Source organism: Ascaphus truei, chromosome 1 (genome assembly GCF_040206685.1).
Source record: "Ascaphus truei isolate aAscTru1 chromosome 1, aAscTru1.hap1, whole genome shotgun sequence".
NCBI classification, from domain to species: Eukaryota; Metazoa; Chordata; class Amphibia; order Anura; family Ascaphidae; genus Ascaphus; species Ascaphus truei.
In genome coordinates this window covers 145,417,512-145,489,600 of record NC_134483.1, presented here as the reverse complement: position 1 = coordinate 145,489,600, position 72,089 = coordinate 145,417,512, and positions in this window count along the sequence as shown.

Below are 72,089 nucleotides of genomic sequence, written 5' to 3'. Positions count from 1 at the left end.
CTTCGTTCGGTATTGATGAGGAAATGGTGCAGAAGGCATTAGTACTGTACAAAATAGAAATTACCCATAAAATGACAACTGAAACCATAAATCTGCAAATATTACAAGAAAATCTGAATATAAAAATGTGTAGTGAGTTTACTGCTCTGAGTGCAACGAATCCAGAAATCATTAACAATTATTATTTGTTTTAATCAAATCGTGTTTGCCACAGAAATGAAGCAAGTTAAATGGTATCATCCGTTCATTATTTCCAGTGCTAACTGTACCACAAAGATGGGAGAGCGAACATAGTCCATTTGATAAATCAAATCTTCAGTTATCTTTGTGCTACAATTGTGTGACATTGAAAATACAAATGAAGTTATGTTAAACAATATTTGTGTTGATTTTTAGATGGTTTTTTGTATTGTTGGTTTGTTGGAAACAATTTGAAAAAAAAAAACCACGGGGACAAGGTTAGAACCACATACTGATAAAAGCTAATGCCGCTGATATTGTATTTCAACTCATCAGGCTGTTTACTATTGGTAGTCTGTAAGTAAAGTATAATGTTGTTATGATTTATTGATGTTCTAGACCAGCTGTGCGCAAAGTCATTTGACGTCGCCAAACAAGGTGAAGGGGAGCAGGCGGGGGGGGGGGGCGGGGCGCAGCTCAAAAAGTGTGCACTCCCTTGTTCTAGACATTGTTCATTTACAGGGCACCAGTATATTTCATATTGCAGGAAGGAAGACGGACGTGCAGTACGAGTACTTTGCAGTTTAGTGAATTGACCTTTTTCAAACATAACCATGAGGACATTTACTTAAAATGGATTCCAGGGTGGGCAAAAATGGGAAATGATTTAGATCATTTAAGAGGAGAGTTTTGGTCACTGAACATTGAGGTACTGTGAATGTCAAGATAATGTATTTTGGAAGCTTGCCATGTACTAATGCATCCTGCTTTTAAACTATTTCTGAAATCTCTGGATCCTACCTAAGACATTGATACTCTGTTTTTATAGATCTTACTTTATATCATACTAGCTGAAAGTTCCTGTGTTGCTCTGGAATTCTAAGAAACCAACCTCATACCTCCCCTCCTCCTCTTCCCCCCCCCCTTACCCACTTCTCTCTCTTTCTCTCCCACCTCCTCATCTCTTTCCCACCTCCTCATCTCTCTCCCTCCCATCACTTTCCTTTATTACCTTTATGATATGCCCAATTCTCTCCGCCTCCTTCGTCAGCTATAAAGTTTACACAGAATGCAATCTGACTCTCCTTATCTGCCACCAGGCTACGCGCATTATGATGTCAAGTGCTAGATATATAGCCTCACAGGTACAACACCCCAGTGGCTGACTTGCTTAAGAAATTTTATCAGTGTTGATCAAAAGAATTGACCAGAAAGGAAACCCTTTGTAAGTAGCACTCAAATGTCACACATTATAATGGTGGACACAGTGGTCCCGCAGTGGTATACTGCAAGTCAGTCAGGTGTATCCGGAATCACCGAGGATATCAAAAATAATAAAACTTTATTACTTCTACATAGAAAGTTAAAAACACAGATGCATTATTAAAAATCCCCATACTCATGTGGCTGATACGTGCAGGTCAAAATAAGGTAAGTATAATTGACTATTTAATATACACACATATCATGACTTCCAAATATAACAGCTGGTATAAATTTAGCTAATATCCAATGGACTATGTATACACATTCATATGATAACAGGCTATGGCTACTACACTTAGGATAACTGTGATTAATGCTTGATTGTGTAACCAGGAGCTGAGTTATATAGTGAAGTGATTGCATACAATAATGCATCTGTGTTTTTAACTTTCTATGTAGAAGTAATAAAGTTTTATTATTTTTGATATCCTCTGTGATTCCGGATACACCTGACTGACTTGCAGTATACCACTGCGGGACCACTGTGTCCATCATTATAATGTGTGACATTTGAGTGCTACTTATAAAGGGTTTCCTTTCTGGTCAATTCTTTTGATCAACACTGATAAAACTACATTTATACCCTTTGCAGCACCTGTCATTTACCATTTAAGATTTAATTACACATGGTGACTGCGGTCTCACTCACCTATCTAAATTGCTAGAGAAATTATAATAACTCGTACAATTAAAAATAGAATGTAAACAATTATATACAAACAAAAACCTGCTCCTTGATCTCAGGAACCACCATGCACAATGTTATTACTTTATCTTAAGAGGCGTCCAAATAAATAGAGAACACACAAATGCCTTTACACAAACGAAATCTACTATATATTTTGGAAAGTCACTCTGTGAAAAATAAGAAGGGTAAAGAGGGTTTGTGGTGACCAGCGGAAGCCAATGACTATAAAGGTGAAGTCTATTTCTAATTTTTACATTCGTAGTTAAAATTGTATATGAGATGAAATGCATACAAGTTACCGCACTGAGCTTCTGAAGATTTTCATTTGATGTGCCTGTTGCCCAAAGCACTTTTGAAAATGATAACATCTTGTATTAAATTAACAATTTCCAGATGTGATGCTTGGTAACTCATTCCTAGCCCGTCTGTAAACACATCTGCGGTCAGGAAGACCTGCACAATTCATGGTTTATACTGGAAGGTTAATTTTAACAATTAAAATCCAAACACACTTTCCCTATGAAAAGGAAGTCCCAGCAATAAAGCTCATTTCATGAGTAACCCCTTGGATGTGTGTATTTTGTTGCCCTGCTGAGATGCATGGGCAGTATCAAAATGCAGAATGTGAAACCGCCCAATGGGAAACCTAATTCAAGACTAATCTGTCTGTGCAAAGGCTCTTTCTCGGTTGGGATTCCGGCATTCATATTATTCTATAAACAACAAAAGCACAACGCCCCAGAGAGACCAAAAGTATCAATTATTCCTGGAGCGAGACTCCAATGTTGTTGTTTTATGTTAATTTTAATGCTGAACAATAATTCGACTTCAAAGTGTCACTCGAAAAGATAAATTGCTAGTCTTTCACGGAACCAACTCTATTTGTTACTCCTATTTTGTAGCCTCTGCTGTTAGTGTTTTCTGCCTTAGGCCTCGGGCATGGTCAGCGCCTAAGCGCTGAGGCGCGCTGCTGCTCGGCACTGAGCCCCTGCAGCCGCAATGAGAGCGGCTTTAGCAGGGGCTCGCGCACGCTTCCGCACACGTGCGGAAGCGTGTGTCTTAAGGCCTCAGGCATGGTGCCTCGGGCCGCGCTGATCAGCGCTCCTGCTCAAACTGGAGCTTTTTTGTGTCCTGGCAGGCGAGGCAGTGAGCGCGCTTTGGGGGCGGGTCGGAGGCGGAACGGAGGCGTGGTGGGAGGCGGGGCTAGTCCCTCGCTCCCATTGGATGTGAGCGGTCACGTGACCGCTCCTCCGCTTCCCTGAGCAGCAAATTAAAAATTTGCCTGTCTCTCCAAAATACCTGAGCCTCCGCACGCATGCGGAAGCGGCTGCTAAAGCCGCACTGATGACAGATGCAGGGGGTAAGTGCATCTGCACAGCGTGGCTCAGCAATGCTCACCCTACTATGTCCTAGGCCTTAGAAATCTTTAGTTTCTTCGCTCGCCGGAGCGCAGGGCCGGTCACGTGAGCGGTTCGCCCAATGAGAGCGAACCAGCTCCGTGATGTCACTGGCCCGCCCCCAGACACGCCCACGGACGGCGCACGCTCTAAAGCCAGGGAAAGCACCGCTTTGCCTCAACGTGCCTGTGCACAGCTTCAGTCTCTATGGACTAAGCCTTAGAGAGCCAGTATTTTGCTTTCAAACTTAATTCCACTTAAATCACATAAATGCATGTTCAAATGTAAAAAATCTAAATGAATATTTATATAAATACTGAGGTTTTCTGTAACTTCAGATCAATATATTGTATTTGATTATACAGTACATTGAAAAGAAACGCAAATGCTAAGAATATATTATCAAAATGTTGCATGTGTGTTTGAAACCACTTAACATACGAAGAGTTTTTAGTTTTATTATTTTCCATCAAATCAGGAATCCCTTTGCCCTTCCCCCTCCCCACTCTCCCCTTCTTTTTTTTTTTGTTTGTTTTTAAACAGAATTGGAACTAGCGAGTTTCTTGGAACTAAATTGCACTATTTCTTGTTCACAGAGAACCTGGTTCCCAAGATATAATTGATTTTGAATGTGCTGGAAAAGGAAAGTAACACAAGATGGATGCTGGTGTTTTTAGCTTCCATTTAGACAATGCCGTGCTCTTATTGACCCATGGGATTGAGGCTTCAATAGCAGCCATTATTAATTTTGCCAATCAGGTCCACAAAACCGCATGTAAAAAGGTAAACCTCTTGTGAATACAAGTGTCCCCAGAGCTAAAAATTGAGCAGTTCATCTCTGGGTAACTCCCCAGTTCTGGTGTGTACACATGTACACATTGTCATTGCTAATTCTCAATGACCATACAAGAGAACAATCGGTAATGAATATTGCAACTTAGTAAATACATCTTAATTTTTTAATCTGACTTTGTAGAGCATACTGTACATGCACATCAATCTGATCGGGCAAAGTGCTTATTCTGTAGCATGCTTGGTCAGTATTCTTTTTCAGACGCTCTGTTGCTTGTTCTAAGACAATATGAATAATTATTTACCCTTCACAACTACCACTTATTTCATTTGTTGTTTTTATTTATTTATAAAATGTTTTACCAGGAAGTAATACATTGAGAGTTACCTCTCATTTTCAAGTATGTCCTGGGCATACCTTGAAAAGCCTGCCAGTGCCTCACTGACCCAAGCCTCAAGATCGTCTGGTTCTCTGATCGGACAGTGCCCTTACATAGACCTCTGTGTTCTATGTCTAACATGGAGAAGGGGCTGGCAACCAATCAGAGAATGGATCGTAACGCTACCAGTCAATCTGAATGGGGGATCGTCTGGCTGTCTACGTCTGAGGAGGGGGGTGTCGAGCCAGCTCAAAAAAACGGGCAAGCGGGAAATATGAATTGACCAATGGGAACTGTGCCTATGAGCAGCAGCTTCTCCCAGCCAGCCCAGTGCCTCCCGCTGGGCAGGCTCCACCAGGTCTGGCAGACCAAGTTTCTCCGCTGGGAGCCCTTGTTCTTCGGACCTAGTACTCCGCCCTTCCCCGCTCAAACTGTTCAACACCTCTCGACTTCCCTTCTCTTTGATCCCCGATCTCTATGCAGACATCCCGGCTCCTATTTAGATTGCCAGGACTGTCTATGTCACGGGAGACCAAGTATTTACATCTTTTTACCGGAATCATTTACTGAGCAAAACAAGATAGTAAAACAAATGCTTATTTATTCCATAGAAACAGATGTACACTCAATGGATTACAAAATACAGAAGAAAACACACACTTACTGGGTGTCACGGTAGACCAAGCTTATTACGACTTTTAATTACTGGGATCATTGATTGAGAAAAGTAGAGTGATAAAAAATAAATTGTGTTTATTCACATAACGAACGTATACAACTATGTTACACAAATTACAGGAAAAAGACACACTTACTTTGGAAACTCGGATAACAAAATTAATCTTTTCTAGTTGCAAACACACAGCAAAATAATTCCCAGCCACTTTTCCTTCCTGTGGCCTCTTGCTGTTGAATTCTGGTCACTTAGCCTCTGAGAAATGTAGGCGATTTACTCAGAGCTGGAACTTCTCAAATGGGACTGAATCTCAGGTTAATCACACAAGATGGAACTGATGGAACTCATGAAAAACTTTGATAGAACTGATGAATCTAACTCTCTGACTGACTGCATGACTTTTTAAAAACTCCCAAAAGTCCATCCTGTCAGTCTGCAGCGAATCACTGCGTGGGAATTTTATCCCTGGCCAATGGGTATGCTCCACCAGTAACACAGGTAGTCTGGCAGAAGCTTCAGAACAGTGACTGAGCATGTGCAACAAAACTGTCATCTTCCCCCCACTGGTCACTTGCCACTTAGCATATGCCCTTCTGATTTCTTAATGAATGTCGCTAGGCCACAGGGACCCTTTTAATCTAAGGATATTGGGGCTTCAATTAGCATGGAAGGGCTAACAAATTATTTGGTCTTTCCTGCTAACGAGGTTAACGTGAACCCACCTGAGTTCGGGTTACATGCTTGATTTTTTCAGAGAAAATGTGAGTTCTGAATTTATAGAAGTCTACTGAATTTGACTTTGTTGCACTATTTTGTGTCTCTTTTCATTTTGCATATTCACCATTGATTGAGTTGCGCTCCCCTTCAACTTCCACACGTTCCAGCAAGAAGGATTCCTGTGGACCATCCTTCCAAGGGTTCTGAGCAGCATTTCTTTATTTTCACCTATTGCACTTGGTTTGCTATATATATATATATATATATATATATATATATATATATATATATATATATACACATTGCTTTTTTTTACAGTCACAGTATATACTTATCACTGTTTATTATCTCCTTAGAGCGCTGTTAGAGGTTTTTTTCACAACAAGAGGTTAACACCTTCGAATCCTGCTATGCATTTCAAAGCCCAGGCTTACACACCCTACGTGTCAACAAAAGGTTTAACACCTCTTGGACAAATGTCCCTTTGAAGCTATTAGTCATAAGTCCCTGCTGGGACTTTAAAACCTAACTTACACCGTTTTATTCTAGCATGAATTAAACATTTTCCTTACCCCCTCAATAAACTCTCAGCCGCATAGGCACCGAGCCTGCTAGCCATGACTTCTAAATCCCACAGTTCACCCACAGAGCATCAACATATATACACATTAAACTATACCCATGTAATATAATATATTGTGGCCGGTCTTATGTGTGGTAAAATATACATTAACCCCTTGTGTCCCTATATTAATAAAACAAACTTCCTCTATACCAGGCAACCCCATGCCTCATATTACCTTTCCTGGATTATGCTGAAGCAGGACATCCTAGGGGTGTGTTGCAAGAATGTTTTCAGGATGGTGGTCTGCCTAGAGCACTGGGCTTCCATGTATCTGAAAATCTCACTTGATTCCCAGATACATTTCGGGGATAACTCATACCTTGGGAACCCCGTTACCTAGCCACAATCTGTAACAACTTTCTCCGGCAAACCCACCATGAAACGTACCTCCTGAAAATCTCCCGGTCCCAGCACCTCTGGAAAAGGTCAAGCACACAAATGGCAGTTGTCTCATATTTTGCACACAATTACAGTAATGCATACACATTGCCCAGGCCCAAGAGCTGACACTCTAGGACCCCAAAAGACAGGTCAGGGGTAACCAAGTGGGCTTGACATTTATTATAAGCCTGGTTAACCATTTCCTCACCACACTGGGGGTCTGGACAACAAAACTGGACTTTCCTAGGTGAAATGGTACATAAAATAAAGTCTAGGTTGACCGGGACTCAAATCTACATGAAGTTCCTGACGCCACCGCTGTATCTGTTCCGGAGCTGCCAAAATCCCTTGACCGGGAGATAGTACCAAACATATAAATTCTTTATTGTCGTACAATTACATACATTGCAGATACAATAAATAGGTTCAAGAGCTGACACTCCAAAACCCCAAACCAGCCGGGCAGAATACCTTTATTGATGGCCTTGTTACCCCCTCACCGTCACACTATATAGAGATGGATACTCACTTTATACACATAAACTTATGGGAACATAATACATGTCGGAGAAATGGGTCTGGGATACTTGCGACCGAAAAGCAGGATTTTGGGGGAAACTGTGTAGCCCTGATGTAACTCACTGGCATACCCGATTGCCGGTAACTTATTCCCCGACCTCCTACACAGGTTTTAAATGCATTTTCACCCAAATATCCCCCTTGAAACTCCCACTCCCGAAATCTCATCGTTTTTACATAACAGGAAATGTTTATATCACATACACAGTGTCCCTGGCTTACGGTGCTTCTAAGCTACCAGGGACCCACTGTTTTCAGAGGTAACCAGTCGGGCTTCACCTTTATTATGAAGACTGGCTACCCCTACCATCACAATGATATTTCACTGGTGTTTTTTGTTTGCCTTCCTCTGGATCAATATACTGTAAGTACGGATATAGGATGAAGTATCTGTCATCTAAATTTAGCAAAGGTTGAACTTGATTGACTCATGTCTTTTTTCAACTTCATCTACCATGTAACTATGTAATTATGTAACCTTGCTAGTATTAACCCTTTGCGGTCCAATTAAATTTTCATTAAGTGCGTCAGTAGGTCTAATTTAATTTTCGGGAAAAAACCCCACAAACAGCTTTTTTTTTTGCACGCAAACTCACCGCACACACTCACTACTCACAGCACACACTCACTACTCACTGCACACACTCACTACTCACAGCACACACTCACTGCACACAAGCACGCACTCACTACTCACTGCACACACGCACCCACTCACTGCACACAAGCACACACTCACTACACACACTCAATACTCACAGCACACTCACTGCATGCACTACTCACTGCACACACTCACTACTCACAGCACACACACTCACTGCACACATGCACGCACTCACTACTCACTACACACATGCATGCACTCACTCACTACTCACTGCACACGCATGCACTCACTACTCACTGCACACACTCACTACTCACTGCACACGCATGCACTCACTACTCACCGCACACACGCATTACTCACTGCACACACTCACTACTCACTGCACACACGCACACACGCAAGCACTCTCACACGCACTCACTGCACACACGCACGCACTCACTACTCACTGCACACACACACTCACTGCACGCACGTGCGCACTACACGCATGTATGCACTGCACGCACGCACTCACTCACTGCACACACAAACTCACTATTCACACGCACTCACTCACTACTCACTGCACACACAAACTCACTACTCACTGCACACACTCACTACTCACTGCACACATGCACACACTCACTACTCACTGCACACACACTGCACACATGCACGCACTCACTGCACACGCACTCACTGCACACGCACACACTCACTACTCACTGCACACACGTACGCACTCACTATTCACTACTCACTGCACACATGCACTCACTGCACACACTCACTACTCACAGCACACACGCACACTCACTGCACACACGAACGCACTCATTGCACACACTGCACTACTCACTGCACACACACACTCACTACTCACAGCACACACTCACTGCACACACGCACGCACTCACTACTCACTGCACACACACTCACACACTCACGGCACACACGCACTCACTGCACACACGCACACACTCACTGCACGCACTCACACTCACTGCACACACACACTCACTGCACACTGACACCACACACAACCCTCCCTACCCCCCCCTACCTCCCTACCCCCCTACCTCCCAACCTCCGGTGTCAGCTGCTAGGAGTCATTGTGTGGCTGCTTGTGGTGATCGGTGCAGGGCTGGGAGGGGGGGTGGTCTATATTGGTGCAGGGCTGGGGGGGGCATATTGGTGCAGGGCTGGGGGGGTGGGCATATCGGTGCAGGGCTGGGGGGGTGGACATATCGGTGCTGGGGGGGGTGGGGTGGGCATATCGGTGCAGGGCTGGGGGGGTGGGCGGATCGGTGCAGGGCTGGGGGGGGTGGGCGTATCGGTGCAGGGCTGGGGGGGTGGATCGGTGCAGGGCTGGGGGGGTGGGCGGATCGGTGCAGGGCTGGGGGGGTGTGGGCGGATCGGTGCAGGGCTGGGGGGGTGGATCGGTGCAGGGCTGGGGGGGTGGGCGGATCGGTGCAGGGCTGGGGGGGTGTGGTCGGATCGGCGCAGGGCTTTGGGGGTGGTCGGATCGGCGCAGGGCTTTGGGGGTGGTCGGATCGGCGCAGGGCTGGAGGGGTGGTCGGATCGGTGCAGGGCTGGGGGGGGGGACGGATCGGTGCAGGGCTGGGGGGGGCGGATCGGCGCAGGCCTGGGGGGGGCAGATCGGCGCAGGGCTGGAGGGGTGGTCAGATCGGCGCAGGGCTGGAGGGGTGGTCAGATCGGCGCAGGGCTGGAGGGGTGGTCAGATCGGCGCAGGGCTTGGGGGTGGGCGGATCGGCACAGGGCTTTGGGCGTGGGCCGATTGGCGCAGGGTTCGGCGCAGGGTTTGGGACTAACCATTATCACATATTTGAGCATATATATACATTGATTTCAATTATTCACTAGTTCACTGGTGGCGCTACTTATATATATATATATATAAAGCAATACGATACCGTTTGGAAACGAAATCAGCAGGCAGCACTCCAGAATTGAACAAACAAGTGTATTGAAAATAAACACAAAACCAACGTTTCGGTCCACCTTGACAAAGGTCCCATTCGTGGACCGAAACGTTGGTTTAGTGTTTATTTTCAATACACTTGTTTGTTCAATTCTGGAGTGCTGCCTGCTGATTTCGTTTCCAAACGGTATCGTATTGCTTATTCTTCATTATAGGATCTGCACCCACATCAGTGACTATTATTACGGAGTGCTTTTTGTTCTTTTTCTATGTTATAGAACATGCAATGTCTAAGACATGCAAATGAACGTACAGTAATATTTACAGTTGCTTTATGCTTTACTGTGGAGGGTTTTTGTCACTTTTTTTTACCCACCATAACCTTAATAATAGTGGTGATTACCTAGTCTAGTCTCAAACCTGCTTTGCCATTAAGACCAACCTCACACTGATGATACCCATCAAGGTTGAAACATGTCTGTGAGTGGGTTTAATGGCTTTGCATCTCATCCCAGCCTCTGTTTAAAACAGCATGCATTGGCTTGAGGATTGGCTTGTGTAATACGAGCTTGAGACAAAAGGTGGCACTGAGTGCTCATTTGCATGTCATTTCTCAGAATCCCTTGCTGCAGTGGAAGCGCTGTATGCTGGGTGACAATGGTGAAAGACAGGGTTGCAGACCTGTCTAAGACATGCAAATGAACATACAGTAATATTTTCAGTTGCTTTATGCTTTACTGTGGAGGGTTTTTGTCACTTTTTTTTACCCACCATAACCTTAATAGTAGTGGTGATTACCTAGTCTAGTCTCAAACCTGCTTTGCCATTAAGACCAACCTCATACTGATGATACCCATCAAGGTTGAAACATGTCTGTGAGTGAGTTTAATGGCTTTGCATCTCATCCCAGCCTCTGTCTAAAAGCTGTGTTTAAAACAGCATGCATTGGCTTGAGGATTGGCTTGTGTAATACGAGCTTGAGACAAAAGGTGGCACTGAGTGCTCATTTGCATGTCATTTCTCAGAATCCCTTGCTGCAGTGGAAGCGCTGTATGCTGGGTGACAATGGTGAAAGACAGGGTTGCAGACCTGTCTAAGACATGCAAATGAACATACAGTAATATTTTCAGTTGCTTTATGCTTTACTGTGGAGGGTTTTTGTCACTTTTTTTACTCACCATAACCTTAATAGTAGTGGTGATTACCTAGTCTAGTCTCAAACCTGCTTTGCCATTAAGACCAACCTCATACTGATGATACCCATCAAGGTTGAAACATGTCTGTGAGTGAGTTTAATGGCTTTGCATCTCATCCCAGCCTCTGTCTAAAAGCTGTGTTTAAAACAGCATGCATTGGCTTGAGGATTGGCTTGTGTAATACGAGCTTGAGACAAAAGGTGGCACTGAGTGCTCATTTGCATGTCATTTCTCAGAATCCCTTGCTGCAGTGGAAGCGCTGTATGCTGGGTGACAATGGTGAAAGACAGGGTTGCAGACCTGTCTAAGACATGCAAATGAACATACAGTAATATTTTCAGTTGCTTTATGCTTTACTGTGGAGGGTTTTTGTCACTTTTTTTTACCCACCATAACCTTAATAGTAGTGGTGATTACCTAGTCTAGTCTCAAACCTGCTTTGCCATTAAGACCAACCTCATACTGATGATACCCATCAAGGTTGAAACATGTCTGTGAGTGAGTTTAATGGCTTTGCATCTCATCCCAGCCTCTGTCTAAAAGCTGTGTTTAAAACAGCATGCATTGGCTTGAGGATTGGCTTGTGTAATACGAGCTTGAGACAAAAGGTGGCACTGAGTGCTCATTTGCATGTCATTTCTCAGAATCCCTTGCTGCAGTGGAAGCGCTGTGTGCTGGGTGACAATGGGGAAAGACAGGGTTGCAGACCTGTCTAAGACATGCAAATGAACATACAGTAATATTTACAGTTGCTATATATATATATATATATATATATATATATATATTACTCTGGTACCTTGAATGGGTCGTCAGATAAGCAATAGCATAAGACCATTTAGTGAAAAGCAGAATAGCTTCTTCTGAGCTGGTAAGGATAAAGTTATATATTTTAGATACTTTACAATTTGATACTTCATCATCAAAAGCATAAACCATTGTAAGTCAAAATGATATCATCTAAATATAAAAATGTAACAATAACCATGCTGCCTAGAATTGATATATATAATCACTGTCAAATTTCTTTTTTGCATGGTAATCTTCTGGATGTTTCAGCAGAGTAAAATGTAGAAACTGTAATGTTCTGCTTGTAGGTAATAGTAGTATGAATTATTCATACTTAATTCACAAGTTTTAATACAAATTACAAAAATAATGTATAAATCATGTAATTTTCAAAAACACGGGATGCTAGCTAAGAGTTTAGGTGTTAGGGTCTACTTGATTCTATGAATGACCAGACAATAAAGTATAAAGAAAAACTGCACATTTATGTAATGGAAAATATTGCATATTATCGCATTAGAAAACTCGTATCTCTATTAACTGCATACATTATGGAAACAGGAAACAATGTTTTGACTCCCCTTTATGCCCTCTTAGAAGAGCCCAGTATATTGTGTACAACATGATGTGCCCAGTTTAGATTGCATATTGTAATACAACTCTCATGTAATGTGACTGGACAGTTTTTACTGTAATAAAAGTCTCATGTAATGTGACTGGACAGTGTATTCTCTGTAAGTTTAATAGACTTTAGGGAAAATGGCAGTATTGATAGTGATAAGAGGCAAAGGACATGTTCTTCTATCAGTAACAGACTATTTTTGTAAAGATGAATTAGGCACCAGAGACGCAGCTCAGACTGGCCTTGCAAATTTCAGCAGTAGGGTTTGCACAGACTACAGTATTAAAAAGAGCTAGTATTTATTGCATTTTGGTAGATAGTGGTTAGAAGAGACGCGCTGAACGCTTCCAAGCATGACAGGGCCACTTCTATTGTATTATTGTATTGTATTGTAGTAAAGAAGTCGCATATTTTAGGTATCTTATTTTGCAGGACTTAGTATTTGCATTATTGCCCCTAGCCTTACCTTCTATTATGGCTCAAAACTGTTAACTAAGTCTTTAGCCCCTACTCTAAATTCATCAAAGTTTTATTTCTCTGTTAGCAAAGCGTTAAACCCAATTCTAGCTACCAAAATTGATAACTGCTTCACAGCATATTTAGTAGTCCTAAAACAAAACTTACTCATATTGGATAGAACTTCATCAATTGTTGTTTTACATACAACTTAGAGGGCACATGCATCAAGTGCTGGTACAGGTTATCACACCCGTTGTGGTGTTAAATCCCATTGACTTACATAGGAGTTAACGCATGAACAGGTGTGATAACCTGTACCAGTGCTTGATGCATGTGACCCTTAGATTGTAAAGTTTTGGTCTGGAACTCATTTCTACCAATGTCTATTGGTACGTTTAATAAACATATCCCTAATTCTAAATCTAGAACAGAGAGGGGCACAGCAAAGCAGCACTCCGTGCAGCACGTTTATTGAATACCAACAATAGTTAAATACAAAATAATGCACTCACAAACATATACTTGATAAAGGCACATCAAGTATTTAGCCTTTCAGGTTGCCTCCGGATGGTCCAAGATGGAGTCGTTTGGCTGGAGCAGCCTTCTCTCGCTTCCCCATGGCTCCTCCCTTCCCAGTGACTCTCTGGGTGCTTCACGTTGCCTACTTGTGTTATGATGTCACTCCAGAGGGTTCTGTTGATGATGTTCTACCCTAGACGTTTCATTGATCTGCTCAACTTCCTCAGTCCCTAATTATAACAATCTTATGTGTGTTTGTATCATCATCCACCCTGGTTTATCCACTGCTGAATTAAGGCCTCTCCCATGTACTGCGGTTGCAATCCTCTCTTCTTCACGTTCCAACAAATTTTCTGATTTCATCCTTCCATCTTCTTTTAGTCGTTGTTTTAGTCTTTTAATCTCTTGGAATCCAGTCGAGTACCATCTTTGTTAAACGATGATCATTTCTTCTTGTGATAAATCCGGCCCACTGTGATTTTCTTTTCTTCACCCTTGGATTATTTCAAGCCTGTATCTCTGATTTCAACTGAATGGCGATTCTGGCTGCTCTGATGAGCTTTCATTTTTAATGTTAATGATGATGCCTTCTCCACTGATTCTTCCATTATCTGTACCTCTGTAATAAAATAGATGCCTCCTTTTGAGCTCAATGAGTCACTTCTGGTTCATTGCCGGGACGACCAGGACTCCGGTGGAGAGCTGACATGGAGCGCTGACATGGAGCACAGGAACGACCCCTGTGGACAAACAGGGGCCGCTACACGCACCACCAAGCTCCCACCACACTCACAACACCAAAAGGCTCCGACATCCCCGAGGTCCGAGACGCATAGAAGGTGACTAAAAAGCGGAGTGAAAGCAGCAGCTCTCTGGCATTCGGGTAACAAGGGACTTGGGCCTCGTGCTACAGGCAACCATACAGCTATCACAACACTTATGTGAGTGATCATTTTTTAATGTTATAATAAATTGTTATTTATATTTGATCTTCTATGTCTGCACCCCATATGTTTTTCTTTTGCATTTGGAGGTTGTTGCACGAGGATTGGTGATCCTGGATTTGGGGCAGCATTCATAGATCAACACACCATTTGGAAAGGAGGACAGTGCTGATTGTTCGAACACCCAATAAATCCACCCCTTTATTTTCCTATATGGACTTTGTATAGTATTTATACTGACTATATGATTTTTACAAAGTGCATGATGCTGCAATACATCATATTTTAAAGGTTTTATGTATCAGTGGTTTTCACGATATCCTAGGATATCAGTTTTTATCATGATCTTTTATGTGTATGTAACCCTGGTCTCCAGCAGCTCCTTGAGACCCCCCTCCCTTGGTGCAGCACGGTCGCGGGTGCCGCCGGAGCTAGCGACGGACCCGACGGCTGCTTCCAAAGGTGGGGGCCGGAGCAGGGAGTAGGTTGCTATCCCCGCGAGCAGGCTGGTTGCCGGGGACGCGATCGGGCCGTTGCTAAGGCCGCGATCGCGTTGCTGCGGTCCCGGTGGCTAGCGAAGAGGGCGCCGCCATTGCGGAGAGACTCGCGCATGCGCAGTGATCGCGCGAGGGCAGGAAGAGCCTCAAAGGCAGGGACAGAGCAGGAAACAGTGAGGCGGTCATTAGTAGTTCGCGCATGCGCAGGAGAAGCGCGCACGCAGCCCCAATGCTGTAGCAGCCTCCTGGGAACTACAACTCCCAGGAGGCATAGGGAGACAGGCACCAGGTGCCTCCTAGCGGCCAATAGGGCTGGAGGATTCTCAGCCCGGGAGAATAGATACATTTCCCGGGCTTTGGTCACGTTAGTTGGAGCAGCGGAGCTGAAGGGGAAGGAAGGATGCAGGGAGTGAGTGCAGCTCCTGCATCCAGATAGGTACCCACACCCTCCAGGTAGGCCCCAACTCCCCACCAGGTTAGTGGGTAATTTATAAGGGACGGCCCTAGATAGGGAGGTCACCCGTAGGTGTGTAAGGTGCCGGTTTTGCAGTGCCACAGCGGGTAATGCTGTGTGCACTGGCAAATAGGACTGTGTGTGTGTTGTAACTGGCAAATAGGCACAGAGTGTGTGCAGTGGATTATTGCTGCGGGTATCCAGGTGGCTGTGTACGATTGCCAGCTGTGTGTGTGTCGCTGTATGTGCTGGGCGCAGTGTGTGCAGCGTGTGTGAATGTCTGCAGGCTGCGGTGAGAGCTGTGTGTCTGCTGCAGGCTGTTAGGAGTAGCGAGTAGCTAGTTATAGGGAGGATTAGGGGCTTGGGTAGCTAGGAGAGTGGGGCAGGTTATTAACCCCCGCAGGCCCTAGGAGTTTTCCCCAAGTCACCTCAGGTTGCGGTACATCAGGGACAGGCCCTAGGTTAGGGTTCCTGTCACGCTACTGCCCGTTAGAGAGATAGGGATTCAGCGGCGGTTGCTGTTCCCGGAAAGCGGTTGGACCCACGTTGGGGTCCACAGAGACTGTGTTCCCGCGGGGACCGCCCTAGCGGTCCACAAGTGCAGGAGTTCGGTTGGAGGAGTCGTCCTCGTCGATTGACCCTTTGAGAAGAGTGTTGCAGGCCCGAGCATCGGAGTGCTCGGAAGGTACCTCTGTATTATATGTGCACCAACAGGCCTATTAATTTAGTGACTGCGCAGTCACCCATGATCTCCGTAGGAGTACGGGACATTGGGTGGGGGTTACAGGACACTGGGTGGGAACACCAGACATTGGGCATAAGGTGCTCCAGTATTGCATAAGGTTATGATGTTGTGTAATGTCTTATATGTTCATAAGTAAAGTCCTTAGTTATTATATAATCACTGACTGTGTGTGTGGTTTCTGATTGGGTTCCTATGTAGGGTCATTCTACACGTCCATAGAATCCTACATAGGTGGAGGCGCTGTAAAAGAAGATCCGTTCCAGAGGATTCACCCCAGGCTCTCATTAGCGGAGGCTCAGACCTCCTGTGAGCCTGCAGGTATACGCACCACACCGGTAACACTACATGTTCTACTCACCCACACTATATATGAGATTGGGTGGGGTGGAATACCCGTTACATTTGGAGGCGCTGCTGAGATACCACCTGGGGTGCCCTGTTCCATTTTTTTCTAAATTGTCCCGTTCATATTTTTGTCGCCATGTTTGTGAAGTCCGGAGACGAGGTCCTTGCCTGGGCTTTGCGGCAGTATATGGAACCTGGCCAGGTAGTGGCGGTAGGAGGCATTCCCGCTCTTATACCCGCGGTTAAAGTCCGGGAGTATATGTGTAAAATTCCTCGGTGGCCGTGGGCATGTGTCTTAGAGGAAGAACAAGATCCCACGTCCACATGGAAAACCATACTTTTTGTTGTAACTCACACTGAGGATATATGCCTGGCAGAGGCACCGTCCGCACTGTTAATGCCCGGGGGCCCCTCAGAAGGGTACCCCCTAGTCTATGCCGACCCAGCAAAATGGCGTCTCCCGCCAAATCACGAGAGTGCACGTGCTGCTGACTGCAAGCCTGCACAGAAAGATGTCGCAACATTCTGTCCAGGTTTGGCGCGAAAATCAGAGCCCCTCCCCTGTGATGTGAGTGACTCAGGGCAGAGCGAAAAACAATTCCTTGTAAAAAGTGCCCTTCCTTTAGATTCCACCAGGGGGAGCAAGCACGGTTATCTTCAACCTTACGTGGACGCTGTGATAGACACTCTGATCTCTGAGGATGAGATGATGCATGAGGATGAGATAGACTGTCAGGGGATACACCCTAATGTGCCCTGGCGAGCGCCAGGAATAGATCTCCTTATGCTATTGTGCCCCTGCTTGCAAGAAGTCTATGACGAGGGAGCCGACATGTCCCAAGTGCCACTAGACTTCAGGATCACCGAGGTAGATGGGGAGCCGTGTACACAGTGCTTTAGCCCCACCTGTGACTGTTCTAGGGGAGCACTGGCGTGGGAGCCCAGATGTGATTGCTGCGGTGCAATTTTTTTGATGCCTATTGTACCCCAGCCTACAGAGCCAGCTAAGAAGCCAAGTGAACCCTTGGCGGAGAAGAGCGCGACTGCAGTGGAGGTACCGGAGCACGCCAGCTTCGTACCCACAACCACTGGCTGCATTTCAGAAGAATCTGGTGACTACCTTGCGGAGGATTCGATCATGATATCTTCCGGGGAAAGGGTGGAAGTCCCATCGGTGGCGATGCGCCTACCGGCGAACCACCCCAGCGGTGATGCAGAGGATACAGAGTCTGCTGTGGGTCCGTGTACCCTGGAAGAGGTGTATTCCGATGTTGCGGACCCTGCTGTGGGCCCGTGTGCCCTACAATGGTCAGCCCGACCTACTACAGAGGTACCATCGGTCCTAGGCTTGGGACCAGTACCTACAGACGACAAGAGTGAGTCGACTGCCCCAGGGGTGTCGGGGGTGAGCCTCCAGGTGACCGCGGAGCACGATGGCTCCTTAAGTCTGGTCACCAGGGCGAAGGGCTCCCCTCTGCATCACGTCCTGGCGGAGGTGTCCTCACTAGAAGGTAGTTGTCCAGAGCAGAGAGTGGACCAGTGTCTACCGCCGATCCTTCCGGAAGAAGGGAAGCCCATCGTCAGCCAGCCGAGTGGTAAGGAACCCCCTTGTTCCCCACAGACTCCGATGGAGGTGGCCGTGAAGAAGGCCAAAGCTACGGTTCCTGAGCGGAGTGTGAGCCCGTGCGCTCCGACACAAGTGGTCCCAGGACTGGGATCCAACGCTCCCGAAGTTCGAGTCAGTGAGTGGACTGTCCCAGAAGAATTGGGGACAGGTCCCGATACCACCAAGGTGGGAACTGACAGCGTCCCCGAGTACCTGTTGGCCACCGTGAATCACCGCAGGGGTAAGGTGTCTACTCTTTCCCCCCTGCCAGGTGAAACCGAGACATTGTTCAGTGCTCGCTTCTCAGTGGAAGCCTCGCAAGTCCGTAGGGACAAAGACTGTGTAAAGGAAGATCCAGGGAGACTGGCCTCCTTTAAGCCCAAAAAGGAGCGTGCCATTCGCCAAGTAGCGGACCACGGGAAAGGTCCTGGCCTCCTGGTCTACCGCATCCCTGCCGCGGATGACCGGGTAAAGGTCTGCTTCAGAGACGCTGTGCTACTCCTTCCACCAGGGGGAGGAAGTAGCGAAGAGCCAGTAGCTGTCGCTTTAGAGTGTGCTCTCCAAGAATTTTTTCTGGGGGAGGCTCACGGACGCAAAAGTGAGGTACCCCCACATGTTCAATTAGGGGCACCCCACACATGGTCTCAGCCAGTCTCGGGTATTATTGAGCATGATATGTCTTGTACCCTGTGGTGTAAAGTTAACTTGCTAAGTGTACCGTTTATGCGATGCAAATTGTTATTGTGTATACTTAGGCCAATTGATGTCGTTCTCCAAGCGAGGACGTTGGAATTTCCACCAAGGGGAGAGTGTAACCCTGGTCTCCAGCAGCTCCTTGAGACCCCCCTCCCTTGGTGCAGCACGGTCGCGGGTGCCGCCGGAGCTAGCGACGGACCCGACGGCTGCTTCCAAAGGTGGGGGCCGGAGCAGGGAGTAGGTTGCTATCCCCGCGAGCAGGCTGGTTGCCGGGGACGCGATCGGGCCGTTGCTAAGGCCGCGATCGCGTTGCTGCGGTCCCGGCGGCTAGCGAAGAGGGCGCCGCCATTGCGGAGAGACTCGCGCATGCGCAGTGATCGCGCGAGGGCAGGAAGAGCCTCAAAGGCAGGGACAGAGCAGGAAACAGTGAGGCGGCCATTAGTAGTTCGCGCATGCGCAGGAGACGCACGCACGCAGCCCCAATGCTGTAGCAGCCTCCTGGGAACTACAACTCCCAGGAGGCATAGGGAGACAGGCACCAGGTGCCTCCTAGCGGCCAATAGGGCTGGAGGATTCTCAGCCCGGGAGAATAGATACATTTCCCGGGCTTTGGTCACGTTAGTTGGAGCAGCGGAGCTGAAGGGGAAGGAAGGATGCAGGGAGTGAGTGCAGCTCCTGCATCCAGATAGGTACCCACACCCTCCAGGTAGGCCCCAACTCCCCACCAGGTTAGTGGGTAATTTATAAGGGACGGCCCTAGATAGGGAGGTCACCCTTAGGTGTGTAAGGTGCCGGTTTTGCAGTGCCACAGCGGGTAATGCTGTGTGCACTGGCAAATAGGACTGTGTGTGTGTTGTAACTGGCAAATAGGCACAGAGTGTGTGCAGTGGATTATTGCTGCGGGTATCCAGGTGGCTGTGTACGATTGCCAGCTGTGTGTGTGTCGCTGTATGTGCTGGGCGCAGTGTGTGCAGCGTGTGTGAATGTCTGCAGGCTGACGGTGAGAGCTGTGTGTCTGCTGCAGGCTGTTAGGAGTAGCGAGTAGCTAGTTATAGGGAGGATTAGGGGCTTGGGTAGCTAGGAGAGTGGGGCAGGTTATTAACCCCCGCAGGCCTAGGAGTTTTCCCCAAGTCACCTCAGGTTGCGGTACATCAGGGACAGGCCCTAGGTTAGGGTTCCTGTCACGCTACTGCCCGTTAGAGAGATAGGGATTCAGCGGCGGTTGCTGTTCCCGGAAAGCGGTTGGACCCACGTTGGGGTCCACAGAGACTGTGTTCCCGCGGGGACCGCCCTAGCGGTCCACAAGTGCAGGAGTTCGGTTGGAGGAGTCGTCCTCGTCGATTGACCCTTTGAGAAGAGTGTTGCAGGCCCGAGCATCGGAGTGCTCGGAAGGTACCTCTGTATTATATGTGCACCAACAGGCCTATTAATTTAGTGACTGCGCAGTCACCCACGATCTCCGTAGGAGTACGGGACATTGGGTGGGGGTTACAGGACACTGGGTGGGAACACCAGACATTGGGCAGAAGGTGCTCCAGTATTGCATAAGGGTATGATGTTGTGTAATGTCTTATATGTTCATAAGTAAAGTCATTAGTTATTATATAATCACTGACTGTGTGCGTGGTTTCTGATTGGGTTCCTATGTAGGGTCATTCTACACGTCCATAGAATCCTACATAGGTGGAGGCGCTGTAAAAGAAGATCCGTTCCAGAGGATTCACCCCAGGCTCTCATTAGCGGAGGCTCAGACCTCCTGTGAGCCTGCAGGTATACGCACCACACCGGTAACACTACATGTTCTACTCACCCACACTATATATGAGATTGGGTGGGGTGGAATACCCGTTACATGTATTTGGTTATAGACATGCTTACACGTATAAGTCTGAGACTAATGCTATATAGAATCTTTTTAATATCTTCATGTACATCCCAGCTCAGAATCAGCGCACCTTAGTACACACAGGTGTTCATTTTTTCTAAACCTAGTCTTTTCAAATATTGGAATAAATAGAACAGAAAAAGTTAGCGTTTATATATTTATTAAACATCACTTTGGTCTTGCTGAGATTCATGTGGAGGCCCACTTTCTTATTTGTTTAGGCAAGTTCTCTGATTTGTTTCTTGGGGTCTTTTGGAGTTGTGGCGAAAATAACAAATGCCATCTGCAAATTATAGATAACTTAAGTAGTCACCGTTGATTTTGATTCTTCCCACCCCCCCCCACCCCCAATGCAATGTCTTGAAAAATTTTTCAAGTGTTGCTCTGAAAAGCTTTGGTGACATGGTGTCTCCCTGTTGCACTCAATTACTGATCCGTATCTTGCATATATACATGTATATATATATGTAATCTATTGATTGATGTGGCATTCTTGTAAATGTTCCTTATAATATCAAGGTACTCTTCTTCAACAATAAGAGAAATGACAGACAGGCGCACTAAGGGACAAAGAATCTTTAATGTTAAAATTAATCACGATTTACGGATGTACCAAATAGCAACCAAATCAAAACAAAAATGACAAGTAAAGAATTAAAACAAGGGTTAAAAAACTGGTTTTCACTAACATACGGCGGAGGGGTAAGGCAGGACAATACCGCATCCACATTAGTACAAAGAAAGGATCGGGAACCGATCTAGGTACATACCCAGCCAGGCAAGTAGAAGCGAAAAGCCCTGCACAACCTCTGCCTACAAACTCCACGGGAACAGTCTCACATAACCTCTACGCGTTTCGCACGTAGTGCTTCGTCAGGAGTTCACGTGATGACGCTGTCCCTGGAGTTAAATAACGAACCGCAGCCAATGAATGCCTAGTGCGTAGCAATAGAAAATCTCAGCTACGATCATGCATTCAGATCTCCCAGCTGCAACACAAATAGCCGAAGCCACATCTCTAATTAGAATTAAACCCCATTAGGGTAACTGTGTCCTGTGTGTTCACATACTACAAAAATCACAATTGAACATCTCTAAACCTTTCAAGTTTAAAAATCCATAACATGTAACACTCTAAAAACACATATTAAAAGCCATCCTTTACATAAAACAATAATAAAAACACTATCAAATGAAGTGACAGTAAAATGACCCTTTGTAGGATGTAATGACCAACTTGTATTTTATACTTTAAGGAAAGGAACCAATTCTATGTAATCATTTAATCCCTGAGGGTGTCTGGTTTGCATAGTATATATCCAGTATTGTTCCCTTCTACTTAAACGTAGTTCCCTATAGCCTTGTCTGCAGTAATAACTTCAATACCCAACACTTTAACTTCTTAATATATTTAAAACCGTTGAGGTGTAGACAATCAAATGCTTTTTCATATATTTTTTTTAATACTAAACGAAGTGGTAGATCGTATTCATTACTTCAGGAAATTATTTTTTGTATCACATGGATGTGGCTCATTGTATTGTATCCACTGGGAAATCCTGCTTGTTCTCTAGGGTGGCCAAAGCCTAAGGTCTGTTGCAGCCGTAAAAAATCTTTTGGTGATTGGAAGTAGACTAGTTTGTAGAAATCCTCAACTCTCTTTATTATAAGTGCACAGTCTTTTATTGTTGATCCATCGACTTTTTGAGTGCAATGATTGGTTTCTTCCCAACCATAAGCTTTGTCTTCTTTAAGCTTTTGTTATCTTCAATAGGCTTTTTCACCATATCACATTTAAATGTTCCTACATTTCAGCTCTACATTTGCAGATTGTCTTGCATAAGTCGGCATATTCAATTCTTATTCTCGCGTCTTGGGATTGCTTCATTTGTCATCTCATTAATTGTTTTGTCTCATCAGATATTTTCATATCCTATGTTTTGTGAGTGATTCCTCCAGTTTTTTCTGCACTATAAATTACAATCTCCACAAGTCCTTCACAGTTGCATTTTGAGCAAGCTGAAGCGATTTTTCAGTTCCCGTTGAAATTCTCTGCTGTTATTCGTGTGGTCATTGATGTTGATTGTTTTTGTCTTCTTTTCAATCAGTTTTCTTCTTTCCAATTTCATATTCAGATGTAATTTGCAGCAAACCAATCTATATCACACTTTGTGTCTAAACGGTTAAGGAAGGTGCTGTCTTCAATCACGTGTTTCTTGTTAGTTAGGATATATTCCATTGGCCCTATTCCATGTCAATTTTCTATTTGGGGTCTTGAAGAATTAATTCATGATGTAGCAGTTTTCACATTCTGCAAATTCTACCATTTATCCGTCGCCACGTTCATTCTTGTTACAGTAAAAAAAAAATACAATATCAGTACTTCTTTACTAAAAGGATGGTAGTTAAAGGTGTATTAAAGGATAGTGATTCACTAGGACAAATGTTTTTGCAATAAGACAGGAAAACAGACTAGTTGGGCCCATTGATTTTTCTTTTTCTTATGTGATGTATCTATGTATGTCAAGCCAAAGGTTAGTTGTAATTAATGGTTTCCACCACCTCCACACTAAACCCCATTGAGATGCATTTAAATATGTTTTTGCATATGGTTGTGGTTAGAGATATACAAATCTAGTAAATCTTTTCATTTCAGAATTTGAGAGTTGGCTAAAATAGTAAAAAATAAAATGTTTGATTGTTTTTATAAAGCCCCCTTAATTTAGTAAAAATAAAAATTAGGAGAAAATCCTCTACAGGTATCTATTTATCTATACATGCATTAAATCAGTGGCTCCCAAAATGGGTGGTACCACCCCCTGGGGGGCGGTGGGATTACCTGGTGGGGGGGGGCTAAGAGGCAAGGGGGTGGCAGGGGGGTGCTGGAGGTGGGCCGCGAGCAGGTTATTCGCTTATTTACAACTGACCAGGCTACAGCGAAACACATAGTTACATAGTTACATAGTAGATGAGGTTGAAAAAAGACGTAGGTCCATCAAGTTCAACCTATGCTAAATTTAGACAACAGATACTTTATCCAATATCTATACATACTTATTGATCCAGAGGAAGGCAAACAAAAAATCCATTAAGGGGAAAAATTAATTCCTTCCTGACTCCAAGAATTGGCAATCGGATTAATCTCTGGATCAACATCCTTCCCATGTATACCTTTCCCATCTAAAAAGATGTCCAACCTTTTTTTGAACAAATCTATTGTATCTGCCATCACAGTCTCCATGAGTAATGAATTCCACATTTTAACTGCCCTTACTGTAAAGAACCCTTTCCTTTGTTGCTGGTGAAATTTCCTTTCCTCCAACCTTAAGGGATGGCCCGAGTCCTTTGTACTGCCCTTGGGATGAATATTTATTTTGAAAGCTCCTTGTATTGTCCCTGAATATATTTGTATATAGTTATCATATCCACTCTTAGATGCCTCTTTTCTAATGTAAATAAATCTAATTTAGCTAGCCTCGCCTCATAAGTTAGAATGTCCATCCCCTTTATTAATTTGGTGGCTCTTCTCTGCACTCTCTCTAGTTCCATAATGTCTTTTCTTAGAATTGGTGCCCAAAATTGTACTCCATATTCAAGGTGTGGTCTTACTAATGTTTTGTAAAGGGGCATAATTATGTTTACTTCCCTTCCATCCATTGCCCGTTTGATGCAAGATAAGATCTTGTTTGCCTTTGCAGCTACTGCATGACATTGGGCACTATTGCTAAGCCTGCTGTCTACAAGCACTCCTAAATCCCTCTCATCAAGGATTCCCCCAATATATCTCCATTTAATTTGCAAGTCGCCTTTTTATTCTTGCATCCCAAATGCATAACCTTACATTTATCTGTATTAAACCTCATCTGCCATTTACCTGCCCATGTTTCCAGTCTCTCCAAGCCCTTCTGAAGAGAAATTACATCCTGCTCTGATTCTATTACCTTACACAATTTTGTATCATCAGCAAAGATGGAGACGTTGCTCTCGATCCCAACCTCAAGGTCATTAATAAACAAGTTAAAAAGCAGGGGTCCCAGTATCGATCCCTGAGGTACTCCACTCACGACTTTAGCCCAACCTGAAAAAGTTCCATTTATGACAACCCTCTGTTGTCTGTCCTTTAACCAGTTTTCAATCCAGGTGTATATATTATTACTGAGTCCAATTGTCTTTATTTTGTACACCAACCTCTTGTGTGAAACCGTATCAAAAGCCTTTGCAAAATCTAAGTAGACCACATCAACTACATTACCCTGGTCTAAATTCCTACTTACCTCCTCAAAGAAACAAATAAGGTTAGTTTGGCAAGATCTATCCTTTATAAATCCATGCTGACTATTACTAATAATTTTGTTTTCCATTAGGTATTCCTGAATATTATTCCGTATTAAACCTTCAAGTAGTTTCCCTACTATTGAAGTCAGGCTTACAGGTCTGTAATTTCCCGGTTGTGATCTAGCTCCCTTTTTAAATATAGGCACCACACCTGCTTTACACCAATCTTGTGGTACTGAGCCTGTGGAAATGGAGTCCTTGAATATTAAATATAATGGTTTTGCTATTACTGAGCTTAACTCCTTGAGAACTCTTGGATGTATGCCATCGGGGCCAGGTGCCTTATTTACTTTAATTTTTTCAAGTCGCTTATGAACTTCTTCCTCAGTTAACCAATTGTTCATTAATATGGAGGTTGTGGCTTCCTCCTGGGGCACTACTATTGAACTTGATTCTTCCCTGGTAAACACAGAGGCAAAGAATTTGTTTAATACCTCAGCTTTTTCCTTATCTCCAATAATGATGGTCACACTGAAAGGGTCCTATATTTTCTTTTCTCATTTTTTTGTTATTAAGGTACTTAAAGAACTTTTTTTGGGTTGACCTTACTTTCTATTGCAATCCTTTTATCATTATCCATTTTTGCTAATTTGATTGCCCTTTTGCAATTTTTGTTACATTCCTTATAATTCTGATACAATGTCTCTGTCCCTTCTGACTTAAAGAATCTAAACGCCTTCCTCTTCTTGTCCATTTCCTCCCCTACCTGTTTATTTAGCCACATTGGTTTTGACTTATTTATTTTATACTTATTACCCAAGGGTATACACTGAACATTTATTAGGTGCACTCAATATTTTTTCATCAAGCACTTGTAGCATTTCCCCATTAAGGTGTCCCCAGTTAAAGCACACAACCAATAAATCCTGTATTTTGTGCCAGGGTATTGTTCTGTGCTTTGTTGGTGCGCCGACAAATATCCGTACAGTATATGTGATGGAATTTGTCATTGGGTAAATACAAACAGTAACTAAAACCAGCATAAAGGCATATTTTGTTTTCCAAAATGGATTGAAAGTGGATGCTACATTTGTTATTTATTTTTGTCACTGTAACAGCGACTTATCACTGTTTAAGAGAAATTGCCTCTAAATCCAGCAGAGAGATAGTTAATTGCAGCCACTTTATTAACTAGTCTCCACCTGGACTAATGAGAGCTCTGTAAAAAAAACCTCATGTGAGGCACAGGAGATGGAGTCCTTAGCTCACATTTGGGCTGACTTAAGGAGAGTAGAGAAGCCTGCACACAGACACTGTCTTGAGCACAAAGGCTGTGCTGCGATTAAGACACCCAGACACTAAGAGACCTATATTTCCTGGACACAGAGGACCCTGGAACCTGCCAGAGACTGAAATTGAGGGCCACCTGTTTAAGGTACTTCCTGAAACATTGGGGTGATAGGCTGGTAATGGGAATATCCCTCTAGTCCTGCAGATATGGTCTGGGGAAGTAAGTTAGCCATTACAAAGGGGCTTGTTATGTAATGGTTTTTGCCTGGATAAAGGACCAGGCTCAATAAAGCCAAGATATAATTGCACCCAAATCGGTGTCCACTATATGTACCTCTGCACACATCTCTTACATATGGTGTCAGAAGTTGGGATGATAGAAGGTCCTTGAATTTAAAAGGGTCCCCGGAGACTACCTGTGATTTTTTGGGGGCTTTTGCCTGCATACAGTTCCTACCAACAGCCTGAGAAACAAAACAAAGAATCACGTGCAGAAGTGACCAGATTTAAAGGGCTACACATCCAGGCAGGAAAGCTACAACTGCACTGGAGAAAGCCACAATGCCACAGTTTGACAGGGAGGACTGCGACAGACAGTGACCCACACAAGGGACTGATGCTGTGACCAGAGTCTACCCCACCACATGTGTGAAGAAAAAAAAAACCCATGGGTTTTAAAATGGCCACCCAGCTGACTCTGCAAGAATGGGGAAGAAAATATGTTCCTTGTGTAAAGAGTCCAGCGACACAAAGCAGTGTTCCATCAAGCCTTATTCGGATGATGAGGATGATACTATGTGGCCACAGAAAAAGGGCTGCAGCCAGAGGAATATTTTTTTTAATGTGCCAATGAACTGCCGCAGCAAGCAATGCGCTGTGGTCACAAGTAAGATACAGAAATTTTACTTGGCAAGGGCACATCCAGTATCACGGATGAGAAAGAATTTGCGCACAGTACTGTTGATGTTTCAGAACCTACCAAAGTAAAGAAGAAAAAGAAAAAGTCTACAGAGACGCCTCTGAGAGCTACGAACTCTGCAAGCAAAGTCTGCCCACCTGTAGGACTACCAGCTGGGGTTCTAGCAAATACAGTGAAAAAAGCTGTAATAGCTCCTACTGAGGTCAGGAAGAAAAATACACCTGATATCCCCAAAATGGAGGACAAGACGTGGCGTTCCTGTAATGAACCCTACCCCACGGAAGAGTGGCCCTGCCCCACGGAAGAGTGGCCCTATGAGGATACGGATATGGATAAGATATCTCTTATGGGGAATTCGAACCGAGTCACAACCACAAAACACCTCAAGAATGGTGGAGGTGACTAAACTCGGTACGCACCGAAAAACAAGTCTCTATGACCTCGAATATTTCTGCCAGCTAACGCAACTACAAGAAAGCCAGGCGGATACAGTGAATGTAATACAAAGAAAAACCGGGATTGGCGCCTAGGTGTAGATATACAAATAAGTAGTATCACAGTCAACAATAAAACAGTAGGGCAGTGACACCTACTCGTAGCAAACGGTAAAACCTGAATTAATACCCACAAATAGCAAATTAAAAAATATAAATGGAATATACCCACTCAACCTTAGTAGAAAAGAAAAATCTTCGTTTTCTTTGGAACGTGGTGGATGGGTGTAGTAAGGGAGCGGGAAACCATATATGCAAGAAAAAAGAATGGAGAAAATAGTACAGCACTGAATTGCAGAATCAGCAGTTCATACGCAGTAATCTGCACACATTATACTCACATGGAAAACAGTGAGTCTTAGCATATCACACTTAAAGTGTGCAGGAACAGTGGTCCCACGTGGAGGAACCTCTGGGTAGCAGGATGGAAGGGTAGGGTGCACTAGGACAGGAAACGGAGAGACACCATAGCGCAGACTGTACGAAAATTTAATCAGAATAAAAAGCACTTCACAAGTGCACACTTACAATGTAACAGTTAATAACAAGCAGTGATAAACATAGAGGTTTGGGCAAGATACGATCTCAATGCTCCTTCTTCTCCATAAATTGCGCCTGGTGGAAATGCTTTGCCACGGGTGCTCCTAATTGCGGCCGCAAGAAACACCAAACAGCTGGGCGTCTTTCCACCACGTAGTTGCTCCGTATCTGCTGCAATTCGACGCGTTTTGCTATAGAACTAGCTTCATCAGGAATCTGGCACCCTATCCTGTACTGACACTTTATATACAAGTGGTCCGATCTCCATTGGCGGTGTACCTCAGTCTCTCTCATTGCGCAAATCTAGTGCGCTGTGTGTAAGTGAAGCTGCTGAAGTTTCAAATAAAGACGGAGACCCCAGTATCCCTAATGGAATGGAGTCATCCAAAACAAAATGGCAGATCTCGCTGAGAAAATGAGGGACAGAGATGACTTGCAGATTAGAGAAAATGGAGGATTCGTCACGCGGATGACAGAATATCCAAAGGGCCCAAGGAAGAAGTTGTGTAACCCAAAGAAGTGTCTGTCCGTTGCTAACAGTGAGGAACCCTCAACCAACTATACCAGGGAAGTGGAGCCGGAACCAATGAGTGACGATCTCTTGACCAACCCTGAAGATGCACTGGTAGCTGCCAGGCATAACTGTGATCTGCTCCGTGAAGAATTGATAACAGAGAGAGAGAATAATGCTGAGCTACAGAAGACTATGCTTGCAATTTACTCTGTGGCCAAGACCGAATTGGAGGATCTAAGGATGGATCTAGATACTGTGAACACTACTATTACCGCCATGGTAAGGAGGCACTGAAAGAGATTACAGTCTTTCAGCAAGAGGTTCACGATCACCATAGAGAGTTGGAAGTCTCTCAGAATGAGGTTCATACTCTCCGCATAGAAGTGAATGCCTCACACAAGGAGGTCAACAGTATCCGGAGAGAGGTGGACATATTGCAGAATGAGGTTCATACTCTCCGCATAGAACGAGATGCCTCACACCAAGAAAGCAGTTGCCGCACAGAACTGGAAGTCTCTAAAAAGGAACTTTCCAGTCTAGCTGAGGAGCTGGACATCTCTCAAAAAGCTGTCTAAGTATTGATCTTAAAGTCTCTCAGAAGGAGCTTCACACCCTCAACCTAGAGATAGAAGTTTCATGCCAGGAGACCGGGAGTCTCAACTCAGAAGTTTGTAAATGGAAGGAGGACTGCAAGGAGACCCTGAATATTACAGAGACTGTAAGAAGAGAAAATACAAGGCTGAAAGATGAAAAGTTAGAAGCATTGGAGCAACGCACACAAGCAGAGAACCTACTGCAGAACCAACTGCAAGGTCTGCGTGCTCACCTACAGATTGCCAAAGAGAAGCAGCGATCGCTGCAGGAAGAAAATCTACAGGCTGCTAAAGAAGTACAAGTGCTGCAGGAACGTCTTATTACCCAGTGTGTCCCCATAGAGCAGCATGAGAACATGAAGGATACCCTGAGCATAACCAGAGCATCGCTGGAGGCCAAGCTTTGAGGCCAGGTGACTCGGTACAAGAGGGAGCACAAGAAGGTCCAGAAACTGAGGCAAGCAGCTGTCGCCCGAGCTAGGAAATCCGCAGAGCTCCAAAATATAATAAAGATTGTGTTGATGCAAAATTAGAACAAGCTCCAGAAAAAAGATTCTCTCACTGATGAGCTAAACTTCTTAAAAAGGGAGAAAAGCAGCAGAGTAATTCAGAAGTACTACAAAGCTCTTGTCCAAGCAAGGTTGGAAAGAGAAATGTATCTACGCAAAGCTCTGCAGCGCTCACCATACAGGCTGCCTACAGAGGAATGAAAACTTGTCAGCTAAATAGCCAGAATAAAGCAGCCTGCCTTCTCCAATCTATATGGAGAATGAAACGTCAAAGAAAGAATTAAGAACATTTGACCCAGTGTGTAATCTTACTCTAGTCAAATGTTAGGAAGTGTCTACAGCAAAGATACTACAAAAAATGGAGGAAGCTGCTGGTGTGATTCAATACAAATATAGGTTCTACATCACATACAAGCAAGCTATGCGTTGCTATAAGCGCACCCGCAATGCCATCTCAGTACTACGATCGGCTTTCCATACAAGCCAGGAAAGAAGAACTGAATTACGACTGAGAAGAGCAATACCAATACAGTCATGCTACTGTGGCCCCATGGCCCAAGTCATATTCCTCACAATGAAAATAGCCGCTAGAAATATTCCGTTTTTGGCTAGATTGGGGCAGAACTGTTTCGGTGTTCACACCTCTACAGGTACAACTCTAGGTAACTTCCAAACTGAGATGCCACGGAGTCTATCGGTATGGATAAAAACTCCACCCAGCTTGAACCACCCATGAATATGGCTACAGAACCTGATGCATGTGGTCACCCTAAACTCAGGGAAGAAAAGATCGCCTGATTCAGGGGAAAATATGTGACCAAGCAGTCAGAAGAAAGACTGTACTTGGAAAATATCCTCCGCGAGCGACTGTAGAGTGCTGATCTAAAGCACCTTCTGTGGGAGACACTAATAACATGGAGAAAGGGCTCCAATCCCTCCATCCAATCTCATTCGAGCTGCAGGGATATCTCGAGTGAGAGTGGAAGGATGGGCGTTGGCTGTGGCAAGCCCGAGCTTCCCACAAACAGGGGAGGTATGTAAAGATGCAGCGGCCATTATTCGAACATTTACCTGGTACATCCCACGTTACGCGGCGTGGTGGACCCGAGATGGTCAGTTGCAGACATAATGGCCCGCCGGAGTAACACAGCAGGGGTCCCTGCTGTGTGAGTCCTACCGAGGTCTGCCTTTCTGTAATAGATGCACAGTAAGAGATAGGCTGAATCAGTCACTCTAACTGCGCGTCTCTCACAGGTGATCGCGGGGGTTTTATTAAAATTCTAACATTACAGTAATGTAGCAGGGGGTCTCCGGAGCTGTACCGCATTGGTTTCAGGTCCGGGGACCCCCTAATTCCCGAGATACAGGCCCCGTTATGGGGTGCCGGTATCCCCATGTTAAAATCCGGTGGGTCACGTGACCGCGGAATCTAAACAAAGCAGAGGGTAACCGGCACCCCATACCAGGCCCTGAATCTCGGGAAGTAGGAGCTCCCTGAGGTTGAAATCAACTTTGTTCAACTCAGAAGACCCCCTGCTCCCTCACACTAGTATCAAACACCCCCTCCCAAATAAAAAATGATTACCTTAGCGGATAGCTGCTGAGGTAATGAAGCTGCTTACATTTTATTTTTATTCATAGTGTGCGTGAGCCATGGGTGACGGAGTCATTATAGGTCAAGTATGTGACTTCATCCAAAGTGAGTCACATGGTGTACAACAACCAATCAGATTGGGGATTTGGTTCCCACGATCTGATTGGCTGAAATACCATGTGACGCCGGCTTAGTGATGTCATGTTAAAGGGAAATAAAGCACAGCCATTCTGATTGACTGGCATCATTCCCTTTAAATGGCATTGTAACAGGGGAGTTATCCCTGTTCAGGTAATATGCCCCTAATCCAGCAGTGTGGTGGTTAACTGCTTGTAGTCAATTAACAAACACCACCTGCCTGATTAGATTGCTTAGAAAAGCCTGTCTTTTGAGATAGGAAGAGAGACTCCTTAGCTCACATCGGAGCTCAACTTGGAGACAGAGCAGAGATTGTCCTTGACTCTCACAACTTGTCTTGAGCCCTGCCAGAAGAAACAGCAGAGCTGCTTTCAAGACACAGGGGAAACTTCTAAACCTGAATGCTGACAAAACCTGAGGAAAGGTAGCAACGCAGGAACAGAGAAGATTTTCTCTCCAAACCACAAGGAACAGATAAGACTTTCATTAATGAGACTTTATATATCTGCTTATTTTCATGCTATATGTTTGGGGCTGGGAGACATGCCTATCTAAAGGGAGTGTGGACTGCATACAGTAGTATTTGACTAGAAATACTCCCAAGAGAATGGAACTTTGTTTATCCCTTGTTTGGATGGTTTCCTGATGTTAAGGAAACAGGCGCAATAAAAAGCCTTATTTAATTTCACTATAACCAGATTCCCTTGCATACCTCTGTGAGCTTCCGCCTACATATGGTGTCCGAAGTGGGACGAGAGGGGGTTCTTGAAGTTAAGGAACCCGGAGTTTGGCTGTGAATTTTTTTTTATGCTTTTTGCCTATGTACAAACAGTCTGAGCAACAAAGATCTCATGCAGCAGAGACAGAGTTAAAGGGACACAACCAGGCAGGAACCTTACACTGCACTGAAACTTACAAAACCACAGATGGACTCTTTTCCCCAATCCCAAGAGGAGAGAGAGAGAGACTGCTGAAGCAGGTAAACCTTATTTGCCTATCACACTAAAGTGTAATATGGTCATTGAAATAGGGGGTTTGCCTTCCAGCCATAGTCAGGGTTCAAGAAGTGAGTTAGCCCTTGAAAGGGATAGGCGTTTGTTATTTTCAAATGTTTAGCTGAAGCAGTGAATACAGATGGTGACCCATGAGCGGTACTGATTCTGCCAGTAAAGGCTGCCACACCGCATAGGACTACCAGTTGTGAATGGAGTATATGCAGAAAAGTGTGAAAATTGATGCAAGACTATGCTGAAGCAGGGGAATTTTCAGTAAACAAGTGCTGGGGGTAAAATTGCCTACTAGAAAAAAAGGAATTGCTGAACTGTGTAAAAGGTATCCCAAAGTGTGAAGAGTGAATATCATAATACCCAAAGTTGAGACTGAACTCAAGCAGAAAATCACATTATTTGGCTGAAGCAGAGAGATTGCACCTAGCAAGTAAATGGTGTAAAGCAAACAGAAGTTTTTACCTAGCAACTACACATTCAGCATACCTAATGAGAAATTATACCTAGCAAGTAAATGGTGTAAAGACAATAGACGTTTTTACCTAGCAACTGCACATCCTGTATACCTGATGAGAGAAAATGCGTGCACAGTACTGCTGATATTGTAAAACTTATCCAAGAAAGAAAAAGTCTACAGAGATGCCTGTGAGAGCTACGACCTCTACAAGCAAAATATGCCCACCTGTAGGACTACCACAATTGGGGGTTCTAGCAAATACAGTGGCAACAGCTGCAATAGCGCCTCCTGAGGTCAGGAAGAAAACTACACCTGAGAGCCCCAAAATGGAGGACAAGATGCAGCGTTCCTGTAATGAACCCTACCCCACGGAAGAGTGGCCCTTCCAGTCCAATAAGGAGGAAGACATCTCTTAAGGGGAACCCGAACCGAGTCACATCCACAAAACACCCCAAGAATGGTGGGGGTGCCTGAACTCGGCACGAACAGAAAAGACCGCTCTCTATGATGATGAATATGGTCGACAAGAGAAAGCGCGGGAGCAGCAGATCACCCAATATTTCTGTCAGCTTAAGCAACTGCAAGAAAAGCCTGGCGTATATAATGAAGCTGCTAAAGTATCAAATAAAGAAGGAGACCCCAGTATTCCTGATGGGACGGAGTCATCCAAAACAAAAAGGCGGAAAAAGAAAAGCGGTTCTTCACTTACCATGGAAGGAACAGAAACGTCCGCAGATCCTGTGGAGGAAAAGGGGGACCGAGTTGCCCTGCAGCCTAGAGAAAATGGAGAATTTGTCCCGCGGTTAACCGAATATCCAGAGGGCCCAAGGCAGAAGTCGTGTACCCCAAAGAAGTGTCTGTCCGGTGCCAACAGTGAGGAACCCTCAACCAACCTCCCCAGGGAAGTGGAGCCGGAACCTGTGAGTGACGATCCCTTGACCAGCCCTGAAGATGCCCTGCAAAATACCAGGCGTGACTGTGATATACTCCGTGAACAATTGAAACAAAAGAAAGATGATTACTCGGAGCTACTGAAAAATAACGTGAAGCTACAGGAATATGTGCTCGCAATGTACTCTGCAGCCAGGACAGAATTGGACGATCTCAAGACTGAGCTAGATACTGCAAACGCAACTATTTCCGCCATGGATGAAAAGCAGAACCAATCTGATAAAATGATGGCTAAGCTGAAGCGGAAGTATGAGGAGGCACTGAAGCAGATGACAGTCTTCCAGCAAGAGGTTCACACTCTTCGCATAGAGCTGAATGCCTCACAACAGGAGGTCAACAGTGTCCGGACAGAGGTGGACATATCTCAGAAAGAGGTTCAGACACTCCACAGAGCACTGGATGCCTCACATCATGAGACCAACAGCTGCCGCACAGACCTGGAAGTTTCCAGAAAGGAACTCCACAGTTTCACTGAGAAGCTGGACATTTCTAAAGAAACGATTGTAAATCTTAATACAGATCTCCAAGTCTCTCAGAAGGAGCTTCAGACCTTCAACCTAGAGAAGGAAGTCTCACGTCAGGAGACTGTCATTCTCAAAGCAGATGTGCATAAATGGAAGGAGGCCCTGAATAGTACAGAGACTGAAAAAGGAGAAAATTTAAGAGTAAAAAGAAAAAACTTAAAACTCAAAGAAGAAAATTTTCCTTTGACAGACGACGTCAAGAAAAAGAATGAAAAGCTGCACGAGCTTAAAGAAATAAATAGACTTTTGGAAGGTGAGAAGTTTGAAGCAGAGCACCGACTGCAGAACCAACTGCAAGGTCTGCATACGCACCTCGAGAAGGCCGAGGAGAAGCAGCGAACTCTGCAGGAAGACAATCTGCAGGCTGTTAAAAAAATTCAAGTGCTGCAGGAACGTCTGATGACCCAGTATGTCCCCGCAAAGCAGCTTGAGAAACTGAAGGCTACCCTGAGCGTCACCAAAGCATCGCTAGAGACCAAGCTTAGAACCCAGGTGACCCGGCACAAAAGGGACCACAAGAAGGTCCAGAAACTAAAACAAGTAACTGTGGCCCAAGCAAAGAAATTCATAGTGCTTCACAATGCAATAAAAATGTGGAAGCCAGCTCAGAGAAAGCAAAGCGTGCAGATAAATTCCCTGAGAAGAGACTTGCAAGACGCACTCAAAAAACAGGGATCTCTCGCGGATGAGATTACAGTCCTACAAGGACAAGTATTAGCGTCAGTATCCCACAGTCACAAAAAGCCACGAAGACAAGGGTACAGTGAGAGCTGGGAATACCGCTCATCTGAAAGGCAAGGGCGCAAAATTTGAACTACCTAAACAAGCACTAGCAAAACCTTCAGCCACCCAACAGGCAACAAAAGAAGGTACACGTGCTGGATCAAAACCAGAAGAATCCTTAGCTGATGAAGCTGAAAAGATGGGACATTCTCTGGAAGTGGGTGTGGAATTGCAACTTAACCCCAAAGAGGCTGATCTAGCAACCCCATTGAGGGGGAAAAGGGCAGAGAGACAGCTTCAAGAGCGGAAAACTCAAAGGGCTGTTTTTAAACGCTCTGTAACTGCTGCCATACAGTATGCCTACAATAAGATGAGCACCCGACGCGAGGGAAATCTCATGACCGCGCACGTAGCTAAAAGACTATACTTAGAAAAAGTCCTCCTCGAGCGACTGAGGAGTGCTGATCTCAAGCACCTTCGGGAGGAGACATGAATAAACTGGAGAAAGGGCTCCAATCCCAGCAGGACTGAGGGTTCTCTTCCTCCATCCACTCTCATTCAAGTCACAGAGATATCTAGAATGAGAGTGGAAGGATGGGCTTTGGCCGTGGCAAGCCCGAGCTTCCCACAAACAGGGGAGGTATGTAACAGGGGAGTTATCCCTGTTCAGGTAATATGCCTCTAATCCAGCAGTGTGGTGGTTAACTGCTGGTAGTCAATTAACAAACACCACCTGCCTGATTAGATTGCTTAGAAAAGCCAGTCTTTTGAGACAGGAAGAGAGACTCCTTAGCTCACATCTGAGCTGAACTTGGAGACAGAGCAGAGATTGGCCTTGACTCTCACAACTTGTCTTGAGCCCTGCCAGAAGAAACAGCAGAGCTGCTTTCAAGACACAGGGGAAACTTCTAAACCTGAATGCTGACAAAACCTGAGGAAAGGTAGCAACGCAGGAACAGAGAAGATTTCCCCTCCAAACCACAAGGAACAGATAAGACTTTCATTTATGAGACTTTATATATCTGCTTATTTTCATGCTATATGTTTGGGGCTGGGAGACATGCTTATCTAAAGGGAGTGTGGACTGCATACAGTAGTATTTCACTAGAAATACTCCCAAGTGAATGGAAGCTTTGTTTACCCCTTGTTTGGATGGTTTCCTGATGTTAAGGAAACAGGCGCAATAAAAAGCCTTATTTAATTTCACTATAACCAGACTCCCTTGCATACCTCTGTGAGCGTCCGCCTACAGGCGTCATTAAAAAATTTAAATTTAAATCGGCTCATGGTTTTAACAGCCAATCAGATGGCTGTTGAACCAGTTCCTCCCCAAATGTGACATCACAAGCCATATTTAAGGCCGTGACACCTCATTTGAGCCCAAGAAGACGACGAGACAACATCGGTTGGGATCTACCATGTGGTTTTTTGGATTGACAGAAGATAAAGAAGATACAGAAATAATTACAGAAGAAGATAGATTAAAGATAGAAGAAAGAAGAATTGGGTACCTGATCTGGATCTTCATGACTGATGGCATTGGATGCTATTTGAGGCCTTCACGGTACGTGAGAGTCCTGTTTCCCCAGGAGTCGGAGGGCCAGTGCTTCTAAAGGTAAGTAATATATTGAATGTATGGAAATGTATTTTTTTTTTACAGGTTTTTTGATTGGATGTGTATTTTAAGGTACTTCCTGAGACTTTGGGGTGATAAGCTGGTAATGGGAATATCCCCTAAGTCTTGCAGTTAGCGTCTGGGGAAGTAAGTTAGCCCTTACAAAGGGATAGGGTGTGTTATTTTGTTGTTTTTGTTTGTTTTGCCTGGATAAAGGAACAGGCTCAATAAAGCCAAGATATAATTTCACCCAAATCGGTCTCCATTATATGTAGCTCTTCACATATCTCTTACTGTCACAAAAAGCATTTATGCCATTAGAACAATGAAATTAAACAAAAGCATCATAAAAGACCAATGACTAAAGAATTAAGTTTGTGTGTTCTGTCTTGTTTTGTATTGTGTATGATGGAAAAAAGGGAATGGGAGAGAAAATGAAAAGAAATTGGCTTTTTACATTTAATTGAACTAACAGCGTGTAATGACAGTAATAAATAACTCAGCAGAGGCAGAGTGACTAAATAAATTGGTTTCAAACAGCAGTGATTCATCTTATGTCTTTCATTGCCATCAGCTTCTTCTCTGACAGCCTACATTTGATAGCATGACAATTCAAACTGTTCTCATTTCTTAAACAGATTCCTTTTAATTTACTGCATTAAGTCGAGAAATGCATAAATAGACACAGTGATTGAAGACCTAAACATGGTGCTCTTCATGGATATTGTAGAGTAAAATAAGTTGTGACAGAAACGCCACGTAGAGAAGGGCAGGTCAACTCAGGGAGTCTCCAGACTTGACTTCATGCTATCTATAAAACAAAATAGAACTGCTGTCACCACTGAAGGAGAAAATAAATGGGGTGCTATAGCATTAATATCCAGCTCCTTCAGCTTCTGATCTTAATACAGTAACCCTAGCTTCACCTCTTGCATCCTTTCAGGAACTATGTGAAAGGAGACAAACCTGTACCTTCCAACATTTCAAAATGCCAAAGAGGGACACTCGGCCAGACACACATTCGCTCACGTTACCGCCATGCACTATGATGGAAGTAGCGCAAGCAATCCACAGAGCACAAATATATACACACATTGATCCCAGCACACAAATATATACATACTCCCATTGACCACAGCATACAAGTATATACACACTCCCATTCACCCAAGCACACAAATACATACATACTCGCATTTACCCCAGCACACACATATACAATTCTCGTAATTTAAAAAAAAACATTTTTTTAAAGATATTTATATTTTAATTCTGCATGTTTTTCCCCCCCCAAAATATGCAATAGGTTTTAAGAAAATCTGCAAGGACTTTTTATTTGATTTTACTTAATCATTGTATCATAATAAGTGAGTAAATTACATACACACACACGTATCCATACAAACATGCATATATATCATACAGACATTTATGCATATACATAAATAAACAATCTTTCAAAGCCACACATACAGACATGCATTCCCAAGACACTTACTGTGACGGTGAGGGGGTAACCAGGCTCTCAATAAAGGTTTAAGCCATTTGGGCTCTGATCCATGTATTGGGGTACAAGAGTGTCAGCTCTTGAGTCCAAACGTTGTACATGCCTACTGTGTAAATGTGTGACCATAAAGAATTTGAATGTTTTTGCCTTTCCAGGGATGCCAGCAAGCAGGGATTGCTAGGGTATGAGTTTCAAGGGGGGTTTTGCTGAGAAATTGTTGTCAGAATGAGCCTAGGTAGTTGGGGTCTGGAGTTGTCGGTTCCCCTAAAAATTAACCAGAGAATCATGCTTGGTTCTCAGATACATTATAGGCACATTGTCCACAGCCCAGATAGGTAAATGGGGCAAAGGAATGCAAAGTGTCCCTGTAACTATGAACCTGTATTGGGGTTCATGGGCACTCCAACCATAATTATGAGGTTGTAAGGGGACTATTAGAGTCCAGTCCAAGTCTATGAGATAGTGTGTGGGGATTATAGGCTTGTAGAAAATAAAGTGCAGCTTTCTATTCTATTCCCCATACCCAGAGACTTAGGACATATTAAAGTATATTTTATTAACAGTTGGTTTAATATAGTTGTCACGGGAGACCAGGTACTGCTGCGGCCAAGTTTATTCGAGCATTTGCCCGTTCTTGGCCGCAGCAGTATCCTGGCGCGCGCCGGAGGGTGACGGGCGCGCGCCGAAGCAGCGGAAGAGCGCCCTCCGATCGGGGCGCTCTCCCTACCGCTGCCGGGTCCGCCGGGTCCCCCGGAACCCCCTGCCGCCGTCCCGCGATCGCGGGACACCAGGACTCCCTCGGGGAGCCCTGGACGCGCGTGCAGGGGGCGCAGGCTCCCGATGACGCGTGACCGCGCGTCGGTGACGCGCGGCACGCCGAGGGGCGGCCACTAGCAAGCCGGGAAATCTCCCGGCTTGCGGTACCGGCCACACTTTAATAAAGTGTGTCGGTAGTGTATTTACACCTTTATACCGGGGTCATATCACTGAGCAAAACCAAGAAATAAAACAAATTGTCATTTATTCAATTGAAACAGACGTACACACAGTGAATTACAATAAACAAGAGGAAACACACTTAATGGGGGTCTGGGTTACAAAACTAACCTTTCCTAGTTGAAATAGCACAGAAAACAAAGTCTTTACAAAGTCTTTCTGATGACCGGGACTAAGCCCGAAAAGTCCTGGAACCGAAATCAGCATGCAGTTCCTGTCGTCACCGCTGTTTCCACTCTGGAGGTGCTGAAATCGCTTGACTGGGAGCGAGTACCAAACAGCCTGGTACTCTTTTCGGCATGCAGTTCCAGCCGCAACCGCTACAAAGTATTCTGAGAACCTGGCCCTGAAAAATGGGATTTAGAAAAATTCTCTCCTTGACATTTCCGAAGCCGGCTCACTGGCATCTCTCACAGAGCATCTTTGAATTTACAGCTGCTGTTTTGGTGCTTAGAATCTCCTGAGCTGATTGGCTGCTAGGTTACTTATAGGATTTCAGTCCCATTCACAGAATACCCCAACCAATCAGAGCGTGGGAATATTTCTACCAGCCTATCAGCGATTTGCCGTTACCCTAAATCTGGGTGGGCACGGATTTCAATTCTGCAAAAGGCATGCGCCAGCTTGGCACCTCTGCCATTTAGCATATTGAACCCACCCGCTGGGCCAGGCTCCTCAGAGTCTGGGGTTGGCCAAATGGTCGTCGGATAGCCCTTATTCATGCCAGGACATGGGTACTCGAGTATAACTCCGATACTCCGCCCACCCCAACACCTTGGCATCTCTGAGACTTTCAAGTCCAGGACCCGAGCAGACTCAGTGGCACTAAGCCTGGTGGCCATCTGGTCTTTCAGAACCAGGGACTTGGAAATTCCCCAGCTCATATACAGTGCATAAAACATATATACCTTTTATACACCAGGTTAATAAAAATCTCATAAAATTCTTCTACACCCTCGTCCCCTAGGATCTACTGAAAAGACGCTTAGGTAAGGTTTCAGAGTTGCTTCTGTTGTACCGAAGCTGGACTTAGAAATAATTTCACTCTCGCAACCTTATGGATGGTTGGAGACACTCCAACCCCTATACCGGGTCCGGGTGTTCGGGCATATTCTGGGGGGGACTCCCCTAATCCAGGGACTCCTGACTGTACCCGGGATATATGCATATCCCCATGCCCTCTTTTACCATTCTTGTATGTGCTGAAGCAGGGCATCCTGGCGGTGAGCTGCATAACAACTTTCCAGGGAGGACATTGTCCGGAGGTCTGTGTCTACATGTACCCGGGAATCTGACTCAACTCCCGGATACATTTTTGGGGTGGTCAGCAACTCTGGACACCGACTAGCTAGACACAATCCGACAATACTTTTATGGCAAAATCCACCCTGAAACTGATAGCCTGAGAAACTCCACTGGTTAGCACTCCTGGATAGGCAAAAGACACATCAATTCTTTATTGCCATACATTACATTCATTGCAGGTACAATACACAGGTTGCAGAGCTGACACTCAAAAACCTGAAACAAGGCTCAGAGGTAACCAGCCGGGCATAATACCTTTATTGATGGCCTGGTTACCCCTTCACCGTCACAATAGTATATACCAGTGGTTCCCAATCTGTGCGCTGCGGCACCCTGGTGCGCCGTGGCTTGCCTAGAGGGGCGTAGCTATTATCCCTCCCCACCATCCCTCCGATTATCCCTCCCCACCATCCCTCCGATTATCCCTCCCCACCATCCCTCCAATTATCCCTCCCACCATCCCTCCTTAATGCCGGCCGGGCCGCAGGGGATTGGCTGCAGGTCAGAGGGTGCTGGGGGCAGGGCTTCTGCTTTGTGCAGAGCACATGGTGAGTGTGTGTGTCGTGTGTGTGTCTGCCTTCCCGCTCCTGGCTCCTCTGTCTGCTGGTGGCTGCGCGGTGTCCCGTCCCCTTCTGCCCCGGGTGATAGGAGAAGGTAGCGGGGGTGCTGGGGGGAGGGAGTTGTACATTTGCCTGTCCTGGCGGTGGGTGCAGGGGGAGGCAAGGAGCCGCCTGCATGAATCTCCTGCCTTTCCTCCTCCCCCCCCCGTGTATCTGTGTGTATCTGTGTGTGTATCTGTGTGTGTGTATCTGTGTATCTGTGTGTATCAGTGACTGTGTGCAAGGAGCCGCCTGCACGGATCTCCTGCCTTTCCTCCTCTCCCTCCCCCCAGTCACTCACATCCGTCGCTGCCTCTGCTCTCCACTGTGTGTGTGTGTGTATCTGTGTGTGTGTGTATCTGTATCTGTGTGTGTGTGTGTATCTGTGTGTGTATCTGTATCTGTGTGTGTGTTTGTGTATCTGTATCTGTGTGTGTATCTGTATCTGTGTGTGTGTGTGTATCTGTGTATCTGTGTGTGTGTGTATCTGTGTGTGTGTATCAGTGACTGTGTGCAAGGAGCCGCCTGCATGGATCTCCTGTCTTTCCTCTCCCCCTCCCTCCCTCCCTCCCCCCAGTCACTCACATCCGTCGCTACCTCTCCTCTCCACTGTCTGTGTGTGTGTATCTGTGTGTGTGTGTGTGTGTGTGTGTTTGTATCTGTGTATCTATGTGTGTGTATCTGTGTATCTGTGTGTGCGTATCTGTGTATCTGTGTGTGTGTATCTGTGTGTGTGTATCTGTGTATCAGTTACTGTGTGCAAGGAGCTGCCTGCACGGACCTCCTGCCTTTCCTCCCCCCCCAGTCACTCACATCCGTCGCTGCCTCTGCTCTCCACTAATCTCCACTGTGTGTGTGTATCAGTGTGTGTGTGTGTGTGTGTGTGTGTATCAGTGACTGTGTGTGTGTATCAGTGACTGTGTGTGTATCAGTGACTGTGTGCAGGGAGCCGCCTGCACGGATCTCCTGCCTTTCCCTCTCCCCCTGCCCTTCCCCCCTCCCCCACCCTCCCCCCTCCCCTCCCTCCCTCCCTCCCTCCCCCTCCTTCCTCCCCCCTCAGTCACTCACATCCGTCGCTGCCTCTGCTCTCCACTGTGTGTGTATCAGTGTGTGTGTGTGTGTATCTGTGTATCTGTGTGTGTGTATCAGTGACTGTGTGCAAGGAGCTGCCTGCACGGATCTCCTGCCTTTCCTCCCCCCCTCCCACCCCCCAGTCACTCACATCCATCGCTGCCTCTGCTCTCCACTGCTCTCCACTGTGTGTGTGTATCAGTGTGTGTGTGTGTATCAGTGACTGTGTGTGTGTGTATCAGTGTGTGTGTGTGTATCAGTGACTGTGTGTGTGTGTGTGTATCAGTGACTCTGTGTGTGTGTATCAGTGACTGTGTGCAGGGAGCCGCCGGCACGGATCTCCTGCCTCCCCCCCCTCCCGCCTCCCCCTCCCTCCCTCCCCCTCCTTCCTTCCCCCTCCTTCCCTCCCCCTCCCTCCCCCCTCCCTCCCCCAGTCACTCACATCCATCGCTGCCTCTGCTTTCCACTGTGTGTGTGTATCAGTGTGTGTTTGTGTGTATCAGTGACTGTGTGTGTGTGTATCAGTGACTGTATGTGCGTGTATCAGTGACTGTGTGCGTGTGTATCAGTGAGAGTCTGGGAGAGTGTGTGTCTGGGAGAGTGTGTCTGGGAGAGTGTGTCTGAGAGTGTGGGAGAGAGTGTGTCTGAGAGAGTGAGTCTGAGAGGGAGTGTCAGAGAGAGTGTGTCTGAGAGAGAGAGAATGTGTCTGAGAGAGTGAGAGAGAGTGTGTCAGTGAGTGAGTGTGTCTGAGAGAGTGAGTGAGTGTGTCAGAGAGTGAGTGAGATTGTGTCTGAGAGAGTGAGAGTGTGCCTGAGAGTGAGTGCGAGTGTGTCTGAGAGAGTGAGTGAGTGAGTGTGTCTGAGAGAGTGTGTCTGAGAGTGTGTCTGAGAGAGAGTGTGTGTCTGAGAGAGTGAGTGAGAGTGTGTCTGAGAGAGTGAGTGAGAGTGTGTCTGAGAGAGTGTGTCTGAGAGAGTGAGCGAGAGTGTGTCTGAGAGAGAGAGTGTCTGAGAGAGTGAGAGAGAGTGTGAGTGAGAGAGTGAGAGAGAGTGAGGTCTGAGAGAGAGAGTGAGGTCTGAGAGAGAGAGAGTGAGGTCTGAGAGAGAGAGAGAGAGGTCTGAGAGTGTATGTCTGAGAGAGTGTGTCCAGTCCAGATTTTTGCGACCAAGTTCTCAAAAACAAATGTAGCAGTCTCGGTTGGGATTTCAAGACGATTTTAATTAGAGGACGTTTGGAGCTAAGTCCCGGTCAAGAAAAAACTCTGTTTTAGAGTGCACAGCAGCTAGGAAAGTCTAGTTTTTTACCCCAGTTCCCAAGTAAGTGTATCTTTTCATCTGTATTTTGTGTTCCACTGTGTGTATGCCTATTGTAAGTGAATAAAGTACAATTGATTTCATTATCTTGTTTTGCTCAATGAATGATCCTGGTAAAAAGGTGTAAATACCTGGTCTCCCGTGACACTTACAGGTGTAGGTACAAGTGTTGCAGTCACCTCTAGGGGAAAAACACATGGCGTTCAAACCTCCTTTGTCACGCGGGCCAATAGGAAGCCACAACATCGACCTCTATTTACATTGGGTTGGCCCCTCTCAGTGGTCAACCCAATCATCCCCTACAAAATGATTGTGTGTCCAAGACGTACCTGGTATCGTAATTTCTGGCGTATAATCCGCAGGACTATGAAACAAGTGAAAAAGATTTGAAAAAAATGTGTATATCCACTGCTGAAATTAAAAAACAAAAACTGATGCACAACCAAAAAGAAATACATACCAGTAATCTTCATATGTTATACTTGTAACACCCCTATCCCCCTCCCCCCGGCCTCAGGAGATGGGGGGGATACTGGTTATTTTGGCAGGTGGTTGGTGAAACAGTCTCTAATCAGTCTCTATACACTCTCCCTGACAGGGTTTAGACCTGCTCACAGAGTGTCAGCTCAGCGGGTTTCCCTTTAATCTCAGGGTTTTCTTCTTCTTGTGGGTTCAGGCCAGGGCTGTAGGAGTAGTGTATATAGGTGCAGTAAAAAAAAAACAAAAGGAGGGTGCCAGGAACTTTTGTACAGGATGATGCTTTATCGGGTGCTCCACATCTTTCCACAAACAGGCATTACAGTCCATCCCTGCAGCTCTCACTACCCCCTTGGGTAGTAGGAGACCTTCTTCCCTCTCCTCCCATTGGGGAAGATAGGGTCTCATCCATAGGTAGAGATGAGCAGGATAGTCCTTCCGTAAGGCACACTGCTGGAACTTCCAGGAACACCCTTAACCCCCCAATGGGTACGGCAGAACTCACTAGCCCTTAGCTAGGACTAACGCCCTTACCACCTAAGGTGTAGGGTAGAACACCCACTCCCTAAGGAGCACTCCCCAATCAAGTGAAAAATCAATATGGCTGGTTGGGGGGGGGGGGGGGGTTAGTAGTGAACAGAATGTGAAGGGGAGCAGTAGTGTGTCTTGGAGATATCAGCGGTATAGCAACCAAACTCCTATTGACAACGAAGTAGCTCTCACAGATGTCAGACAGACTGGGATGGCTTCAGGGGACTAAATACAGGATAGTGGAAGTAAGGAAAACCCCTCTTACCTCCCAGTTTGTATCCTGATTGACCTCCTTGTCCCGCTGGCTTGAAGAATGTAGAGTCCGTGGTACACGGTACACAGACACCTCCTCCTCTCCCCTGTGGTGCCGCCAAAGTCAGAGAAGCAGCAGTAGAGTTGAAGAAATTCAGGGCACTCAGACAATATCTGGGCAGTCCTCAAACAGGAACCATGTGAAAAAACAGGGTACCCAAGTATGGAAAATTGGAAAGGCTTTATTCAGGCATAATGTAGAACAGGGAAGAAAAACGAAGCACCAAGTCCAGCTGTAGAATAGCAATAACACCAACAGGGATACGTACCAAAAATAAGCTATTTATTAGGATCCAGGCAAAGTAACAAACACACCTACGCGTTTCGGACCTCTACAGTCCTTTATCAAGGACATTATCAAATGTCATTGACATTTCCTTACTACCTGGTCTGTGGGATTGTCATTACCGGGCTACATTCGTAGAGACACTATATATATATATTCATTCAAGGGTTGTTTTCCTGTTATCCACTCAATTGGCTTAAGTATTGTCTTGAGAGCACCACACACATTTTTTTGATTTTATTCAGGCATATATGAGTGATTAAAAAAAGACTACTCTGTCATTTTCTGACAGTATCTGACATCATTAAGCCACATTACCCGACAATCCCATGGGATCTGAGATGGTACAATTACCCCTAGAGCCAGTATCTCTTCCACTTCCCTCTCTATGCTCCCTTTTACCTATGCTGATACCTGATAGGCATGCTTACACAGAGGTCTATGATCACCAGTCTCCACTGGATGAGGGGTAACCAAAACAGGCTTGATCTTTATTAGAGAGCCTGGTTACCCCCTCCCATCACATTCCCCCAATTGTAAGCAGTGTGGTGGCCCTTTGTGCGTATGCGCGATGAGCGACGAAAGCCGCCTCTGCGCATGTGTGTGAGGGCGAGGGGGTAACCAGGCTTTATAATAAAAGTTAAGTCCACTTGGTTGCCCCTGAACTGTGTTTGGGGGTCCAAGTGTGTCAGCTCTTGGACCCGTGTATTGTGCATGCATTACTGACCATGTAATAAAATATGCGACAATTGCAAATTTTTATGTTTTACCCTTTCCAGGAGTGCTATCAAGTGGAGATGACCAGGCTGTGAGTTTCAGGGCAGGTTTGACGGAGAAACTTCTTTCAGATTGTGTCTATTTAGCGGCTTTCCAAAGTTACTGGAGACCCCAAAAACATACCCAGGGATCAGGTTAGATTCCCGGCTACTTTGAAGCGCAGTGCTCTACCATGAAAGCGTTCTTGCGACTCACCACTAGGAGGTCCTGCTTCAGCACAGACCAGAAAAGGTAAAAGGAGGTACAGGGAGGAAAAGGGTAACTGAAACAGTCAAGCGGTCCCTTAGTAGTTCTTGCCCAGGTCACCCTAACTCTGGTATAAGGTGTTTAGGGGATACTCCAGCCAGGTATAAGGCAGAGAAGTTTTTATTGGAATAAAGAAAAGCCTCTGTTTGCAGAGTACAAGGGATATGGAAGGGGGCGGGGTGGGGGGGGGGGGGGCAGACCGTTTAGTTCTCCCTCTGTCCCTCACCCCCAAAAGACTGAAGGGATTTCTAATAAAGTGTTCCAAGCATGTTAGTATGTTCGCCTGACTCTGGTACAGGGGTTCTCCAGCCATGTATAAGGCTGAGCAGGTTTTTATTAAAATAAGAAGTTTATTTATTGAGTGTCAGAGATATGGCTAGTGAGGAAAAAACACAGTTCGTTTTCACTCTATCTCCCACACCAAATAGACAGCACATTTTAATAAAGAAGAGTAGAAAAGTATTGTTTATTAAGCAGCAGTGCTTTAAAACGTGTTTGACTTTATACATGAAGCATAAGGCAGGGTCTTTCATCTCCTTGCAACCTGGGGCTTTGGTGCCAGTAAGTCTAATCCTAGATCTCTGGATCAAAGTGACACTAGGTGCCAGTGGTGTGAAAGTCATTTAAATAGGATAGCTGAGTTAAGTGTTCAAATCCAGGCCACTTGCCACCTTCCTAGACTTGAAGGCACCGAGCCTGCGGGCACCATTACATTTTAAGTTGGCAAAATGGTAGTTTGTGCACATGCCCTCTCACTTTTCTGAAGCCATAGGTGCCAGCTTTCACAAACCTGGCAAAGTGTATGAGTGGCTAGAGATGAAGTTCCCATGCTGCGGATTGGCTGTATTACTGCAGGGATGACTTTGAAAAGGTTATACAAATGTTAGTAGCCAGCCCAGAGAGCAGGTTTTTCCCCAGTGATTCAATGGTTTTTCCAAGATTTCCAAGATTCAATGGGTGTTCCAAGATTTCCAAGGTCCAAAGTGTGTAAACTTCACGTAGGGGTCAGACCGACCCAAAGAAACTGTGAGGATTCGCCATCCTGGCGGTCGCAGACCGTCTCTTCACCTCAATAAGCCTTCCATGACGGATGCCCAGCATACGCGGTTCCATGGTCCCAGTACGCGCGCGCAGATCCTGCTCACTCTGTGCTGCCGCCTGCGGATTCAGACCCCGCTCCCATCACTGTCACACGACGTGGATGTTCGTCCAGCCTTCCTGCTGACGCGCGAGTCGGGCTCCGCCCTCTCACCTCCGTGTCACGCGCGGGTCAGCGTGTGTCTGGCCCCGCCCCCTCTGGTCCCAGGAATTGGCGTGGGAGTGACAGTTTGTCAGTTTGTCAACCCCAGACCCCCAGTAAGTGTATTTTTCTTCTGCCTATTGTAATCCAATGTGTGTTTGCCTGTTTCTACGGAATAAATCACACTTTATTTTAATTATTGGCTTTGCTCAGTGATATGATCCCAGTTTAAATGTGTAATTACCTGGTCCCCCGTGACAATGTGCATCTAGCCGCGCATACGCAGACGGCATATGCCATTTCAGAGCATATGCGCATGTGTAAGCTATTCTATCAGCTTAAAATGTTTGTGCGTATGCATGGGAAAATCATGAAACTACTGCGCATGCGTGACCATAACAATGGTTGCAAATGCACAGACAATGCAGACTTTTTCTGCACATGTTCGGCCATCGCTGGACACTTTTGCAGGCCTGTTTCTGCGAATGTGCGACCGTCTGCGCATGCGCAATCCCTTACTTCTATCACAATTGTGTGTCTGCACCTGCATGGCCCATGTCTGCACATGCGCAATCCCTTACTTCCGTAATGATTGGACCCGTGTATTGTGCATACATTACTATGACTATATGCGAATTATGCAACAATACAGATTTTTCTGTGTTTCGCATTTCCTGGGGTGCTGGGACTAGGTTTCTTGGCTGAGAGTTTCAGGGTAGGTTTGACAGAGACACTTCTTTCAGATTGCGTCTATTTAGTGGGGTTCCAAAGTTACTGGAGACCACAAAAATGTACCCAAGATTCAAGTTAGATTCCAGACTACATTGAAGCGCAGTGCTCCAGTCAAAATCCTACCATGAAAAACATTCTTGCGACTCACCTCTAGGAGGTCCTGCTTCAGCAGAGACCAGAAAGAGTAAATGAGGCAGTAAATGTGCTAGAACCTGTTATGCAGGAAATAGGTCACCAGCATGAGTGGCTTAAGCTGGCGGTCACTGATTATTTACAGTTCGAAACTAGTTACACAGAATTTGTGACTGATTCTAATATTTGTGCTATTATGAGGGAATGGCTCATAGGGACATGCATATATCTTCTCCTTGGGGACTTCAACTACCATATTGATTACCCCTCTCTCCCTTGGGCTTCCTGCTTTCTGTCTGTAACCTCTTCTTTTGGCCTTCAACAGTGGATTGCAGCCAGCACCCACAAAGATGGCAACTACCTAGACCTGTTTTTCACTAAAAACTTCTCTCTCCGATTCTCCATTTCCCCTTTTCCTCTCTATGACCATCACCTCATCTCATTCTCTCTCTCTTCTCCCCTTCTCCACCTCCATCTCGCTTCTGCAGAGACCTGCGCTCTATTAACCTACAAGCTTTTTACTCCATTTTACGCTCCTCTCCTGTCTCAGCTCTGCTCCAGACTCTGACAACCTGGTCAGGAACTACAACTTGGCCCTGTCCTCCTCTCTTGATCTACATGCCCCGCTTTCTCTCTGCCATTCTCGCCCTTTGAACCCCAGACCCTGGCTAACTTCCCACACGCGCATGCTGCATTCCTGCTCTCGTTCATCTGAACGCCTCTGGAGGAAATCTCACACTCTCGCAGACTTCCTTCACTACATATTTATGTTATCCTGTTTCAACTCTGCCCTCTCTCAGAATAAACAAACCTACTTTTCTTCACTAATCAACACGCACAAGTCTAATCCACGCTGACTCTTCTCTATCTTTGACTCCCTACTCAGACCACCCTCTGCTGCCTGTTCTTCTTCCTCCATCTCACCTCAGGACTTTGCTGAATATTTCAAGGAAAAGGTGGATTCCATATGTCAGGCCATCCCCTCTGTATCCTCTTCCCATCCTACACCTATTCCTAACTCTCCTCCTGCATTCCTTGACTCTTTATCCACTGTTATGGAGGAGGATGTGTCGTTGTTGATCACCTCTTCTCCCTCTACCACATGCCCTCTTGACCCCATTCCCTGCCATCTCCTTAAACCTCTTGCTCCTACTATAACTCCTACACTCACACACATTTTTAACTCCTCCCTCTACTCTGGTACCTTTCCATCTTCCTTCAAATATGCAACAGTCATACCATTACTCAAAAACAGCAAGCTTGACCCTACCTGTCCTTCTAACTATCAACCTGTCTCCCTCCTGCCTTTTGCCTCTAAACTTCTTGAATGTCTTGCTTGCTCCATTTTCTCTACATCTAGTCTCTCCTAGACCCTCTACAATCTGGCTTCCGCGCTGCTCATTCCACTGAAACAGCCCTTAGTAAAATAACTAATGACCTCCATGCTGCCAAAGACAGAGGTCCTTATACTATTCTCATATTACTTGACCTCTCTGCAGCATTTGATACTGTGGACCACCTTCTTCTCCTTCACATTCTCCATACTCTTGGCATTCGTAACAGAGCGCATACCTGGATCTCCTCTTACCTCTCCCATCGTAATTTCAGTGTCTCTTTTGCAAACACCGCCTCCTCCTCTATCAATCTCTCTGTGGGGGTACCCCAGGGTTCTGTCCTGGGACCCTTTCTCTTTTCTCTTTACACACTCTTTCTAGGTGATCTAATCACATCTCTTGGGTTCAAATATCACCTCTATGCTGACGACACACACATTTACTTTTCTACTCCTGACCTTACACCGTGCGGTACAGGCTAAAGTTTCTGAATGTCTGTCGGCTATATCATCCTGGATGGCCCTCCGCCGACTTAAACTAAACATGGCAAAAACAGAGCTCATCATACTTCCTCCCAAACCTGGCCCTGTTTCCTCCTTCTACATTACTGTTAGAAGTACCATCATTCACCCTGTAGCCCAAGAACGCTGCCTGGGGGTCACACTCAACGCCTCTCTCACATTCTCCTCTCACATTTAAAATGCTTTTTTCTCCACAATATTACAAAGATACACCCTTTCCTCTGTTGCTTGACTGTTAAAACTCTTACTCAGGCCCTCATTCTCTCCTGTCTTGATTACTGTAACCTCCTGCTGTCTAGCCTTCCTGCCTCACACCTGTCTCCCCTACAATCTATCCTTAACGCTGCTGCCAGAATCACTCTACACTTTCCTAAATCTGTCTCAGCGTCTCCCCTGCTGAAATCACTCTCCTGGCTTTCTATCAAATCCCATATCACACAGTCAATTATCCTCCTCACTTTTAAAGCTTTACACTCTTCTGCTCCTCCTTACATCTCAGCCCTAATTTCTCGCTATACACCATCTCGGCTCTTGCGTTCTGCTCAAGGATGTCTTCTCTCTACCCGTTTTGTATCTAAAGCCCTCTTCCGCCTTAAACCCTTCCCACTGACTGCCCCACACCTCTGGAATGCCCTTCCCCTCAATATCTGATTAGCACCCTCTCTATCCACCTTTAAGACCCACCTTAAAACACACCTGCTTAAGGAAGCATATGAGTAGCTCCATGGCTGATAATTAACACCTCATACATTAACCTTGACCCCTTGCAGACGCTCTTACCAGAATGGCTTCCAATCAAATCCCGCATCTCACACTCCATTCTTCTCCTCACTTTTAAAGCTTTACACTCTTCTGCCCCTCCTTACATCTCAGCCCTAATTTCTCGCTATGCACCACCCCGACTCTTGCGTTCTGCTCAAGGATGTCTTCTTTCTACCCCCTTTTTATCTAAAGCCCTCTCCCGCCTTAAACCTTTTTCACTGACTGCTTAAGGAAGCATATGAGTAGCTCCATGGCTGATAATTAACACCTCATACATTAACCTTGACCCCTTGCAGACGCTCTTACCAGAATGCCCTCCTACTGTCTCTGTACGTTCTTCCTACCAATAAAATTAGATTGTAAGCCCTTCGGAGCAGGGACTCCTTTTCCTAAATGTTACTTTTATGTCAGAAGCACTTCTTCCCTTTGTGTTATTTATATCTTATTATTTATATAATTGTCACTATTACTGCTGTGAAGCGCTATGTACATTAATGACACTATATAAATAAAGACATACATACATATATATGGACAGAGTGTAAGTTCACCAACAAGCGGGTGCCCCTAAAGTATACTTTGTTTGGGTGAAGGACTTCGAGGGACGGGCTATAAAGAAGCCTGATCCCAAATACTAAAAATAGTGTTCTGCACTCTGCCGGTTAAAGAGTAATAGTTTATTAATACAAAATTCCCAAGAATAAAGTCTCTAGGCACCAATTCCCAGGAACGGAGTTGGTGCGCAAATAGAGCCTTGCGACAGTCTTTGGCTAGGGGTGCTGCATGCGACCCCTGTTTCTCCACCGAAAGTAAACTTTTTGTTCTGTCCTTGCAGGATTCCTTCGCAATCCTTAGTTCTAACGAACTCTTGAAGCGGGGTACAATTCTTAGTTACGTTGGAATAAAATTGCTATCTCTTCACAGGATGGAACACGTAGATGGAACTACTCTCGATTGGCTGCATGGACTTTTAAAAGTACCAAAGTTCTATCTGTATAATGTGCATCCAATCCCTGCATGGGAACAACTCATCCCACCTATTGGTAAGGTTCGCCCACACTTCATGGAGCCGGGCAGAGGCTTCAAGGTATGCCACGGTCATGCGCCAACTTCGCACCTGAGCCGCTTAGCATACCTAGCCAAGCCCACTTCCCTGGCGACATGTTGGCTGCCAGTCCCGGACATCTGGACATCTGGCAGGCAAACCTGTTTACATATATTTCCCTTCACTTAACACTTTAAAGTGTTGGTACCCTTTTAAGTCCGGACTTTCCTAGACATTCTGGAGTCATCTCAACGGGATGTCTTAGAGGTCCTGACTTAAGTTTATGCATGACTCACTGGCCGGAATGGCCGGTCATATAATGTACTTGTGAATCCCCAATGTATTCGCTGCCCTGCCTGTCTGAATGTTCATTTCCTTCCTCTCATAATTTTAATACACCAAAAGAGGGGGATTTTAATTCACTACTTTTTATAAAAGTTAGTAACAAGAAAACATAACTGCTTTACTGTTGGGACTCCAGCAACATTCACACAAAATTTCACAGCTGGCATACTCCTAACCTAAGTTAGCTCCCTGTGTCTGGGCTGTGTGGAACAGCGGCTGGCGGTTTAAAAAGAACCCTTTTTCCGCTTTGCGGTATGGCAGTTAAACATGGTTGAAATATTTGGGGTTAATACATAACCGAGACCGCACCCATACAATGTAGCTTAATTTAACGATGTGGTAATTGTGTTTACAACACTCAGAACTAATACATAACCGTGACCACACTCATAGAATGTAATTGAGTATAATGATGTGGTACTTGTGGTTGCAACACTCGGAACTAATGCATAACCGCGACCGCACTTATTCAATGTAGCTTATTATAATGCGTGTGGTCCCCTAATTCGTAGCAGGACACACAGACAATTCTAATGCATTTACAGACTTGCAGCCAGCAGTGGGCTGCATAGCTGACACTTCACATTTACAATATGACACAGGGGAACCCAGCTGGGCATAATACCTTTATTTACTGGCCTGGGTACCCCCTCACTGTCACAGTCCTGCTCTGGAGGTGGAAGAGAGATCAGTGGAGCTGTGAGTCTCTCCCATGGTGGGATGAGCGTGCTCATCCCCAGGCTTTGGGCTTGGGGAACATCTGATTCAGCCACAGATGCCCTGTAAGACCAGGGTCCATCACCATCCAGAGGCCTGGGACCTCTGAGACTCTGCATCGCTGTTAGGAAGATCTGCAGTGGGTGCATGCCATGCAATAAAGACCCTTGTTATTACACTCCTGTCTAAGTATCAGTCCTTGGGCAGGAGGGAGACGAATGCAATAGTGGGGGCTGATCTCTGGACAACCTGGAACCCACTACGGCTGGAGGCACTAACTCCATGGGAACTACAGAAAGGACCTAAGTCTGTCCTAATCTCCATACCATCGCAGACCAACTCAGCTCTCCTGATCCTAACAGGTATCCGCACACACAGGTAGCAGAAGCTGCATATCTCACACTGGAGGGGGGGGGGCAGTGATATATATGTATATATATACAGTGTTCGACAAACCTATACATTTGCTCGCCCCGGGCGAGTGGATTTAACCCCCGGGCGAGTAAATATTGGCCCAAGCAGCACACGTTTGGTACTAGGTGGCGAGTAGATTTTTTTTGTGTGGCGAGTAGATTTTTTGGTGATTTGTCAACCACTGTATATATATATATATATATTATATATATTTATATATATGTGTAGAAAGGAGAGAGGAGAGAGCGCACGCCCCATAGTGTAAAACCGTAAATTTATTGAGGGGAAGGGGAAAGGGGGGGGGGTGAAAAATGCACTCACAAGGGTACAAGTTTTAAAAGCATATTGTGATCATAATCACCACCATCCGGTAACTGCAATCGGTGCTGTAGAAGACCCTCGGTCCCGAAAATGGATGAACCACCCTGTTTGCAAGATTTCCTGGGCAGTTGGATAATTGGGAAACAGGTTCCAAAGATCCCAAAGGAAAGCAGCCTTGCAGGTCTCTGTGGTGTCCGGCGCTCGAGTAGGTTTCGCATATATATACCCTAATGGTTCCATACTACACCCTACAAACAGCTGAGTGTGATCGATTGAAACTGATATAATAAGTCAACAAACTGAGAAGCATGGGAAGCTATTACTATTGTGGATTCAATACTCAGTATATTAACCATAGCATACTGTATCAAAAGGCACGATACAACAATATTAAAATATTCAAACAATACTTATGTTTCATAACAAGATTTAAAGCTTGTTATGAAACATAGGTATTGTTTGAATATTTTAATATTGTTTTAATATTGTTGTATCGTGCCTTTTGATACAGTATGCTATGGTTAATATACTGAGTATTGAATCCACAATAGTAATAGCTTCCCATGCTCCTCAGTTTGTTGACTGATTATATCAGTTTCAATAGCAAAATGTGTTTCTCTCAATGCTACAATATCTTCAAGTGTCATCAGAAGCTAATTCGGCTCTAATTACCTTTACGATCACACTCAGCTGTTTGTAGGGTGTATTATGGAACCATTAGGGTATATATATGCGGACGTATTACTCTTCCCCACTACCCTTTGAAAAAGTCACCCGTGTGTGACGAAACGTGTCAGGGAGCGTCATCACGTAGACGCACGGACATTACGTCATCACGGAGCGCAGGAGGAAACCTACTCGAGCGCCGGACACCACAGAGACCTGCAAGGCTGCTTTCCTTTGGGATCTTTGGAACCTGTTTCCCAATTATCCAACTGCCCAGGAAATCTTGCAAACAGGGAGGTTCATCAATTTTTGGGACCGAGGGTCTTCTACAGCACCGATTGCAGTTACCGGATGGTGGTGATTATGATCACAATATGCTTTTAAAACTTGTACCCTTGTGAGTGCATTTTTCACCCCCCCTTTCCCCTTCCCCTCAATAAATTTACGGTTTTACACTATGGGGCGTGCGCTCTCTCCTCTCTCCTTTCTGCAGATTCCATTCGGATGTGGTTAATCCCTCTGAGAGCAGCCGGAGAACCCCAAAACCAACCTTTATTTTTCATCATTGGACTATCATTTTGAGGACTGGTTTTACCCTCTTTATATATTTTCCTTTCTATATATTTAATTATTCATTGTATTCATTGTGTTTTGTATCACTCATCACATCATATATAGGATATACACTGTTCACTTCGATTAATATTAGGATAGGCACTTAGTTAAGTATTTTTTAATATTTTTCATTATTAACACATAATCAATTATAACATATTTTTGTATCTACACCCTCACTAGGCGCTGCTTTTTTGCTTTGTTTGTCTTCATATATATATATATATGTGTGTATATACTGTATATAGTTACTGGAGAGGTTTTAAAGGAGCTAAAGTGGATTTAAAGATTATCCTTCTTGAGCAATTTGTATTTTTTGTATCCTTTACAGTGGTTTTTCTCTGCAGACATTATTTTATTGTCTCCACTCTTTAGCTTGATGGGCACGCTGAAAGGTTTCTGGCTCAGAAGCAGCATAATGATATAAAAATAACAATTTATATTCTGAGCAGCCCACACTTTCCCATTTCTGTGATTATAAAAACACCTGCATTTAATATACATGGAATAATGGAAGGCACAGAGCAGGCGGTGCACGAGAGTAATCAGGTAAAATATTACAATATTATGGTAGATCATTACCCAGTAATAACTTGCCTTTAAAAAAAAAAAAAAAAAAGACTGACAAACCCCATGACCTAAATCAATCAGGCATACAACATTCTCCTAATACATTCTGAGCTACTTATCCCACAGATTTGATTGCTCTTCAGATGTGTTTCTAGTAGAACCGGTATGCATATTTTTTTTCTAACTCTGCTTGTGCTTCAGCTCTTTCTATAATTTTTCCGTACTTTGTAAAAAATATGTAGTGTCTGTGGCAGTAGCTTCAGACCTTACTGAATAAGTGCCAGAGATGTTAGAGCCAAGCTTGCATTCGCATTTCACACTAACTCTACATTCAGATGCCACATATACTGTAGGTATGGGTCTGACTTAGAGCTCAGAGGAACTCCCGAACATTGTGTATATGTGACTTGTAGAAACATAGAATTTGACGGCAGAGAAGAACCACATGGGGCACCTTGTTGTCCCATTTTACCACCAGTTGCGAAAGCTCAGACTTTATTTGATGCTCAACATACTGTAGCCGTATGTCTATCCCAAGTATTTTTAAATGAACCTTAATCACCACTATTGGGAGGCTATTCCCTGAATCGACCACTGTTTCAGTGAAGTACTTCATCAGATTTCCCCTGGTAATGTAATGTTATCAGTATACTGTATGTTGACCTTTCTTAAAGCTTGAAAAGTTGAGCATTATAAGAGGCACAAAATGTAATGAGTGAAGTAGCGGGAAAAAAAATATCTGTTGAATAGAGAGCTCTTAGGCCCAGATTCACAAAGAGATTCTAAGATTTAGCACACCTTAAGGCTGCGGTCCCAGTAACAGCCTGTGCGCACGGCGCGGCGTGCACTGTGCGTGTAAGCACCGCCCCTCAATGGGGCTGGGCCCACTACGCACCGTCACGCAGAAGTTGCAGCTGCGCCGTGCTGCAGGGTTTTCCCCAACTCAATAAAATTGAGTTTACTCCTAGCGACGGAGGCGTGGCCACGCCCCCACCGGCGGTTCACCCAATGAGGGCGAACCAGCCGCGTGACGTAATGGCCACGCCCCGCAAATCCCCGACCACGCCCCCTCCCGTCGCAAGCTCCCTTCTCCCTCAAACACTGCAGATCACGGTTAGCGCTGTGCACGCGCCGCCCCCCCCCCCCGCCGGGCGCGCGTGTCACAGACATTACTGGGACCGCAGCCTTACTCTAGGTCTTAGCTATAGCTTAGCACCCTTTAGTGAATCTGGGCCTTAGTAAATTATAGACCCAATAACACATTTATTGTACAACAGCACCACCTATTGGTGTGTTTGGAGTATTGGATGTATTGTAAGTTCTGTTACAAAAAAAAAGTATGTTTTTACTCAGAAATAAGTGGGCTCTATAAGTTTGGCATGGATATTAAAACATGGAGTGGGTCTGAGTTAATACAGTTAAGAACCGAGAATGCTTTTTGTACATGTACAGTACATGAGTTGGATTATAGTATAATTATTTGGTAAACCATGCGAACCATATTTTATTACCCTACAGATTAATCATTAGCTATCTATATTATCTCAATCTAATATATACTGTATGTATACTGTATACTGTGGCGTTATAAGAGCGGTTCGCCCTCATTGGCTGAACCTGGCACATGACCCGGACTCACGTGGAAAGACAATTTTTTTTGTCTTCTCAAGAATCGCGCGCGGCCGCGCTTCATCGCTCACGCGGTAGTGTGCTCTATGTGCAGCCTCATAGAGAAGAGGTTTTTTGTTCGCGCCATGCGTGCGCACTCGTGCTCCATCGCAGCCACTATAAACGCAGCCTAAGGAGGAAGACTGGGGCTGGTGACGGCTCCTCGCTTAGTTTGCACAGGACTCCAGAAGCTGTATGATGTGCAGGGGGGGGGGGGGAAGGTATGATGTGCAGGGGGGAGAGGTATGATGTGCATGGGGGAGAGAGGTATAATATGCAGCTGGGAGAGAGGTATGATGTGCAGGGGGGGAGAAAGATATGATGTTCAGGGGTGGCGAGGTATGATGTGCAGGGGGGGAGAAAGATATGATGTTCAGGGGTGGCGAGGTATGATGTGCAGGGCCTGGGGAGAGAGGTATGATGTGCAGGGGGGAGAGAGGTATGATGTTTGTTTATCGTGTGCATGCCTTTTCATGAGAATAAATGTACAATGTATTTCACTCATCTGTTTTGCTCAGTGAATGATCCTGGTAAAATGGTGTAAATGTCTGGTCTCATGACAATGTATCAGCAGTACAAGGTATAAGTACTAAAAGATAAATGCAACAATTGTTGCCACTTGTAGGAAAAAGAGTCCCGAACAGTATATTGCAGGCTTGAGCAAAATAAAATCAATACATCACCAAATAATCCCTTATGGTATCAGAAAAATGGATGATGTGCTAGTAATCATACTCAGAGTGCTAGTATGCACTTAGATTCCTTTGAGAGCAATTGTACTTGCACTTTCAGCAAAGTTGGGTATCCATGCAGTCACGCAGCATAGAGAACTCTCGGGCATCCACAGGGCTCTGTGTGATGTAGTTATCAGAGCCACAGCTGCTTGTTCAGCGCTTAGCAGGGGGAGGTTAAGAGATGAAGCGGAGGTACAGGTCGCGGCAAGAACAAACACCCCGAAGGCCATTTCGCCAATGCAAGCTTCTTCCGGTAGTGATTCTCTTTAGCGACGGTAGGTTTTCCAATAGTAAGCCAGGTGTGACTAAGATTTGTAAGGAAAGAGCTACAGATCTTAAAGACCAGTTCCGTTGTTGTGCGTACAGTAATAATTGTCACGGGAGACCAAGTATTTACACCTTTATACCGGGATCATATCACTGAGCAAAACCAAGAAGTAAAACAAATTTTATTCCTTAGAAACAGACGTACACAGAGTGGATTACAATATACAGGAGAAAACACACTTAAGGGAGGTCTGGGCTACAAAACTAAACTTTCCTAGTCAAAATAGTCCATAAAACAAAGTCTTTAGGTTTAGCAGATGAGAAATCCCAGCGGTGACTGCAAAACCTCCATGAAGCTCAATGTTGCAGTGACCGCTGGGATTTCTCATCTGCTACTACTACTCACCGGATCAGCAGGAGCACGCAGACCCCACTACAGCAGGGAACACAGCCTCAAACCAGCATCCTTGGCGAACTCACGGATTACAGCCAGCTGAGTTGTGCGAACACGCCGTGTAATACGGGGTCTGGTAAGGGTAGCAGTTCCTGTTTTTCTTGTGACTTAAATCGGCAGCATGTATCCCTATGTGTAGCCTTGTACTTCCAACAGCTACTGCTTTATAGCCCCCACCCCGGTTAGTCTCTTACACGTGCGGTTGGTTATATATTTTTATTTATTTATTTCATTTACTGCTGATAGTGGTGGTCACCTCCGTTCATCTTACACAGGACACTTTAGGACTGCCTATCGTATACAGCAAGTTTTTGTAGCATCGGAATCTTTGTGGGGTCAAACCCCTTCCTTTACCAACGTCTTTAGGTTAACCGGGACGCAGCCCAAAAAGTCCTGGAACTCAAATCGACATGAGTTTCCAGATGCCACCACTGTATCTCTTCCGGAGATGCTAAAATCCCTTGACCGGGAGATAGTACCAAACGCCATGGTACTCTTTTCGGCGCGTAGTTCCAGCCGCCACTGCTATGATCTCTTTTCAGAATTTGGTCCTGAAAAGTGGGACTTAGAATATTTCTTGACTTGAAAATCTCTGAAGCCGGTCGTTGCTATTTCTCCAAGAGCATGTTTTGATGAGTTCAAATTTGCCGTTGCTGTTTTGGTACTTAGAATCTGAGGTCCGGATTGGCTGCCGGATTTCTTATAGTATTTCAGATTCATTCATGAAATACTACAACCAATCCGAGCCTGGGAACTTTACAACCAGCCAATCTTCCAAAGCCGGGAAGCGGTTCTTTTGAATGTAACAAGGGCGTGCGTGAGTTTGCCACCTTAGCCACCTGTTATTCAGAAGCCACCCGCTAGGTTAGGTGCCTCCAAGTCTGGGAAGGCAAATGCTGGCTGGGATGGCCGGCATTGTTTCCCGGACATGGGCACTCCAAATAACCATCCTGCCCAAATGGCTTTACACTTCTGGCAGCATCTGTGGCTTTCAAGTACGGACCTCTGGCAGACTTAGTGGCACCACAAATTGGTCGTTCACTAGCCCCCCTCGGAGTACCATCTTTAAAAGTCCCAGTTTATAAGTATAATACATTTACAAACATCTCATCTTAATAAAAATATTCTTTAACACTTTTACCTTGTCTAAGTCTTTTGGGCTATGAGGGGTAGAATGGGACTTTATTATACTTTTATTTCCACTAGCTATATCCCGCACACACTGTAAACCTGACTTAGACTGTAAAAACCTTATAGCCACATTGGCTATTAAACATTTTGTGAAACATAACAAATATTTCCCACAGTGAAATGAAAAGATGCTTAGCTTCAATCTCAGACCTGTAGATCCTTCCCTTAAGAAAACCTAATTTTCTTTAGAACCAAAAAACACTTAGGCACACTCTCAGGACTGTATCTCTTTCCTTTACTGAAACTAGGACTTGGGTTTCACAAAACCTCTCGCAACTTAATATTCAGTTGGAGAACCGCCCCCAGAACCTCTATACTGATTCTGGGGTACCAGGGCATATACTGGGGGAAACAGCACATAGTACAGTAATGTTAAAATACAGTGATTTTGTGCGAGGCTCAAAAATGACTACTCACATGAAGGTAGCCAAAATCAAGCAACCATCCAACTTAGGGGGTGGATGTACCCTGTGAATATGCAGCAGCCACCAGTCACCAACACTCTGTATGATCAACATAGGCGAAAAATGGATAGCGGGTAACAGGTATACAGGGAGTCGCGATCTCCTGGTTTCCTCGTTGTCCTCTGCTTCACCGGAAAACTGTATCCACGCCGGGGCTCCCGTCACGTCACTTCCGGTGCATCGAGAGAACCGCCGGACCTGATGGTAGGAGTGGATTCTCGGTGTTCCTCCTCTTGGGTATTGCTGGACTGAAACACTACGCGTTTCGCCATTGTATGCTTACGGCTTCGTCAGGATTGTCAATTGGCTGCTAAATCCTACTTTAAATACCCTTAAGTCCTCCCCTTTACTAACATCCTATTGGCTAATGAATACATCATTATAATTGTAAGTGAAGTGGGCAGGATAGAGTGGGCAGGTGTATCACATTTAGATTGCCCCTAAGACCTCCCTTATTTTAACATATTATAAGGTACAACATATGAGGTGGGCGGAAATAGAATGGACAAATGAGCACATATTAAAAAATTAAAAAAATTGCCCCACATGGCATAAACAATTGAAAAACAAATTAAAACATATTGTAACATATTAAAAACCTGTTAAAAAATATTGAGCATATATGACATAAGTTTAACTAAATAACATTCTAACTTTATTAACAGCGATTGATGTTTATCTCGGAAAAAAAGAGTCAGGAAAACATAATTAGTATTCATAGAATATTACATGATACCAGAAATAACCGAAATGTTCTTATAATTCTAAGCAATTATTTAATACAAAATGGAATATAAGGTGATATCAAAGGAAGACTCCTAATTCTATATCAACATTTAATCCCCTATGGGGCCAAAGTTTTCATAGTGAAAATCCAGTATGTCTCCCTTTTGGTTAATAGAATATTTCGGTCCCCTCCCCTCCAATGAGGTAATACATGATCCAAAACTGTGAATGTAAATCCTGTGGTATTGCTTTGATGGTAATTTATAAAATGTTCAGATAGAAGATGGGTGGTTACCCCTCTTCTTATATTGCCCAAGTGTTCTAAAATTCTAACTCTTACATCTCTTGATGTTTTGCCAATGTATTGAAGTCCACACGGACAGGTAATCATGTAAATAACATGATCAGTTTTGCAGGTAACATGTTGTTTGATGGAATATTGTCCTTTTGTTACATGTGAAACAAATGTAAATTTATCAGTTGTTTTAAATTTACAGGCTTTGCATACCGTACACCCCAAAAAAACTTTTATTTTTGGTAACCAATTTTTTCCATTTTCCTTTGTTTTAGGGAGAGAACTGGGTGCCAATCGATTCTTCAGATTATTCGCTCTTCTAAATATAACCGATGGCATCTCTGGAACTATATCTCCCAACAACACATCATTCCTGACAATATGCCAGTGTTTTCTTATTATTTTAATAATTTTATTGGAATCCTTATTAAAGTTTGTCAAAAATGAAAAACTGAATTTGTCCTTATTATTCTGATTTTTTTTATTATTGTTATTTTGTGTCTCACTTTTTAACAAATCTTTCCTCTCTAGATTTTTGACTTTGGAAAAGGCATTTTTTATATTGCAGTAATCATATTTTCTGTCCAAAAATCTATTTTCCAATATTTTTGATTGTTCCTCGAAAGTGTCTAAATCGGTACAATTTCGTCTCACCCTCCTAAACTGACCGTATGGCATATTATTTAGCCAGCTAGGGTGGTGACAACTGGAGGGTAGGATGTAATTATTACTGTCAACTTCTTTATAGAAGGTTTTGGTTTTAATATACTCTTCTTCTACTAAAATTGTCAAATCAAGAAAGTTAACATAATTTTTACTATAATTGCAAGTAAATTTCAAGTTGGAGTCGTTGTCATTAATATATTCAATAAACCTTAGAAGATTAGATTCCTCACCTCTCCAAATGAAAAATACATCATCGATAAATCTCCGCCATAGGACCAAATTCGCACCCAGCTCAGGAATAGACCAAATGTAATCTTCTTCCCATATTCCCATGAATAGATTAGCATAGCTGGGTGCAAATTTGGTACCCATGGCGGTTCCACGCTTTTGTAAATAAAAAGTATCCTGAAACCAGAAATAATTATGTTTCAAAATAAAAAGGATACAATCCAAAATAAAATTTGCGTGTTCTTGAGTCAGATCCTTATCTTGTGCTAACACTCTATCTATAGCTTCAAATCCCTGAGTATGATCTATCGATGTATATAGGGAGGTCACATCCCCTGTTACTAAGAAACAATCATTATTCCATTCCTGGCATTCCAATATTCTTAATATATCTGTTGTATCTTTTAAATGTGATTTCAAATTGGGTACATATTTTTGGAGGTATATATCAATGTATGCTGATAAGTTTGATGTTAAATAATCGATACCTGCTATAATAGGTCTGCCTGGAGGGTTTGTTAGGCTCTTATGCAATTTAGGGAGATGGTAAAATATTGGTCGTATAGGATTATCTTTCCACAGAAAGTTATATTCTTGTTCTGACAGTACTCCATACATTTTACCTTTATCTAACAGACACTTCAGTTTTTTCAAAAATTCATGAGTTGGATCTTTTGTCAATTTTTCATAAGTCATGACATCTTCTAAAATCCTGTTAGATTCCCCTATATAATCACATCTATTTAGCATAACCACTCCCCCCCCTGTCTGCCTGTTTAATGACTATATCCGTGTTCTCTGTTAAATTTTTAAGGGATTCACCCTCTTATTTTTTCTTAGGTTATGATGAAATTTGAGCTCTTTTTTAGTTAACTCTTAAAATCTTTCAAAACCAACTGAGAAAACAATTCTAAATGTTTTCCTTTCACATGTTTGGGATAGAATGTCGATGGATGTTTAAGACCTGAATGTTTTATATACAGCTGTGTGTCTGTTTCTTCTACATCATGTATGGGTGGAATGAATTTGGTCCTATGGCGGAGATTTATCGATGATGTATTTTTCATTTGGAGAGGTGAGGAATCTAGTCTTCTAAGGTTTATTGAATATATTAATGACAACGACTCCAACTTGAAATTTACTTGCATTTATAGTAAAAATTATGTTAACTTTCTTGATTTGACAATTTTTGTAGAAGAAGCGTGTATTAAAACCAAAACCTTCTATAAAGAAGTTGACAGTAATAATTACATCCTACCCTCCAGTTGTCACCACACTTGCTGGCTAAATAATGTGCCATACGGTCAGTTTAGGAGGGTGAGACGAAATTGTACAGATTTAGACACTTTCGAGGAACAATCAAAAATATTGGAAAATAGATTTTTGGACAGAAAATATGATTCCTGCAATATAAAAAATGCCTTTTCCAAAGTCAAAAATCTAGAGAGGAAAGATTTGTTAAAAAGTGAGACACAAAATAACAATAATAAAAAAAATCAGAATAATAAGGACAAATTCAGTTTTTCATTTTTGACAAACTTTAATAAGGATTCCAATAAAATTGTTAAAATAATAAGAAAACACTGGCATATTGTCAGGAATGATGTGTTGTTGGGAGATATAGTTCCAGAGATGCCATCGGTTATATTTAGAAGAGCGAATAATCTGAAGAATCGATTGGCACCCAGTTCTCTCCCTAAAACAAAGGAAAATGGAAAAAATTGGTTACCAAAAAGAAAAGTTTTTTTGGGGTGTACGGTATGCAAAGCCTGTAAATTTAAAACAACTGATAAATTTACGTCTGGGACATGTAACAAAAGAACAATATTCCATCAAACAACATGTTACCTGCAAAACTGATCATGTTATTTACATGATTACCTGTCCGTGTGCACTTCAATACATTGGCAAAACATCAAGAGATGTAAGAGTTAGAATTTTAGAACACTTGGACAATCTAAGAAGAGGGGTAACCACCCATCTTCTATCTGAACATTTTATAAATTACCATCAAAGCAATACCACAGGATTTACATTCACGGTTTTGGAACATGTATTACCTCATTGGTGGGGAGGGGACCGAAATATTCTATTAACCAAAAGGGAGACATACTGGATTTTCACTATGAAAACTTTGGTCCCATAGGGGATTAAATGTTGATATAGAATTAGGAGTCTTCCTTTGAAATCACCTTATATTCTATTTTGTATTAAATAATTGCTTAGAATTATAAGAACATTTAGGTTATTTCTGGTATCATGTAATATTCTATGAATACTAATTATGTTTTCCTGACTCTTTTTTTCCGAGATAAACATCAATCGCTGTTAATAAAGTTAGAATGTTATTTAGTTAAACTTATGTCATATATGCTCAATATTTTTTAATAGGTTTTTAATATGTTACAATATGTTTTAATTTGTTTTTCAATTGTTAATGCCATGTGGGGCAATTTTTAATTTTTTTTTAATATGTGCTCATTTGTTTATTCTTTTTCCGCCCACCTCATATGTTGTACCTTATAATATGTTAAAATAAGGGAGGTCTTAGGGGCAATCTAAATGTGATACACCTGCCCACTCTATCCTGCCCACTTCACTTACAATTATAATGATGTATTCATTAGCAATAGGATATTAGTATAGGGGAGGGCTTAAGGGTATTTAAAGTAGGATTTAGCAGCCAATTGACAATCCTGACAAAGCCGTAAGCATACAATGGCAAAACGCGTAGTGTTTCATTCCAGCAATACCCAAGAGGAGGAACACCGAGAATCCACTCCTACCATCAGGTCCGGTGGTTCTCTCGACGCACCGGAAGTGACGTGACGGGAGCCCCAGCGTGGATACAGTGTTCCGGTGAAGCGGAGGACAACGAGGAACCCAGGAGATCCCGACCCCCTGTATACCTGTTACCCGCTATCCATTTTTCGCCTATCTTGATCATACAGAGTGTTGGTGGCTGGTGGCTGCTGCATATTCACAGGGTACATCCACCCCCTAAGTTGGATGGCTGCTTTTTTGGCTGCCTTCATGTGAGTAGTGATTTTTGAGCCTCGCACAAAATCACTGTATTTTAACATTACTGTACTATGTGATGTTTTTCATTTATTTTTTATGACTACGAGACACGCTCCCCTGGCCTTTTTTGGAGAAACAGTTGATGCAAGACAAGTGGAACAGTCTTTATCCAAGGGATATAGTGTTTTTGCAGTCTCTTATTCACTTTATTCAATATAGTGCACTTTGTTATTTTAGGCACGATTATTTACAATTGTTTATATCACTTTTCACGAATTTACACATTATTAAGTGTTTATTTTATATATTTTTGGGGTTTGTTAGAGAGCTATCGAGCACTTTTTTATTCTGTATTATCATATACTGGGGGACCCTAACTAACTTAGGGAACCTTGACTGTACCCTGGATACGTAAATCCCAATGCCCTCATTTACCTTTCTGGTCTGTGCTGAAGCAGGAAAACATGGAGGCGAGTCGCGTACAGTAACTGTTTTCAAGGGAGGATTTTGAGCAGAGTGATGTGTCTATATGTCCCCGGGAATCTGACCTGATTCCCGGATACATTTTGGGGTAACAAGCAACCCTGGACCCCAGCTACCTAGACACAATCATCTTCACTTTTACTGCAAAACCTCTCTTGAAACATACTGTAGCCTGAGAATCTCCACTAGTTAGCACTCCTGGACGGGTAAAACACACATAAAATCTTTATTGCCATACAATTACATTCATTGCAGGTACAATACACAGGTTGAAGAGCTGACACTCTAAAACCTGAAATAGGGCTCAGAGGTAACCAACCAGGCATAATACCTTTATTGATAGCCTGGTTACCCCTTCGCCCTCACAATAATGTAATCAACTGAGGTTTTAAAAACAGCCTCAAAAGGGAAAGAGCATCCCTTTTTTGTACCACAAGCCAAAAAAGTAGGGGATCCTGTTATTAGCAAATAAAGAGAAGTAATCACTATGTTGCGTGCACTAAACCTTAGGAATAGAACTCAATTTTCCCTAAAAGAGATGAATGTTCATCTCCACTAATATAATTTTATTAATTTACACAATTGGATTAAAACCTAATTCAATAATAGCGTTTCAAGATCCTATGCGTAAACAAGGATCAATTGATATGTTGTTTAGCCACCATAGGTCAAATGTTCTTCATATGTTACAATAGCACGTGGGTTAATATCACAAGGGTAATGGTTGGTGAAGTGAATATTAGATTAAAGTGAAAACTTAAATAGAGTAAGTATAGGGTGTGTATAGTGCTCGTGTGCACCCTTATATTATTAGTGTTTAGGGCAAGGTTGTGTATAATATAATATATATTGTAACCATGTATCCGTAGTGATATGCTGAACATAAGATGATGACCTGTGGTGATCCCTAATGATTTAGGGTCACAATGCAATAATTATAAAGTTAGTTGCATCAAGCTGGCGTTTATAGCTTGCTGAGATAATTGCTCAAAATTGCGACATCACACTCACAGTGTTCCTAAGAAAATATATATATATTTTTTGTTGTGCATATAATGTTAAATGCACAGAGAAGACATCAGGTAGAGTATGTTGATGTCGCTACTGAATGAAAACGTAGTAACTTCCCTGTGGGCAGACAATGTCCAATAACATTGTATCAGGACATATGTATACATACAGTATATATACATGTAATATACTGTTGCAACTTGAAGGTATTAAATTAGCCTTTCAAGTTACCCTTTGTGGTACAGTTGATATCAAATGTCATTACACACATATGTATATACTATATACATGGTGGTGTAGGGAGCTATGATTATAAGGCTCATTTAATATCACATGTGCCTTGTTTTCCTTAGTATTGTCTCCCAAGGTACGCTTGAGCAATGTTCTAGCTGCTAATGGATTCCTTTATGGTCCACATCTATTTAACTAGCTAGAAAAATGCAAAGTTTTGCGTGGCAAACGGACTTGCAACCTTTGTTGCAGTCACGCTAAGAAACAGATGACAGTGATGTCCTCTTTACTCTCCAGTCTGAAAATCTTTAACATCTCTGGTAAAAAAAGTTATGCTTTCTTTTCCTGTTATTAGATTTATTGGAACCTATAACAGTCAGGGGGGTTCCAAAGAGCTTACCATCTAATTTTGTTGCACGGGAGGTGGGCTTGGGGGGGCACGGGAGGTGGGCTCGGGGGGCGCGCTGGAGGTAAACTCGGGCCCCCCTTACCCACGGGCCCGGGACGCCAGTGCCCTTTGACCCCCGCTGTTGGCGGCCCTGCAGATCATTATATATAGCTCACATATAATATGAATTTCTTGCACAAATGGTCTTTGGCTGCTTGATAGTTAAAGTACACTGTGCAGAGTGCAAAGAATGTTGTACACCCCACTTTCTCCTTACCTTCCTAAACTGTCCTCCTGGTGCTATTCAGCATCAAGCACTCAAATAAATCTGATTGGCGCACTCTTTGAATGTGTTTTTACTACAGTATGGCAAAACACTCACTAGGAGCAATCTCCACAAAATACAAACATAATCTTTACTTAAAATGCTGCAAAACTGTAAAACCTGTAAAATGCTGCTAAATTGTATGTATCACAATAACTTTATGGGCATTCAGGTAACATGCAATATATCTGCCATCTTTTAAGATTTATGGTCTGCTAAACATAGCAATATCATTAGGTATTATATATAAACTTCCATGTGTGAGTCACAATGAAAAACAAAGTAGCAGTCACCTCTTTAGCAAAGCTGGTATGGGTACCATAGAATAGGCTCAATTAATCATTTTAACCACTGAATTCACTATGGATAAACAAAATTTGTATCAGATGATATGTCCTAGAAAGGTAGTCAGCCTTATAAAATACCACTCTTTGTTGCTCTGCTCCTCTCATTATCGCATTGCAAATAGTTTTCTGAAAGGAAAAACTGTTCAAGCAAAATATTAAACAGCCCTCATTTGTCATGTTCCTGCAGGGAACAAGCAGAAACCTGCTGCGGCTGAAAATATGTGGTCATTATAAAGCTTGTAGCGAAATTGCTTCTTTCCTTCCTTCCTCCATTGTTATTGTTGCCTGGATGATGTCGCTTTGAGATAGGTAATATGTACTCCTGCGCATTGTGCTGCATTTCAGCTCCAAACTGTCAGGCAAGATACAAGTTCACTTCAGTACAGTCCCTTTTTTTCCGGTTACAATTTGCTTTTTCATGTGTTAAACTAGGAACCTCATAATTCTTTGTCATAGGTGGCGCTGAAGAGGAAAGCAGTGGATTTGCTCAGTGTCAGAACATCTCCTGCTCACTAAGGTTCTCTACAGAGTCTTTCCATAGTTTGGGATTTCTATCTGTCTAGAAATATTAACTGAGGTCAAGAAAGACAATGTCCCAAATGAAATGATCAGGCTATAAAAACAGCTCGACCTTTGTGAACCAAGATTTGGAGAGCACATTTATTCAAAATGTAATCATAACAAACATGTTAGATATTAGTAACCGTTGTCATGGGAGACCAGGCATTTACACCTTTTATACTGGGACCATAACACTGAGCAAAACAAGTTGGTGAAATAAATTGTCATGTATTCACTTAAAATAGGCTCTGTATCTGCTCCGGTGGACTTGAAATAACTTGACCGCGACTTAGCTCCAAACGTCCTGGAACTATTTTCAGCTTGAAATCCCAGCCTCGGCACCTCTGCCACTTGTCATGCAGAAGCCACCCGCTGAGTTAGGCTCCTCAAAGTCTGGGTTGGGGCAAATGGTGGTCTGATGACTTTCATTCACCCCAGCACGTGAGTACTTGAGGCTAACTCCGGTACCCAAATGGCTTTCACACTTGGCAACCTCTGAGGCTTTCATGTCTGGGACCTGAGCAGACTTGATGACACCAAACTTGGTAGCCACATGGCCTCTCGGAAGCCTGGACCTGGAAATCCCAGCTCCTATTACTGTGCCCAAGCATATATACACTTTAAACATACTGTTTAATAAAATATATACTTTATCCCTTTTAAAGTCTTATGGTTATGGGGAATAGAATAAGAATCTTGCACTTTATTCCTACTAGCCATATTCCCCACACACTATACTGGACTTAGACTTTTAAAATTCCTTGCAACCTTATGTAGGGTTGGAGTCCCCCAGAACCCCTATACCAGATTCTGGGTGATATGGGCATTAACTGGGCATCCCCCATTATACTAGGGACCCCTTTACCATTCCAGGGATACCACACATCCCTATGCCCCATTTACCTTTCTGGTCTGTGCTGAAGCAGGGAATCCTAGCGGTGAGTCGCGCAAGTGTTTTCAAAGGGAGATTTTGCTGGAGCAATGTGTCTCAATGGATCCAGGAATCTGTCCAGTTTCCCACGTACATTTTTGGGGTAGCCAGAAACTCTGGAACCTGGCTACTGTAGCTAGACACATTCTGTCAAGACTTCTCTGTAAAAAAACCTTGAAACTCATAGCCCAGCAATCTTTGCTTGCTGGCACACCTGGAAAGGTAAAAACACTAACATTCTTTATTGTTGCCCATTTTTACAGAATGCATTAACAATCACTGGGTTCAAGAGCTGACACTCCCGACACTCCCGAACCCCAATACATAGATCATAGGAAACCAGACGGGCTTAACCTTTATTGTTGAGCCTGGTTACTCCCTCACCGTCACAACCGTGTCCTAATATTCTGTATATATTTTGTTAAGGAAACCTGCTAGAATGTCCTTAATGAAGCAGGTTTCATGCATAGAATGTTATACAGTATAATTTCCTGAAGATGGACTAACATTGTTATATAAGCCAATGAATGCCTTACGTGTATGAGGTCTTCATCAGTCATTTTCTTGCCCAGTGCCTAGGGGGGAGTTAGTTTAAATTAAAAAAATCAGGGAAGAGTCAATCATGCGAGGTTGGAAAAGACATGAGCTTTGTGACAGAGTCACTGACTCAGTAGGCTGGAATGGAGGATATGTGTATCGCCCAGCACTCAACCAGTTAACCTACTTCTGGAGAACTGCATGCACCTGCAGCCTAATTAAGCAGGATTCCTGAGAGACTGCAGGTTTAAAAATAAAAAAGCAGGATGTGATACAGAGAGAGGGAGACTGTTTTCCCCAGAGAAGGGGGGGGGGGGGGTGGAGAGGGGGGTTTGAAGTTCTCCCCAGCTGTAGAAGCTAGTATAGTGGACCTACTGAGGAGTTTCTCTGGGCTCAACATGGGGCTGAGTTCCCCTTGGAAGAAAGGAGGAGAGACCGTGCTGAAGCAGGGACGTCTGCGCCAAAAATGACTAAGATAAGCAAAACCCTTATTATTGTATGCACAGACTGTGTTACACTGTGGCATATGCCAAGGCATGTTTTTGGCTTGGGAACCAGCTTAGCTGGCCATTCAGTTAGTGAGGGCGAAAGCTATGGTGTAGTTAGCTTTCCCTATAGGGAATAGGTGTTTATTTTCTATTATTTGGTTTTCTTAAAGGGACAGTGCACCCAGAGTTTATTTGGTTGTGGCTAATAAACCACTACAGTTTAAAGTTTCATACCATGTCTAGCGTCTTACTGACCCTGCCGCGAGGCCGCCTTGCCACAGCTTATAAAACTCAATAAAGAATTATGAGGAGGTTCAAATAAAAAATTGTGAGGAAACGCTAGGATAAGATCAGGATAAGAACAGATCCGATGAGATAAAGCAGTTACAGAAGAAGCAAAAATAAATACAGGATTCCAAAGATGCAAGAACAAGAATTGAATATGCAGAGCTGTGCAAGATGACCTTCAAGCATATAACTGCAGATGTACAGTAAAAACTTTAACTTTGATATGGTAAAAAAAGACTATTGAAGATAACAAAAACTTAAAAAAGTTGAAGTAGTGACTTATGATTTGAAAGATTGCAGTAAAACAAAATCATGGATCGACAATACAAAATGTGCACATCAAAAAGAGTGTTGAGGATATCTACATTGAATTGTATGTGAATGCAGATAACACAGGGCATAATCCATCAGAGAAAGAATGAGAATAAGTCACCAATAATGTACCATGCGTCCTTCCAGAATAAGTGACAAAGGCACTAAAATCCACGAAGAATGAGAAAGCCCCAGGGAAGATGGAATTACAACTGACATTTTTAAAGAAGCTAGTGAAGAAGTAGAGAAAATCCTTGCAAAACTACACTGGCGACACACTTTATTCGAGCTCGGCTAGTCCCACGAATTCGGGTATACCCGGGTGTATTGAGGTTTGTGACTGTTTTCTGCCCGAGTGCATTGCGTTATTTTCCAGGCAGGGATTGAAGCATTTTATTCCCGCTGGCTGCAATACTGCACAGTATATATATATACTGCATTACAATTCATGAATTTATGCCATCTGGTAGACATGCGAAGCATTGCAGCCTATTAAATCCTAATCATTATCATTTAACAGA